Genomic DNA, 72,089 nt, shown 5'->3' with positions numbered 1-72,089 from the left:
GACATGGAGAAAAACTGGATGTCAAAGGGCTGTGTGATCATAAAAATCGGTTTAAAATGTTTATTTATTTATATTCCACCTTTATTAACTCATGAAGGTAAACACCTAATACCTCTTTCTTTCCTATTTTCTTCACAACAACAATCCTGGGATATGAGTTGGGCGGAGACAGAATGACTGGCCTTAAGGTTATCCCACTGATTTTTATAGCTAAGGTAGAACTAGAATTCATCTTATTTTTCTGAAAGGAATTTTCCAACCAATCAGAATTCAGTTTATCTGATCAGTTAAAAAAAATATTAGAACAGCAACCCTATACAACAAATTAAAATAACAATTTTCTGCAGCAGATAATAAAACAATAGTTAATTGTAGGCAATTTTGGTTTCCCAGCTTTTAGCTTGGTGTCTTAACCACTAGTCCAAACTAAAAGTATGAACAACGAAGTTGATGACAAATGCACACGCTGTAGGAATGGAAAAGCTGTACCTTATATACTTTAAAGGCGCCACTCATTTTCATAGAAAATAATTATAGTCTTCCTTTACTGTTTGTAATTCCTGCATTAATAATTGTATTCCATCATTTTAATATTGGTATTTGAGAGTTCTTTCAGCATTTTTTCCAGTTTCTTTCCCTGCCTGATGTCATTGGCTACGATTTCCATCAACATCTACTTTCACTTTCTAGTTATGTTGGACTACAAATTCCATCAACTCCCTTCGCCTCCATTTTAATAGGCCTACCTTTCTACGAAATCACTGATTGATGCTTCGGCGAGGCCAGAATAAAGGAGCTTTTTGTATAAGACAGTGATGGCTAACCTTTTCTGGACCGAATTCCCAAAGCGTGTGCGCAAATGCGTGTGCATGCGCCTGAACCCCCAAAATGCAATGTGTGCACGGCCCCTGCGCATGCACCCCACCACCCACACATGCACGTGCTTCCCCCTGCGTGCACCTTGCATCCTGTACAAGTGGCCTCTCGCACACCTCCCGCCCCCCTGCACATGAACCCCAGCATGCCTCTCTACCCCCACGCATGCGTGGCAGAGACCTGATGACCAGCTGGTCGGAGGGACGCACACACGCATGCACGGCAGAGCTGAATTGGTGTGACAGCTCGTGTGCCCACAGAGTGGATGTTGCGTGCCACCTGTGGCATGCGTGCCATAGGTTCGCCATCACGGGTATAAGACATTTACTCATATCAATTCACTTTTTGCTATCCAGGAATCTCAGCTCTTTGAAATAAGCTAAATCAAGGCATGGAAACAGCCGTGATTTTAAGAATGCTCTTTACTATTACAGGGTACAATAGTAGATTCTTGAAAGCCAGTTGGGAGTTTACCACATCTTATCCTAAACAAAATCAACTCAGAGTCATTTTGAGTTTCTTTTTAGTTCTTTCCAAGGATTGGGTAATCATTTGTGAAATTCCTCCTAAAACAGTTTATTCATTTCTTAATTTCCCAATTCTGTACTAGGTCTACATTCATCCAGACCAGCAGAGGGTCTCATTCTATTCTGCCAGAATAGAGGGGAGACGGAACTTTTCTTGCTTTCCCTACCACAGCAAGAAAAAAAGAGAGAGAGGTAAGTACAAATGAGTTTTTTTTTTTAAATCAAGCTATCTGGTCTCTGACAGAAGATAATATGAGAGGTCTCAAAGAATACTACACCCAATGGCCCAAGGGAGTTATGGTGAAGATTTCAACTATTTGTGAACAGCATTACAAAAAAAGCCTAATAGGAAATACAAGCATATCAAAAGGAATTGGGATAGATGACATTATGTTAAGGAGTCCAGGCATTAATTTCCTGTATTGCCAAAATAATTAGAAAAGCAACGGAGCAGACAGAAAGCTGTATCTGTTACAGAGCCAGATGATAACGACACATAATCAAATAACCATTAATCAGTCAGTTGATAACTGAATTAGTTCAACCAAAGTTCATGATGGATAGATTTAAGAAATGTAATATTGTATTAACATAACATTGCCTTATCTTCCTTCCTTCAGTCCCCTCCTCTTCCCTTCCCTCCTCAATCTTATTTGCATGTACTTACCTACTGAGACTATGCATTACATAGTAGCATCTAGGTGACCTTACTAAGCAGGCTGAAACTTATTTAATGGTTGGAAAGACGACTATTAATACATCTTTTGGTTGTAGATTAGACTGAGAAATTAGAGAAAAATAACATTGCAGGAGAATGAAATAACAAAACATCACCATGTCGCTTCCAATGAGTTTACACGGGCAGGTCTGTATTATCCTTTTATTATTTATTTGTTATTTATTTATTTGTCACAACAGTATATATAAGCATAAGCATGAAATAACTATACGATATATAAGCATAAATATAATCATAAGTATGTAATAACTATATGAAATTGGATACAATCAAAGGGAACATTATGACAGGAACGGTAGGCATGTTGGTGCTCTTATGCACGCCCCTTACAGACCTCTTAGGAATGGAGTGAGGTCAATAGTAGATAGCTTTTGGTTAAAGCTTTGGGGATTTTGGGAAGAGACAACAGAGTCTGGTAGTGCATTCCAGGCATTAACATTTCTGTTACTGAAGTCATATTTTCTGCAATCAAGATTGGAGCAGTTCACATTAAGCTTAAATCTATTGTGTGCTCGTGTATTGTTGTGATTGAAGCTGAAGTAGTCTTCAACAGGAAGGACGTTGTAACAGATGATTCTATGAGTTAAACTCAGGTCATGTCGAAGGCGGTGGAGATCTAAATTTTCTAAACCCAGGATTTCAAGTCTGGTGGCATAAGGTATTTTGTTGTAATCAGAGGAGTGGCGAACTCTACTTGTAAAATATTTCTGGACATGCTCAATTGTATTAATGTCCGAAATGAGGTATGGGTTCCAGATAGGCGAGCTGTATTCAAGAATTGGTCTAGCAAATGTTTTATATGGTCTGGTTAGTAGTGTAGTGTTTCTGGAGAAGAAGCTACAAATGATTAAGTTTAAGTTTATCCTTAGGAACCAAGCTTGATCAAGTGAGCCTTTACCTTTTCTTGTTCCAGAAGTTAAAACCTCAAGAATTACAGAATTAACTAGAAAACCTGGGAAATACACAATACTATTTTAGATTTTGAAGACTACACAAAAGCCTTTGGGGATTCAAAAATTAGTTCTTGGGGTCTGCTTAGAAATATCATTAAGTTCCTCAGTAATCAATGAAGGGCAGAGGTTGAGACTCATTCCCCAAACTCAGTCAGTGGATGAGATGAACCAAACTGCTCTGGCTATTAAATACGAAACTGCAGTGCTATATTTTGTACTTTTATATAATTGAGATTAAATAATTGAGACCCTCAGATTTCTAGGTTCTACAATATCTTAAGACCTAAAATGGACACCTAAAATCAAAAATGTCATCAAAAGAGCACAACAAAGAATGTTCTTTCTGCGCCAACTCAGAAAGCTCAAACTGCCCAAGGAGCTGCTGATCCAGTTCTATAGAGGACTTATTAGTTTATTTTATTTATTTATTTATTTATTAGATTTTTATACTGCCCTTCTCCCGAAGGACTCAGGGTGATTCACAGCCATAATAAAAGATAGACAATATACAAATAAAACAAAGATAAAAAAAATTATTATATAATTGGCTAAAATTTAAAACAATATACCATTAAAATTAAACTCTCTAAAACATATAAAATTATAAAATTTAAAATTACGAAGCCAGTCCTGCGCGAATAAACAAATAGGTCTTCAGCTCGCAGCAGAAGGTCCGAAGGTCAGGCAGTTGACGTAATCCAGGGGGAAGTTCGTTCCAGAGGGTAGGAGCCCCCACAGAGAAGGACCTTCCCCTGGGGGCCGCCAGCCAACATTGCTTGACGGACGGCACACTGAGAAGCCCCTCTCTGTGTGAGCGTACGGGTCGGTGGGAGGTGTTCGGTAGCAGAAAGCGGTCCCGTAAGTTTGTCATTTGCACCTCTATAATTGTCTGGTTTGGTTCTGCAACCCAACAAGACCGACACAGACTTCAGAGGATAATTAGAACTGCAGAAAAAACAGTTGCTACCAACCTGCCTTCCATTAAGGACCTGTATACTGCACGAGTCAAAAAGAGGGCTGTGAAAATATTTACAGACCCCTCACATCCTGGACATAAATTGTTTAAACTCCTACCCTCAAAATGACGCTACAGAGCACTGCACACCAGAACAACTAGACACAAGAACAGTTTTTCCCCGAAGGCCATCACTCTGCTAAACAAATAATTCCCTCAACACTGTCAAACTAGTTACTAAGTCTGCATTACTATTAATCTTCTCATCATTCCTATCACCCATCTCTTCCCACTTATGACTGTAACCTTGTTGCTGGTATCCTTAAGATTTATATTGACTGTTTCCTAATATGATTTTATTGCTTATTTGTTCTCTATGAATATCATAAACTTATGATTTTTGACGAACATATCTTTTCTTTTATGTATACCGAGAGCATATGCACCAAGACAAATTCCTTATGTGTCCAATCACACTTGGCCAATAAAGAATTCTATTCTATTCTATTCTAATTTTTTTTAAAATGTATGCTGTTCACAACAGCCAATTTACCAACAAACAGCATTCAGAGTTGGAACTTTGAAACAGATGCTGGACGTGGTCACAGTGTGTGAACAAATTACACAGAGAGGATATAAATGCTGATTTCTGTTTACAAATCACTTTGTAAATGATTTACAATGCTCTTATTAAAATGGATGCAACCTCCCTCTTTATCGCTGCTAAAAGGGAATGGGAACCAAAAGCCATTTCTAGCTCTCAGAACATCTTAATTAGATCATAATAAATGTATTTGTTATGATTATAATAGTTGCTGAGACCAGGAAAATGTGATTCTATTCCTTTTCCTAGTTGTAAGGTATTTTCGTTCATTTTTGCCTCAGCGTGTGAATCCCTCCCCTCTCTCTCTCCAAAAGATCAGCAAAAAACTCCAGCTGCATTTTTTTGCATGTTTCTCCTACTGCACACCATTTGTACTGTAATTCAGGTTACTGTGCAGTCCATTACTTCTAATACAGTACATTTTTATAAACATTCTTCTCAAATGCATATATTGTTGTCTGCACACAGAATCAATCTCTTTATGAGCACATTTTTCTTTGTTGGGAACTGCATTATAAGAAACCTTCGAAAAGTGTGGTTTTGGTCTACCGGTGTGTTCCAGTTTGCAAACAGTTGTGGAATCTGCAAATTAGTGGAGGCTGAATAAAAATCCAGACAAAATGAATTTCTCTTCCATGTATATTTGAGAAAGTTAACACCGATGAAGTTATAACTCAAAGGCAAAATGGAGCAAGATTAGAGATGTAGCAATAGGTAGATCTGCAAAATCTCTTTTGCATTGAACTTGATTCCTGTTGACTGACTATTGAATATGTCCATGAGGTTTTCTTGACAACAATATGGAACTTATTTGCTGTCATGGCTGACTCGCTACATACCCTGCTCACAACCAGACAACAGAAACAGGGAGGGGGGTGGGCAGGTTTGGAATGCAATGGAGGCTTGGGAGGGAATTGTGGAATGCAAGAGAGCCAACTGTCGCCTACCAACATCCTAGTGCCCAGACAAATGATGATGAAGCTCCAAGGTGCACTGACCGTTTCCCTAAACAATTTGATTGTAATTGATTGGTTGACAATGAACAGTGGGTAGCCCGGGGGGACAGGGGGGAAAGTGGATTTTACCTGTGCTACTTTGCGTGTGAAAACTTCAGAGCTGGCTTTGATTCTTCTGTGCCTACATGGAATTATCAGTAAAGTTACACTCTTGGTAAAACAATATCCCAGGAGTTTCTTTTGCTGCATATGCCAACAGAACAGTTGATATTTACATTGTGTTATTCCAGGTACTTTCAAATTCTCAGTCTAGTCTACCTTCTTGCCACTGTGCCCCCTAATAATATCCCCTTATAGTATCTTGTCCAAATAATAATAGAATCTGATCCTGATGACCTTTTGAGTTCAGATAATATGCTTCCAACTGCTAGGAGTAGGCAGTACTTATTTACAGAAAAAATGTCTGTATTTATTGAGTATTGGCCATGCTAGTAGAGGCTTATAAAAACTGCAGTGTAAAAAACTACCAGGTTTCCTTTCTTATTGTATTGGAAGAGAGAACAAATTTGTAGTTGTCATTGTGTCATCATCAGTATTTATGGTATTACGTTACATAGAAACAACAGACATACTTTAATCCAGCCACTCTCATTTCTACAGTAATGTATTATTATCAAGGGCAGCAGAACTCATACTCCGTAAGGTCAGTAGAGTAATATTTTCTCATTAGTGTCTGATTATTTCAAAACCGCAGCAGAAACTCATGGATATCCATTAAATGTGCACTCTTCATTCATTATTGACACTATGCTCTTTTAACTACATTTGGACTTGACAGGGAAAGGGGGAACTGCCAGCAATGACCTTCACTCAAAGTACTTGTCAGTTTTCAGAGTGAAAATAAGGATCTTTTCACAAAACATAAAAAGGAAGACAAGAAATAACCTATATGGAGTCCTCAAAATTTGAGTTTCTATTGGAAAATGCACTAAACCAGTGTACAGTTGTTTTATGATTATCAGGACTTAACAAAATTTGTCACATTTGCAGAGCTGGAAATTAATGTCCATCAAAATTCAGATATCTGAATTCTGAAAGCTGAAACAGAATGTTAGTCACAAATATCACTTTTGAAAATGTGTGTTTTATGAAACTATCTTTGGTAGAATAGTAATTCCACCTTCTGTTTTTTCAAAGGATGAGCCTGGAACTGGCCTTTCTATTTGTCCGTCTGTCCATCCATCCAAACATACATACATCCAAATTTTTATCCACCACAATATTTTAATTTTTATACTGCTCTTCTCTCGAAGGACTCAGGGTGGTTAACAGCCAGATAAAATACAGTACAATACAATACAATAAAATCACTATTAAAAAACTTATTCGATATGGCCAATAAATTAAATTATAAAATACATATTATAAATAAAACCCCATTTAAAATCCAATTTAAAAACCTCTTTTTATGCCAGTCCTGCTCGAAAGAATAAATACGTCTTCAGCTCGCGGCGAAAGGTCCGGAGGTCAGGAAGTTGTCAAAGTCCTGGGGGAAGCTCATTCCAGAGGGTAGGTGCCCCCACAGAGAAGGCTCTCCCCCGGGGGTCGCCAGCCAACACTATTTAGCTGACGGCACCCTGAGGAGACCCTCTCTATGGGAGCGCACCGGGAGGTGGGAGGCATGTGGTAACAGAAGGCGGTCCCGAAGATATCCCGGTCCTAAGCCATGGAGCGCTTTAAAGATGGTAACCAGCACCTTGAAGTGCACCTGGAAGACCACAGGCAGCCAGTGCAGTCTGCGCAGGAGAGGTGTCACATGGGAACCACGAGTGGCTCCCTCTATCACCCGCGCAGCTGCATTCTGGACCAACTGGAGCCTCCGGGTGCTCCTCAAGGGGAGCCCCATGTAGAGAGCATTGCAGTAGTCCAGGCGAGAAGTGACGAGGGCATGAGTGACTGTGCATAGGGAATCCCGGTCTAGAAAGGGGCGCAACTGGCGAACCAGGCATACCTGGTAAAAAGCTCTCCTGGAGACGGTCGCCAAGTGATCTTCAAAAGACAACCGTCCATCCAGGAGAACGCCTAGATTGCGCACCCTCTCCATTGGGGCCAATGATTCGCCTCCAACAGTCAGCAGCGGTTGCAGCCGACTGTACCGGGATGCCGGCATCCACAGCCACTCAGTCTTGGAGGGGTTGAGCTTGAGCCTGTTTCTCCCCATCCATACACAGATGTACAGATTCTGTTTTGAAGATGAAACAGACTTGAGATATTTTCTGGTCCATAACAAAGACAAATATTTCCCCCCTTTCTGCATATAAAAGCTGACCGATTGGTGGTTCTTGATGACAGAACTCCATCTTCTATTGCAGTGATGGCTAACCTTTTTGACATACCAAAAGCGGGGGGAGTGCGGGGGGTCACGTGCGTGTGTGTCCACACCCATAATTCAATGCGCCCCATCCCCGTGCATGCGCATGTGACCCACCCATACTCCCCCTGCTTTTGGCACGCAATGGCACAGTGGGCTCAGTAGGCCCGTTTTTCGCCCTCCCCAGGCTGCAGAGGTTTTCTTCGAGCCTGGAGAGACGAAAACAACCTTCCCCCACCCCTGGAGGCCCTCTGGAGGCCAGAAACAGCTCGTTTCCCAACTTCCGGTGGGCCCGGAAGGCTAGAAAATCAGCTGGCTTGTTGCTGTTGATGAGGGTCTAGGACAACATGCTGCAGTTCAATGCTGAAATTATGTAACTCTATATTTCAGGATTGACTTTTTAATTTTAATATTATTGGCCACATTTCCACTGAAATTCATTTAACTTTTGTATTTTGTTGAATTGTCCCACAGCGAGTTGTCCCGAGGGAAATTGGCCACAGTGAGTTGTCTGTGGTGGTGGAGGTGTTTAATAACAATGTGTTTTCCTGAAGGGGATTAAAATTAAGAGGAGAAATAAGGCACTGCTGTGGAGGAAGCAGAAAGGGAAAAAGAGAGTAAGATCAGGGAAATTTACAGGCAGTGAACATTAGGGTAGAAGGGAAAGAAGATGGCAGGGTGGTTATCTCAGTGTGTCTTCCTGGGAGAGAGTGACGAAAGCAACTTATAGCCTGCCAGCATGTGTCAAATGGCAGCATTTCAAAAGAAGTTTAAAATGAGATGATTTAAGGCACTGAAAACACCCCTTTCTGTTCTTTTGTTTCCTCACCCTTTCGTGAATGAAAATGGCTGTTTTCAAATTGAAAGCCAGATTTTAGGAATTACTTTTCTTTTTTTTATTTACATTTATATCCCGCCCTTCTCCGAAGACTCAGGGCGGCTTACAGTGTGTAAGGCAATAGTCTCATTCTATTTGTATATTTACAAAGTCAACTTATTGCCCCCCACAACAATCTGGGTCCTCATTTTACCTATTTTATAAAGGATGGAAGGCTGAGTCAACCTTGGACCTGGTGGGACTAGAACCTGCAGTAATTGCAGGCAGCTGTGTTTTAATAACAGGCTTCTTACAGCCTGAGCCACACCGCGGCCCTGAGCCACACTTTAAACCTACGCATTAAAATGGGTTTAATTTTTTATTTGGCCTTTCTTTATTTCCAGTGAAGCAGTTTCGTTTTAGAAAGTTGTAAAGTTCTGTTGTAGTTTTGTCAGATGTTACATCTTTTCTCTCCTGCTCTACAGGGTAGAGAGTTGGTCTCTGACAGAAAACCACTTGAAGAAACTAGAAGCATTTGAAATGTGGTTTTACAGACGGCTGTTACGTATAAGCTGGGTTAACAAAATCACAAATAAGGAGGTGATAAGCCACACGGCAAAGCAAAGGGAAACCATCAAAGCCATTAAAAAGCGAAAGTTAGTTTATTTTGGACATGTGATGGGACACCCAGAAAAATACGGCATCCTTTACTTAATTCTCCAGGGAAAGATTGAAGGCAAATGAGGTCCAGGCAGAAGAAGAACATCATGGCTTCAAAACCTAAGGGACTGGTTTGGGCAAAACTCAGCAACACTTCTTCATGTGGATGTTGACAAAAATAGGATTAGCAACACGATTGCCAATGTCCGATGACGGATATGGCACAAGAAGTAGTTGCAGTTTTGCATCATTATATTGATTAAAATTTAATTACTAAAGGTATTTGGTATACTCTGCATATTTGTTTTTCAATCCTAACCCTAATGAAAGTAACTCATTTTATTCATAGGCAAGGGAGCTGCACTAAGACATTAGACGTGGTGATGAGATCATAGGATTATACAATAATAAAGCCAATATTGTTCAATTCTTGATCATGGATGGATATAATCTGTAAGAAAAATGCAAAGTTGGAGAACCCCAAATCCTAGCCATTCAACCTTGACCTATGCATTTTTGGCTCAAGGTTGACTCAGCCTTCCATCCTTCTGAGGTCAGTAAAATGAGGACCCAGATTGTTGGGGGCAATGTGCTGACTCTGTAAACCAATTAGAGAGCACTGTGAAGCGGTATATAAGTCTAAGTGCTATTGCATTTGCTATTCTTCATCATTGCAGTCAAACCAATACACCAAATGTTTTCATTGCAAAAAATTAGGAAAATCTATAGAATATCCTGAATATCACTTTCAAAATTCATAATTTCTCTTCAAAATATAATTTGATCCATTTGATGCTGAGTTTTCACAACAAAGCAAACATTGGGGTGGAGAGAACTGTGCAGGTGGGGATCAATTGAAAAATATATTTAAGATAAACTGATAAAATAAAGTTTTAGAGCTGTATTTCTCACTTAGAAGGAGACCCCAAGGAAAATGAAGGAGACCAGGATATATAGCGGAATATAGGGAGGAATCCATAAAGGATAAAAATTAAAAGATACCAGTATAAGGAAGTACAGGTACAAAGAATAAGAAGGAATAGCATAACTGATAAAAAGTTATTGCAATAACCATTACTTGACAACACAGTACTTGACAACACAGTATCAACAGTAGAAACCTTCAAATTTCTGGGTTCTATCATATCGCAAGATCTCAAATGGACAGCTAACATCAAAAACATCATTAAAAAAGGACAACAAAGAATGTTCTTTCTGCGCCAACTCAGTAAGCTCAAACTGCCCAAGGAGCTGCTGATCCAATTCTACAGAGGAATTATTGAGTCTGTCATTTGCACCTCTATAACTGTCTGGTTCGGTTCTGCAACCCAACAAGAAAAACACAGACTTCAGAGGATAATTAGAACTGCAGAAAAAATAATTGCTACCAACTTGCCTTCCATTGAGGACCTGTATACTGCACAAATCAAGAAGAGGGCCGTGAAAATATTTGCAGATCCCTCGCATCCTGGACATAAACTGTTTCAACTCCTACCCTCAAAACGACGCTATAGAGCACTGCACACCAGAACAACTAGACACAAGAACAGTTTTTTCCCGAAGGCCATCACTCTGCTAAACAAATAATTCCCTCAACACTGTCAGACTATTTACTGAATCTGCACCACTATTAATCGTTTCATAGTTCCCATCACCAATCTCTTTCCACTTATGACTGTATGACTATAACTTGTTATCAATTGTGTTGTAAATGTTGTACCTTGATGAACGTATCTTTTCTTTTATGTACACTGAGAGCATATGCACCAAGACAAATTCCTTGTGTGTCCAATCACACTTGGCCAATAAAATTCTATTCTATTCTATTCTATTCTATTCATTTGTACGTGGAGTAAATTTATTAGGACTCCATTATTGGTTCCTGTGATTGTGAAGTGAAATCAGTCCATTCACAATTATATAATACAGATGTACTAACATTCGATATACAGAGTTAAAAAAGAGAGGGTCATATCCTCAAGAATTTATCAATAATTTTCAGCATATCTATTATGTTGAAGCAAGGATGTCTCTTGCTTGCATTGAAGAAAAAAAAAGAGGATTCTTGAATATGACATGAAAAAAGGAATACTAGAAAAAGAGATCATGAATTATTACATTCCCTGTTGACTCAGATCCATTATTTCGGCTCTATTATTGGGCAGTAATAGAGCATACAACATCAAACAGATCCTGCCTGCAAGAATGTAGCTCTCAACAGCTAATACTGTAAGCTTACGTACTTCTGATTTTAAAGCAGAAAATTTTTGCTTAAGAAAACTTAAAACAGGCACTCAAAGAAATATAATTGTTGCTCTTGACTATGTACAGAATATATTTGTTTATTTGGGAAACAAGTTAGACTAGCTCAATGCTGGCGAACTGAAATGGGAGCACATGCACATGCCGGAAACCAGAATAGCAGTTGCCCGGTGTGCATGCACGTGCCGGGAAAATGATTTTGCTGTTTCCGGCACGCGCATATGCACTGGCCACCTGTGCCAGAAACTGGTAGACCAGCTGGCCAGTGTGCATGCCGGAAACCAGAAGAGCAGTTGCCTGGCGCGTGCATGAACTGCTCTTCCGGTTTCCAGTGCTCCCGCGCGCGTGAAGACCAGCTCACCGGAAGCCAGAAGAGAACAGGTGACAGCTTGCATGCCCAGAGAGATGGCTCTGCGTGCCATAGGTTCACTATCAAGGGACTAGATAGTGAGTGATCTGTTTCAATATGGCAATTAGCAGACAGGCATTAGGAACAAGGGAACTGAAGTCATATTTGTACAGATAGTCCTTGATTTACAATCATTCTTTTAACAACCATTCAAAGTTTACAATGGCACTGAAAAAAGGGACAGCATCCCTTTGCAGTATCCCTAAGGTCCCATGATCAAAATTTGGACACAGCAATTGGGATGTATTTATGATGGATTGCCATAACCTGGGGTCATGGGATCCCCTTTTGCAACCTGCTGACAAGTAAAATCAGTGGGGCAGCCTGATTCCCTTAACAACTTTGTTACTAACTTAATATCTGCAGTGATTCACTTAACAACCATGGCAAAAAAGTCATAAAATGGGGCAAAACTCACTTAACCGCTGTCTTGCTTAGCAATGGAAATTTTGGGGTTCAATTGTGATTATAAGTTGAAGACTACCTATACTGCTTATTTATTGGATTGCCTATGCATTGATTCCTATGCTATCCATAGCCATCTTCTGTACTAGTCTCAAACTTTACTAATTCAGAAATACATCCTTAGAGAATTAAGTTGGGAAATGTTTTATTTCATGCGTATTCATTAATAAATGTGTAACCTACCTTTGAAATATATGTATTTATTTTGGGCAGAATGAGAAAAGCTGACAAGGTTAACTATCATTAGAGGGGTGACATAGAGAGCAACCTAGAGACATTATCCAAATGTGATGGTGTTACCAATCTTGCTGTGATAAATTATGGGTTGTAATATTGGGTGGGACTAATTTTATCCCGAAGCACATTTTCAATTGTGGTTTTTAGTTCATTACCTTAGCCATGTTGTTTAACTCTTGACACTACCATTTAAGGTGAATTACATTTCAAGTTTTAAATTAGGAAACCATGGTTTCACTCATGCATGATTTAAGCTAAAGTATGGATGACAGGCTGACCAGGGAATATGGATGATTGCCAGAGTGTCTTATATTGGCTATAATTCTATTCTGTTTCTGCATTAATTTGCATTGTTCCAAATGCCAAAAATCCTCTTAGGTACATATTTGACCATATAGGCCATTCTATCATTTTTCACCTTGTTTTTCAAAGATCCACTCCATTTCACATCTACAATAATCTTTTGATGGGGACACTGTTCACCAAATATGAATGGGAGAAAACATTAATGAACAGAAAGCATACAGAAATGTGGAACATTTAGAAAGGAAAGAATGAGCCTTGAACTACTATGGCTTCCGTAAAGGTTATATTTGTCTCACTAACTTTCTCAATAGTTCTGTGTCTCAAAAAGCTAGAAAGGACAAACTGGTAGATAGTGCATACAAAATATATACATTTTATTTGAAACATCAATGCAACCTTTGACAAAATCCCTCAGCAGAAACGCAAAACGCAGAATCAAATATATTTTTAAAAAATGGTTGAAGGGTCCAATCTGAATCAGTCACCGGGACCAAAGATGCATTTTTCCAAGCTTTCGGGCTCATGCTGGAACGCATCCTCAGGGAACTACGGTATTATATACCATAGCTATACACCTCCTCTTACTATCACAATTAGAACCAGAATTTTAGTTGCCAAGCAAGGGAGTTGTTATGTGAGTTGTGCCCAATTTTACCATAGCAAATCAGTCCTGTTGTTAAGTAACTCTGACAGTCATTAAGTGAATTCTATTTCTCCCATTAAGTTTGCCTTGCCAAAAGCCTGCTGGGAAGGCCACCAAGGGAAAATGACATGAGCCTGGGATGCTGCAGCTGTTATAGAGGCATACTTGGTTGCCAAGCGCCTGGATTTTGACCATGTCACTGTGGGATGCTGTGATGATCATCAGGAATAGTTGTAAGCCAGTTATTTTCAGTGCTGTCGTAACTTTAAACAGTCCCTAAATAAATGGCTGTTAAGTCGAGGGCTACCTGTATTTCATCTGAAAATAAGACTTGAATCAATGAATTGGATTAAAGTTTATCAGAGTTTGTTGCAGAAAATAAATCCAGAAAGCACACACAGGTAAACTGATTCAGCAGGGTTCATTAACTTCTTTATATACATGTAACACATGAAGATAAATGTACAATACCAATATAGATTCTTCTTCCACCCAGTAGCAGTTACAAGCAAAACACACAGGCAGAGCTTAATACAAAGAGAGCCTCCTCTATACAGGGCAGTTAAGCTTCTGCATAGACTCAGTTGCCTAAGCCACACCTAGACTTCAGTTTCTGTTTCTAACTAAGCCTCATTGGCTGAGCCTGTTACCATGCCTATTCATTGGCTGACTTTGTTACTATGTCTCCATTCAGTCCCCATTGGCTGATCTATTCCAGCCCATGAATATTCATATTCTGACAAAGTTCATGCAGGCATAAAAACATATTAAGGGTGTCTTTAGGAAATAGGTCAAAACATTCAACATGGTAGACCTGGACAGCCGACTGAAATTCTCTCCTTTTTTATGTGTCAGCAGTCAGCCAGCAATCAGACCAAATATTAGAAATAATTTTCTCACGGTGCATCAGTATTTGAGATGGAAAAGATCAGTTTAGAAGACAGCAGGTTCTCTTTAGAGCCTCAGCAAAGGCTATACGATCCTTTACTGATGTGCCGAAATCCTGTCCCGCTTGAAGCAGTAGGCACTAATAAGAGTTTCACAACAAGGTAATAATGAAGTTTAGAGATCAGATTTCTGATTAGTAAACCAGCTGGCTGTAGGGCAACAAAAGATCAAAGCCAGATGGAAAAACCATATGCCATATCTGTTTATTAAAGCAAGTGTTAAGTTTGGGCAATGAAGAGGCAGGAGACGATGCAAGTGACAACAGCTCTTTAGTTTATTGTGAAAACCCAGCAAAAGCAATAGGCAAACACCTCTCTTTATATAGTACTTTGGCTGAGGCACCAGCCAATCAACAACGTGTATTTTCCCGCCCAAATTTCCCTCCAAAAATTTAAATACATTACACTCCTCCCCTCCCAGAAAGCACTTAGCTCATATTTATATAAAATTTGCATGTTATTTCTCCACGTAGTCACGCAGGTAGACAGGGCGTCTCCTAACTCTTTCTGACCTGTGCAATTCATTCCCTGGGAGGGAGTTGAGCTGGTCGGAGGGACTGTTTGTTTCTCCCAGCTCCTCCCCTGGGCCCTACGGCCCTGGATTATTGGCAGAGTCGTCCCTGCTGTCCTCTGGAGGAGCCGGTTGGCAATAAGTCCTCCGATCGCCTCGGGATTGAGCTAGCTGTTGGTTCAAATGTTTGGTAGTCAGGGTCTGGTTGTTTGGTCTCTGGATCGTTTTGCATTCTTTTTCATAATTGATCTATGTGGCGTTTCCATACCCGGCCATCCCCCATGTCTACTAAATATGATTTGGGGCTTGTCACTCCTACAATTGTTCCCCTTAGCCACGCGGGGACCTCACTGTAGTTGTGTGCCCATACCAGGTCGCCCGTGGTCATCGTTCTGGTTTTGTCCCTTGTGTTCTGGTACCCATCAGGGGAGTATGTTGGGTTTAACCGATCTAAGGGGCACCGGAGTCTCCTTCCCATTAATAACTCCGCTGGGCTGCGGCCGGTGGCCACACAGGGTGTTCTATGCTGGACTGCTAGGAAGGTGTCAATTTTGGTTTGCCAATCTCCTGGGCTAATTCTGGATAGCGCTTCCTTGGCACTGCGCACAAAATGTTCTGCAAGTCCATTCGTTGCCGGATGGAAAGGCGCTGAGAGAGCATGTCGGATGCCCACTTCGGCCAAGTACCCCTCAAACTGGGTGGCCGTGAATTGTGGGCCGTTATCAGACACTATGGTGTCGGGCAACCCGTGTGCCACAAATAGTCGCCGCAAAACTGTAATTACGGCTTCAGCTGTTGTGGTTTTCATTAGTATTATTTCCAACCACTTCGAATAGGCATCTACCACGATCAAGAAGGTCTGCCCATGGAAGGGCCCAGCAAAATCTATGTGTATCCTTGACCAAGGTCCTTGGGGTTTTTCCCATTCCCTTATTGGGGCTGTAGGGGGTAGTGGTCTCGATTCTTGGCAAGCTTGGCATTTCCCCACTCGGTCGCTAATGTCTTTGTCCATTAGTGGCCACCACATATAGTTCCTTGCTAGACTTTTCATCCTCACAATACCTGGTGGCCCACATGTAACAATTCCAATACATGCCCTCGTAATTTCTCCGGAATAACCACTCTATCCCCCCATAACAAACAACCCCCTTGTACCGACAATTCTGAATGCTTTTTGGTAAACTCTTTAAACCGTTCTCCCGGTGCAGTGGGCCATCCCCTCTGCACCCAGCCAATTACAGTCCAGACAGTAATATCTTTGTAGGATTCCCTAGCCAGTTCTGTGGACGTGACCGGGCCAGAGTCCAGAGAGTCAATTAGCAAGATAGGTATCCCTGGGGTTGGGTCTTCAATAGCCTCTGGCAATGGACATCTACTTAAAGCATGCCCCAAGTCCTTGCCCGGTTGGTGAGACAGTCGGTATGAATATGCTGCCAGGAAAATGGTCCAATGGGTCAGCCTGGGTGATAATGCAACTGGTGTTGGACGGTCTCCCGCCAAGAGTCCCAATAAAGGTCTATGGTCTGTAACTATTTCAAATTGCCGCCCAAACAGATATTCGTGGAATTTCTTTACCCCCGAGACTATGGCTAGCGCTTCCAGGTCTAGTTGGCTATAGTTCCTTTCTGTTGCTGACAACGTGCGGGAAAAATATGCTATAGGGGCTTCCGAACCATTCGGTAACATGTGGCTGAGGACAGCTCCTACTCCGTAGAGTGAGGCATCGCATACCAATACTAATGGCATTGTCCCATTATACTGTATTAAAAGGCTGTCGCTAGACAATAGTCTCTTAACAGATTCGAACGCCTTTGCCTCAGCCCTGCCCCATGTCCAGACAGAGTTTTTTGCTAGCAGTTTGTGTAGCGGTTCAGCCACTGTTGCCTTATTTTTTAAAAATACTGCATAGAAGTTTAACAGCCCCCAAAATGCTTGTAATTCTGCTTTGTTTTTTGGGGGAGCCTTCCTAATGGCTCGTACCTTGCTCTCCGTGGGGTGGATGCCCTCCTTATCTATCCGATAACCCAAGAATTCTACTGATTCTACTCCGATATGGCATTTGTTGAGTTTAACCTTAAGCCCCGCAGTCCTGAAAATTTCCAAAACCCTCCGCAATTTGACTCTTAATTCTTCCAAATTTGTGGCTGATATTAGTACATCGTCAAAATATGGGATTCCTCCCGGTAGACCCTGTAGGAGCCGTTCCATGAGGTTTTGGAATAATCCAGGGGCTACACTAACTCCGAATTGAAGTCGAGTGCATTTAAAAGCGCCCCTGTGTGTCACAATTGTCTGTACTTTGGCTGTTTCGTTGTCAACAGGTAACTGTTGGTAAGCCTGTGCCAAATCAAGTTTGGCAAAAACCTGTCCCTGCCCTAACGAGTGCAACAAATGTTGCACGATGGGGACAGGGTAAGCACTCTTTTGCAATGCCTTGTTAAGCGTTGCTTTATAGTCAGCACAGATACGGACTGATCCGTCCGGTTTGACTGGGGTCACTATTGGTGTCTCCCATTTTGCATGGTCGACAGGGACTAGGATTCCCTGGTTTACTAGTTTGTCTAACTCCCTGTCGATTTTGGGTTTGAGCGTGAATGGAATCCTCCTCGCCTTTAGTCTAATCGGGGCTACTTGGGGGTCTAAATTGAATGAAATGGGGGTTCCCACATACTTGCCCAGGCTGTCTTGAAAAACGTCCTCGAATTCCCGCAACAGTTCCTCCTTCAAGTTGCCGCCGAGACTGTGAACCCCAGTAATGCCCATTCCCAGGGCTCGGAACCAATCGAGACCCAGCAAGCTGGGCAGGTTTCCATCGACGATGGTGATCGGCAGGGTTTTGTTGAATTGTCCATATCTCACTCTGACTGTGGTGGCTCCTCGAACAGGGATCCGGTTTCCCTGGTAGTCTTGCACTCTCAGCTTTTGGGGTTGCAGCTGGCGTTTCGCGATTCCTGGCAGATCCTTTGCAATTGTGTCCCAGGACATAATCGTGATTGATGAGCCGGTGTCCACCTCCATCTTACATGGCACTCCTTCGATGTAGGTTCTGGTGAATATTTTCCTTTCCAGTCGTGTCGATGCGTGGCCCACTGGTGTGGTTTGACTTCGCACCTTTTTTGAATTGGCCAATCCTGGCCGTCTCGCGTCGTCGGGGCTTCGCTGATTGGCCGGTTTGAATTTTTGGCGGCATGGTTGGGAGGTTCGGCAAGCCTGAGCTATGTGTCCTTTCTTTTCACACCGCCGACAAATTGCATCTTTGAAACGGCAATTCTGTCGTTGGTGTTGGCCTCCACAACTCACACACTCGTCACGGTCGCTTCTTTCCGGCCTCCCGGTGTGGAATACCTCTTCCTCTTCTTCACCTTCCCATTCCACCTGGATTTCTTCGCTGTGGACCAGTGTCGCTTTCGCTGAGGAATTTGGCGTGTTCGGCTTCTGTAAGGTTTCCGCCGCTTTGGTGGACATCTCATGCGCCCTGACCTCATCTAGGGCTATTGCTAGGGTTAGGTTGCTTTTCGAAAGCAGCCGTCTCTGTAGTCGGATGCCCCTGACCCCACAAATGAGTTGTTCTAATAGGGTGTCCTCCAAGTCCCTATACTCACAGTGGGTTGCGGCTTTCCTTAATGCGGCCATGTACACGCTGATCGATTCGCCCTCTCACTGAACCCTTTGCCTTAGTTCGAAATGCTGCACGAACTTCGATGGCAGCGGCGCGTAGTGTGCTCGTAGCGTTGTCTGTAGCACTGGCCATGGCACCGACTGGACAGGCATTGGTTCTGACAGCGATTCGGTGGTATCGAAGACTTCTGGTCCGCAGTGGCTCAGGAAGTAAGCATGCTTCCGATTATCTGATACTCCTTGCAGTTTGTTGGCTTCGAGAAAACACTCGAAGCGAGCCATGTATGACCCCCATTTCTCCTTGGCTGGGTCGAATGGTGCTGGCGGCGTATAGCTAGACATCGCTATGTATCCGTCCTTGGTAACTGGCTGGGTTTGAAACTAAGTTGCTCCTTCAGCTCTTTTCCTAGCCTCACTGCCTTCAATATCCCATCCTCGTCGCCAAAGTTAAGTTTGGGCAATGAAGAGGCAGGAGACGATGCAAGTGACAACAGCTCTTTAGTTTATTGTGAAAACCCAGCAAAAGCAATAGGCAAACACCTCTCTTTATATAGTACTTTGGCTGAGGCACCAGCCAATCAGTAACGTGTATTTTCCCACCCAAATTTCCCTCCAAAAATTTAAATACATTACAGCAAGATTCTGCAAAAGCATGAACACAGCAATATAAAGCAGGATGAGAGACTACCTACGCCAGCAATGAGATGTTGATGACAGTGTGGTGTGTGTCTTTGTGTTTGTACGTGTGTACCCACCCCCCTCTCTCTGTGCATGTACATACATACATACATGAAATTAATAAATTAGGCTCCTACTTAATTTCAGACCATTCATATTCCAGGCTTTTCAAGGGAGGTAAAAAAAAATGGTGCTTTGATTTTCTCAGTGTCTCTGAGATGCTACTTTCATTATCCTGCATTATCTCAAAACAGCTCTCTCTACTTTGCCAAGCTCTCCCTACTTTGATTCAGCCACTTGTTCAGCTGTAGGCCTGAGATAAGGAACTGTTTCCCACTGTTTCTTCAATATTTTCAGTCAAATGAGAAGCAGCTGACATTTGAGGCTCACATCTCAAGAGAACTGAGATCTCTTGAAAGTAGGCTGGGCCTAAAGATTATTTTTGAGGCCATTTCCAAATAGAAGATGCTCTGTCGAGAGATATCAGATTAAATTAAAAGCTATTTAAAATTGTAATTGTTTTTCAGAAAACGGTGACTATGTTAGATTCTGTACAAGAAAGAAAATATACAAGTGTTTCTTAGGATCTGCTTTTGTTCAAGCAGCTGGAGTTAGTTGCCATGGGGACAGAGTATGAACGTGGTGTCATAGCAAGAATCTCTAGAAGATTGGTTTTCTGCAACAAAATCTTTCTGATAAGAAAAACAATATAGAAAGAGGTTTAATAATTTATAACATGATCCAGAATGCTAACACAACTGGTAGTTCATAGTCTAAGAGGAAGAAACCAAAAAGCAGGGTTAATGCTTCACTTAGAAAAACAGAAAGAAATTTATTCTGCTTTTGCATTCTAGTTGAATGGATAGAAATAATGTATTGGTAGTAGTTCCTAAACAGATTGAATATTTCTTTTTGTGGGATCCTTGGTGGTCTCTGAACTTGGTTATTTTCTTGCAGCTATTTCATTACCAAACTGTGTAACATCATCAGTGGTATCAGTTACTTAGTTTGGTAATGAAATGTGTGCAAAAAACCCAACTAAGTTCAGAAAGCACCAAGGACCCCATAGTTTAACGCCGAGCTAAAAATATTCTCTTCCATCAGTTTCTCCTTTTTAATGAAATTTATTCTTTAGATCCTTTGGAGGCCTAGATGTAAGCCTAGTTTTGGAATAGAATCTGTCTTGGGTGAACTGCATAGAGTGAACTTTCAGAACTATTGATTATGACATTGTATCAGCCAGCTGGAATGGTTAGGTGTAGTCCTTCCCCTTGGTGATTTCATTCCTATTATGAAATGCAAATAGTGAGACACAGGAAGCTCCATTATACTTAATCGTATGGTTTTGTCCTCTTAATAGGAATGTCAAACTGCGGGCTGGATGCGTCACGGGCGGGCCACGCCCACCCCAGCTCAGCAAAAAATGTCGTGAAATGTCATGTGATGGCAACATGATGCAGGGAATTTGACACCTGAGTCTTAACAGGACTGTTAGCATATTGACTGTAAGATTTTAGACTGAAGTCTTTCCTAGCGCCTTTGATAAGGAACAATGTTCGCAAAACGGTTCCCAGGCTAGAAAGAACATTATATTAAGAAAGTCAGGTATCTCTCAAGGGGAGTAATATAATGGCTACATATCTATTGAGTCAGAAAAGTGGGAGGAAGAGGCTTAGAATATGGAGAGGGAAATTTGAAACAGTTTTTGAATCCGGCATACTGTAGTAGGTAGCATTTTTGAGTGTATTCTTATCTGCAATATTTATTTATTTTATTTTATTTATTTATTCAAATTTTTATACCGCCCTATCTCCCGAAGGACTCAGGGCGGTGTACAGCCAAATAAAAACATAAGAATAATACAAGTAAAAACAACAATTAAAAAACTTATTAATTAGGCCGAAATTAAAATATCACTAAAATAATATAAAACCCCATTAAAATTAAATTTAAAACTAAAAACCCTAGGCTAGCCCTGAGCAAATAAATAGATGTGTCTTAAGCTCGCGGCGGAAGGTTCGGAGGTCGGGAAGTTGGCGCAGCCCTGAGGGAAGCTCGTTCCAGAGGGTGGGAGCCCCCACAGAGAAAGCCCTTCCTCTGGGTGTCGCCAGTTGGCACTGCCTGGCGGACGGCACCCTAAGGAGTCCCTCTCTGTGAGAGCGTACGGGTCGGTGGGAGGCAATCGGTGGCAGTAGGCGGTCCCGTAAATAACCCGGCCCTATGCCATGGAGCGCTTTAAAGATGGTAACCAAAACCTTGAAGTGCACCCGAAAGGCCACAGGTAGCCACTAATCTAGCGCACCCGAAAGGCCACAGGTAGAAACTAATCTAGCCATGTCATATCAGAGTGCTAGTAATTCAGTTATTGAATATGGAGTTAAGTGTCTGGAGAATCATGATTTATACTGACATGTCTCTCTCACACACTCTTCTCATTCCCACTAAAACACCATGGAAATTATAGAATAAACTTTTTAGAGCTAGTTCAGTAACAGATACTGGTTTGCAAAATGAGAATTAATTTGCATCAGAAAAAAGTGGAATAAATTCTTGTAGTCTAGGTGAATTTGGTTATATTTTCCTTGAAGAAACAAATAATGTTTGTTAATGCATTCATTGATTCTTTCCTTTGCCGAAGTTTGACTGGCGGTAAGTGCAAGGGATTAACCTTTGCTGATCTCAAAAAGGCTGAGCGGGGTTGGATCTAGTTACTGATGCCACCAAAAAAAAATAATAAAATCTAGGGCTATAATAGTAATAATAATATAGTAAATATTACTTTGTTGTTTCCAAAAAACTTACATGGAATTTCCTTGATGCTGTGCCTGCCCTCAGGTACAGCATTTCCACAAACATCTATCTGGCTCCCACCAGATCTGGTTTTGAAAGTCTCTGAAAACTTGGCTTTGTTCTCAGACCTGAAGGTAGGATAGTTGTTGAGCCCATCAGTTTTTCTTTGGTGTGTTGTGTTTGCATCTTTTGAACATGCTCTTTATTTCTAATGTAGAAACAAGAATTGCTTGGGCAGCCCCAAAATTTAAATAAAGAAATAACAAATAAACAGCTGAGTTCTCCTAAAGGTGCTTTTCCAACAGACAACTGGACTTTCTTGCTTTTCTTTGAAGACGTTTCGCTTCTCATCCAAGAAGCTTCTTCATTCTGGATAAGAGCTGAATAAGCTTTTTTTTTTTTTTTGAAAAGTGAAATGTCTTCAAAGAAAAACAAAGTCTAGTTGCCTCTTGAAGAAGCATCTTTGGGACAACCATGACCTGGATGACTGAGAATCTCCATAGACAAATAGCTGAATTCAACTCAAAGAAGACTTTACCTTTATTATCTGTGTTTTTTCGAGAAGAGGGAATAGTTTCAGTCATCCATACTGTTATTTCCATACTGAATTACTGGTAGATACCCTTTCTCAGTGGTGGGCTGCTGCCAGTTCGGACTGGTTCATAGGAACCGATAGTTGCAACCTGTGGGTGTATCTGGCACCTGCCTTGGCACTATGCCGTCCTATTTAGCCACATTTTTAAAGCCATGTGCATGCGTGCAAGCCGTGCGTGCGAGCAAAGCGTATGCGCCGAAGGCCATGCACATGCACGCTCACATTTTCAGTGCTGGGCAAACCAGTTGTTAATTCATGTGCCGCCCACCTCTGCCCTCCTGTAATTGTGGCTGAGGAAATATGGCCCAAAATATGGCTTATAGTTTTTATATGAAATTTACAGGCTTCCGTTTGATTCTAATCGAGACTGAAATGCATGTTGCAGCCTTAAAAAGCTCTACATGGTTTAGCACCAGGTTTATTATGGACAATTGGCTTCTAAGCAGACCAGACTGGGAATTAAATTGATGCTTTTTATTGCCTTAGGAAATGCAGTTAAGTAAGCATGAGAGAAAGCATCTTGTCTGTGGTGATGCCATATTGTGGAGTGTTATTTCAAAATGTAATCTGTCAGCCTTCTTTGTGTGTATGTGTCTTTTGCCAGACTGATTCTTTTCTGTTTTCTTTTCTTCTCTCTTCTCTTTTCTGTGCATTATCTATTTTAATAGTTGTTCTTTTTAATTTGTTTTCTTTTGCTGCTAGGTTTATGTGTTGCTTCTTTAAAGGGTTCGTCACATTTTGTCATTGAATTGGCATTTTATTGACTATTCTAAGCTTATAATAATATTATAAATTTATAACACATTTTAAAACGAGAACAGGATACAACCATTGCATCACAATCCCTACTACTACTACTACTATTACTCTATTTAGATTCCTTATGACCAGCAGGAGACCTTCTTAAGCAGAGTTCTGCTCATGGTTTCCACTGGTGGAATGATAGATATCAGCGCTGTTATTTTGCTCTTAATTCTCAACATTGTCTGGCATACTTTTCTTAAAGGCCTCTGAATATTTGGGAATAGAGTTCATTCCCAAATAGAGTTTGGGAATATAAACATGTCTCTATAAACTAAAAGATGTTATGGAAGAGGAGCAAGTTCTATCTGACTAGAGTGAAACCAAGTTGAAAATGGACTCTCACAATAACATAGAAAAAGCTGTTATAGTAGATATAAAAAAGAAACTAGCTGATGTCATAATAATTAAAAGGGATATCCAAACAACAAATTAGAAGGATAATTTTTCTATATTGGATTTATGGAAGGATGTTAAATTTTTTAAGAATTTTGTGAGAAGAGACAATAGAAAAAAAAAGAAATCAAGTTAAGTGACATTATTTGAAAGGACTAAAGATGAAGATTGTTTGAAATAAAAGGAAGGAATATAAAGTTGGCTTATTTGACCAAGGTTAAAATAGATATGTTGCTATCTCTGCTAACCCTTAAGGGAGTTCTGCTGACATCAAGGCTGAAAGGATGTTTTATGGATTTGTTTACAGATAACAGATGGGATATGGAAAGAAGAGATATGTTTTTGTACTTTAAGAAAGGTTATAAGTTATAAAAATTGTTTATTCATGTGTTGAAGGTATGAAGTCGCCTCTTTATACATTTTTCTTTCTACTGTATCATACTTTTCTATTTTTTGCTTTTTTCTTTCTTTTGGAGCTTCTATTTTCTTTTCATTCCACATTTCCAGTTTGCATTAGTTTTTACTATTGTAATTATAACATTTAATAAAATGACTATTAAAAAGGACATAAAACCAACATTTATAAAACCAATAAAGGAATGGGGCAGAACAACCACTTGTCTGCCTCTTAACATTTTTCAAATTTCCTTGCACCAGTTTATCTTCTAGAGCTATTACTTTCAAACAAGCTTCTTTGTTTGAAGTTTGAAGTTTTCTTTGTTCTTTTGTTAATTTCTCCCAGTTTCTAGGTCTCAGAGTTGGAATTTTCTTTATCGTAGAACAACAATAACAACAACAAAAATACAATTATGGTTAAAGCAAGGATGGGGGAATCGCATGTAAACTTGTAATCTGTTAAGATTGTCATAAAAATAAGATGGCAGATGCAGTCAGTTCAAACACACTGTTTGCAGGTTTCTGCTGTTACTTAACAGACCTGGCAGAATGCAGTTAAGGGTACATCTTGCATGCCGCAGCCATGATAAATGAATAAAATTACAGCATTTTAACCTCTTTCTCTGCAAAATAAGCATAGAATCCCCCAAGTTATAATTCTGTCTGTCTACATTAAGCCAGTCTCCAGCACAGGAGCAGTTTTAACCTGCCATTTGCAGGGAACTTAAACAGTGGCAAGAGGCTGCGTTCTCTGATTGCACTGCTGATGTAGCGTCCCTGTTGTACTGGGAACATGCTGAGCATAAAGCTAATGCAGCAGCATCTTCAGCCAGCTAATTAGGCTGCTCCCAGATGTGTTAGCATTCCCGATATGTTTCACAGGCAACACTCGCCTTGTATCTGTCTCCTGGTTGCTTTTCTACATAGGGTATCACATGGCAAGGATGTCTCCTCTTTTAACCTACATAAGGAGGAAGTGTAATCTCCAAAGGAATTCAAACAGCAAGTCAAGCTGTTAGAACTAAAAGGCACTTTTGTAGCCTGCTTAATTATTAAGCAGGGAAAAGGCCCTTTGTTTTTAATTCCAGATGTGGCCTGAGGCACATCTGGAAGTATGCCTTGTGGAACTCGCTTTTGAAAGTCACACTATGTGGATGGTGGTTGACCCCGGCATTTAGAAGGCAATTTTGACTCCCAAGCTGGAAATCCCAGCACAGCCTTCATTGCCAACATTCATTCCTTTCTCAAAGGGGTAAGGAAAACTAAAAAAAGAAAAGAAAAGAAAAGAAAAGGTTTTCTATGAAGGTTAGAAATCAGATATAAGTACACTTGGGAGAATGTTCTGCATTTGGGTTCAAACCTTTTGGGTTCAGGGAGGAACCAAGAATGATGCAACTGTAGTTTTAAAACACAGATGGGCCTAGAAAAATTTGAGACTAGTACAACGTTTGGATTTTGGAGAACCTGTTCTGGATGCTCTTACAACACAGTTGTAATATACGATGACCAAAGGGCAAGACTGAAAATTGGCAAATCTGAAAGAGCTTCCATAAGAGTAAATATATATATATATCTTTGTTAACTTTGCTTTGCAAATGAAAATTCAAGAGCAAAACCAAGAAAAAGCTGTACAAAAATATACACTCCAGTAAAAATAGCTAAAATAAAACAGTATATGTAAATTTACCTTAAAGTCAATTCATTGTTCATATTTTTCACCTGATGATGAAAGGCTATGCATTAAGTGGTACCATTTATAGGTAAATGTTGTTTTTTTTTTTATAAAAAGTTTTATTTTTACAATCATATCAAATAATTCATCCAATGTACAGTTATATACAATTAGTCGGGCTTGCCCAGTCACCACCCCCCTTTTTAACACTCTTCCCTCTTCTACCTTCTTCTACTTTCCAGACCTTCCTCTCCTTCTCTTATCTACATCCTCTCCTCCCTCCACCCTACACCTTCCTTCTCCCTCTTCTACCCCTCTTCCTTCCTCTTCTCCTCTTTCCTACCTCCTACTCTCTCTTTTCTCCCTCCCCACCGTTCTAAAATGGTAACTGGGCAGACCCGACCCTGCATTAATTATATTTATACATCTTCAATAATCCCTGTACGTTAACCATCACTCCATCTCTACCACACCCCCAATTCCCTCCCCTTACCCCCACCCCCACCCGACTTCCCAGAACAAAATGCAGGGTATCAAAACTAACAATCATAATCCAAAATAATTCCTAAATTATAATCTCTAGTCACACCACACTTAGTCACACTCTCAATTCCCCTCTCCTTCAAAAATATATCTAATACAAAATATTTCCTAAATTTACTCATATGCTATTCGATATTTTTTTATCTGATACTCATTTATAGGTAAATGTTAAATGACCAAAATAAAAGGACAAAATGAGTTTTTGAAAAATAAATAAATGTAAGGGATAGCTTTGTGAAACATAAGACTACCCTTTCTAATACAAGATGTATGGTCACCGTATTCTACTGGGGCTTAATGTTGAGAATTATTACTTAAATCTGTTTCTGCCTTAGAATTTAAGGGAACTTGGAACCAACCAGTTTTTTTAAAAAATCTATTTTTCTAGCAACCCCTATGAAAAGATGTATGAAAGGGGGACTGACTGAATAATGAACAGGTTATATTCAGAGTTGCTGGCTGAACTTTTGAACTCAACTGTTTATACCTTTGAACCAAGCCAATCATTTCAACTACACCGTTTATTCTCTTCCTCTTGTTTTAAAACCTGCCACCTGGTTCCATCTGACTTCTTCCTGCCTGTTTGTCACTAAGCTTTTCTGAGTGATTCAAATGTCCTTATAATGTCCTATAAAACCAAGAATCAGATCTGCAATTTTCTTATTCCACTGAGGAATTCTAACTATGGAAGTCCACATATTTTCAAGCTGCCAACTTTGAAAAATGTCCATTTAATAATCTATTGTAATATTCTCAGCCAAGTTTATTTCTCATTCTACAATAACAGGAAACAATGTATTATGCCAAATCCATTAGAAAAGGTGGGAGGGGAAGAGAAGAAGAAAGAGTTAAACCCTTGAGTTAATACATATTTACTTGGTACTCCCAAGCATGACACCAAGTCATATTGACATTTAGTAACCATGGAACTTCCACAACTGATTTTGCCCAAATTGCTATTCCTGAGCTGCCCTATGCTTATAAGATTAAAAACCCGAGCCTATGACAAGTTATATCTAGAAATGGGAGCTATAACCTGGAATATTCAAACATTTCAGAATGAGACTGGAGAGAAGGGAAGATTGGCAAGTGCATAGAATCACTTGAGAAAGTGTAACCCTCTTGCTAACAAAGAGGATTTGGTATTTAATGAAACAACACAATTCAATACACATTTTACTGACAAGCATCATTAATAAAATACTGCTGCACTGGCCCTTCAGGGAACTTGGTCTGTTAATAGCATATAATTGCTTTGAAAAGAACCTTAGAGAAAGCAGAGACTGAAGAGCTATTTCTGCTAAGGGAGAATTAAGGTTATAATCAGAACTAGAAAACAGTATGGCTACTTTCCTCTCTTCTAAGCATCTAAGAATCATCACTCAGGAAAGATAATGTCCTTTGTGTTATCTAGCTGCCTAATCTTACTGCTATGTGGAACACAAGGAAGAGCAATTTTGGCTGGGGTTTTTTTGAGCGTTTGTCCTACAGAGTCTGCGTGTTTTCCCCATTGCTTGCCTAATTCTTAACAGTGAAGCCAAGAAATGCAAGTTGCGATGAAAGGTTTTGGTTTATCCGTCGGCCCTGTTGTACCACTGCATGTCTGTACTGAAAGAGATAAAGCTCAATTTGTTCATATCTTAAATGCCAAAAAAACCATCAAAACCGATTTTAGGGCAACAGAGATCAATGCAACCTTGTCATAATCATAAAAATGAAAGCAACAAAGATAATTTGATGAAAATGAATGCCATCATATATCTGGAAGTTTTTACAATGCCACGACACTTTTATGTGGCACAGTGGATAGAATGCAGCATTGAAGGCTAAGCCTGCTCACTGCCAGAAGTTTGATCCTGACCAGCTCAAGGTTAATTCAGCCTTCCATCCTTCAGAAGTCGGTAAAATGGGGACCTAGATTGTTGGGGACAATATGCTGACTCTATAAACTGCTTATAGAGAGGTGTAAAGCACTGTGAAGAGGTATATAAGCCTGAGTGCTGTTGCTATTGTTGAGTTGCAGCAGATTAGCTTTAGTACCCTCTCCTGAGAGCTGTAGAAAGTTAGCACCCACCCCTCTCCTAGAAGAATGAAATATTTGGAGAAATATTAAAAAGGCAGTGTAAAATATTTACCCTAGAAGAAAAATAAAAATCTTAATGGAGACAGAAACTCAAGAGCCTCAGCTCCTTGCCCTCTCTCCCCCCAAGCAGATACTGTGCTGGGGCAGCTTTAGAAATGCAGAATTGGTAATCCATCACTGACTGCAGCAAGGTCTGGCTCTGAATAAAGGTAGAATTAGCCTTCAGCCACAATAGGAATTGTATAACAAGCCCCTTCATTGCATCACCCAGCAAACCTCAACCAAGCCTGGGACTCAGACAACCTACAAAGATAGCTATGACCCCTACAACAGCCAATAGAATACATGTTCTTGCACAGGAACAGGAACTTCAAGTTCAAAGCCCAAGAGAGGGTATAAATACCTCTCTCTCTCAACTCCATGTTGTCAGCTACCCAGAATCACCTGTGCTTGGTGGTTCCGCTTCATCAATAAATGGACCCTCTTTCCCAGGGGTGTCAAACTCACGTCATCACAGCTGTATCACATTTTTGCCCTTTGCTAAACCAGGTGGGGGTGGGGCCAGCACATGACGCATCCAGCCCACAGGCCGCGAGTTTGACACCCCTGCTCTTTCCAATCCAGCCTCCATTTTGTCTCAGTGCCTTTCTCTCTGCTTGGAACTGAACCAGATGGATATTTTTTCCAACACAACAATACAAATAAAGAGAGCAAAGTGTTGGAAAAGGGGGATAAATATTTTGCACTCAACAATATCCAAAATCAGCTCCATCCCCCTCATGAACATAAAGAAGCAGACAGCTACACATTCATTCATAATCTCTAAAGAGATGCAATTCTTAATAGAAGGATAAAATGATGCTGGAGTAAGGCTATACAATTCATATTGAAATTACCAGTTGCATCAGTGGTATTCTGCTTTATGATACGGTATGATGAATTTTGCACCAACAGTACCCCTATGGTGGAACAAACCATACCATTTTCTGATACAGAAATATAAATGTTCATAAAACAATGATATGCATCCTTAATGAAATGTAGCTGTTTTTTAAGACCTACCTAGCATGCTTTTATATAATAATTCAGTTGTGAGGTCAGATGAGCTTATTGCTACAGGTTGTCAAACAATTGTCCAAGAGAAAATTATGGGGCAACCCCTTATGTACATTGTACCATTTTTGTATATAACACAGATGGTCTTCTCTTCATATCTATTGGATGGATATGAAGCTAGGATCGTACTGCATATGTTGAATATAGAAATGTATTGGAACCCCCATGGGAAAGTAAGGAATGGAATGTAGCAATGAAAAATGAATGAAAAATAATTTTGTAAACGTCACTATAAAGCAAATGTGAATGATCTCAAGCTTCAGTCACATCATGGAGTTTTCTTGGCAACAATATGGAAGCAGCTTGCCTTTGTCATCTTCTGGCATGGTTTCCTTGACTTGTCACTCTAGCCTACAGCTTTGTTATTCCATGGGGATTTCCCACTCAACTATTAATCAGACCTGATCCTCCTTAGTTTTGAAGCCAAATCAAGATTGGACTGGTGCTGCCACCTGCTGAAACTCTGTAATGCAAACAGTCTTCTAATGTTGGCAGTTGAATATGGGATCTAAAGGATAGGCCTTGTTTACCAGTGGTTTTAGAATATTTAAATCCCTTGAACTCTACTGCTGGGTGACACTAAATGAGATTCCAGACTAAAGAAAGGAATCTTGTTTTGATTAATGTAAGGCTGTTCTAACTTTCCAATACCCTTCAGTACATCTCCATGTACATCTTCAGTACATCTTTAATATGTTTATCATAACATGTAATATTTATGCTCCTGGTTCAGTGTATTTCCCCTCTGTTTTTCTCTTGAGCAGATAAATAACATAATCAAAGAACTAAATCATGCTTAGCTTTATTATTGAAAGTTGCATGGATCTTTAAAAAAATGTGGAAAACAACCAAACTCCCACTTTATTCACTAAATACCTCAAGCTGAGACTGTTTTGCCAAAGACTTAATTCACAGGCAGTAGGAATGCTTCATTACTGAATTAGTGGCACTCATTGTGCTAAAATCCCTTTGTTGTTTCAGCTTTCCTGTTTGACACAAGTCAAATGTCAAATCACTCATTATATTTGTTAAGTACATGCAAAGAGCTCAAGGTTTTGCAGGTAATAAGCTTAGCCTTTACTGAACCCACATCTATAAACCCTCCTTTTGCAATAAGACTATTAAAAATTTTAATGGGTCAAACAGGACTGCTTGGCTAATCAACTTCCTTACATTCTCCTGGAGCAAACTACTACAAAACTGGAAACAGTAAATTACAAGAAAGCCAAAGAATTAGGTTTTTTTCCCCCAATTGTTTGATGTCAGCCATGCAAACAAAAGGAATTATGCTAGAGCATAAAGACTAAAGAACTCCAGTTCAGATCCCTCTGGACCATAAAGCTCATTGCATCAGTAAATGACAATAATTTTAAGATACTAGACAACCTGTGATCTGTTGGGCCATCCTTTCAGAGCTATTTCCTTACCTAAACAGAGAAACAGAATGACAACTGGCAGGGAAAAAACAATGGGAGTGGCTTCAGATTTCCTGCTGGGCTTCTTCATTGACTTTGCTAGCGGGAATCTGGCAGAGAGTATCAGAAATAACTCCTCTCCACAGTTGATCCATGAAACTGTTTATCACTCTGTTGAGGGGAGCAGGGAACAAAGGGAGTCACTTATCCTGCTCTCTTATCACCTTCCTACCAACCCTACTTCACCAGCAGGCATTTGAATGACTCCCTCATCCTTCCTTTGCTATCCATCCCCATTAAGATATTTCAAATTTTAGCTTTGATTCCAAAGCAGGCAATCACCTCTTGTCTGTTGGGCCTTGCTGCCAGCTGATTGGGTGGAGAGGCCAGAGGAAGATAGGAAAGAGGGTGGAGATACAGCCTTCATGTCTTCCCTTGTGCCATGCAACCTATGGGATTCTGGGGAAATATACCAGGAAGATGTGATGGTATTGAAACAGCTTCAATTTCCCCAAATTTCATTCCCACAAAAAGTCATAGGTCCTGGCATTCTGTAAGTTAGCAAATGTGAGTTATCTTGGTTTAATAATCGTTGCCTTATACATTCCACTTCTGTCCAACTGAAGGCTATAAACAGACACAAGATTTTTGTAGTATATAGAAGGATGCACCATTGGAAATGCCTTAGGAACATGACGGACAATTCTAAACATAGCCAGTCTCTTAGAAGAATGCAAAACTATCTGGAGGAATGTTAAAACACTTATTGTCCCTTAAAAGAGGCATACAATATTTATGAATATGTTGCTTAAGCAGGGATGGGATTCAAAAATTTTAGCAACTGGTTCTCTGCCTGATTGCTGGGTGGGCGGGGCCTACTCGGTCTCCTGCAACACAGTGGGGGGTGTTTTTAGCTTCCCCAGGCTCCGGAGGCTTTCCTTGAGCCTCTGTGGGAGGACGAAAACAGCCTCCCCTGGGCTCCAGAGGCCCTCCAGAGGCCGGAAACGACGCGTTTCCAAACTTCCGGAACTTCCAGGAGGCCCATTTTTCGCCCTCCCAGAGCCTCTGCACGGGCCTTGCACTTACCTGGCATCCAAAACGGGCCGCATGGAGACTTCTGGGAGGGGCGGGGTGGGAGGGGCCAGCCAGTCCTTGCAAGTACCAGTTCGGAGAACCAGATGTAAAATTAGCATCCGGTTCGCCCAAACCTGCCTGAACCAGCTGAATCCCACCCTGTGCTTAAGTCTTCTAGATGAGTCAGAAACAGACTGCCTTTCTCAGTTATGTATGTAAATCTAGGTGTCTAGAAACAATAGGTTTTATTTTGTAAATCAGAGATGGGGACAAGATTGAAACAGGGTTAACATTCTAAATTTGGGATCTCTAAAATTTGTCACTCTTTTTTTTATCTAGCACAGAACAATGGGATGTTGGCTATCTTTGTAATGTTTCAGTTGTGATTCTATTTATTCACACTCTGTAATTGTAAATAGATGCAATTATTATAATCACATCCCTCCTCCTGTCTACCTTCAAGTGCTCATGAATTGGCCCTTACGAGGCCTTGTGGTGTGCAAAACTTTGCTTCCAACAAATGACAAAGTAAGAGATATTGTATAGTTTACTTTTTTTAAAGTCACAGTTCTTTGGTTAGTAGAATGACCCCATTTGATTGTGCTAGCTCTTAATCTACTGACCTGAATATAAAGGCAATTTAGCACCTTTCAAAGGACTTATTCCTCCCTGCTTCAGCAGAGAACTATTCTTTCACATTAAAGCTCATGCCATCCTGTGTGAGATTTCTTGGTGTGACTGCCATAGCAGATCTGGCTTTTAATGTCTCTTTGCCATAAAAAGCTGTCATGATCTTATATGTCTCTTTTCTGCAAACTGGTCATACAGGGGGTATCCAATGTCCCTCAGCCAGTGTTTTAGCTCATTCTAACTGATCATTGTTCTCTAGATTTCTAGTGGGTTATTTCAGCAAAAAAAAAATAATAATAACATTATTTAAGCAATCTGACTGTATAGCAGATATTATTCAATAACAGGTTGATTTTTTAAATGTGAGTGAAATGGTCCCATACAATTCATGCCTATGTAGCATTGGAAAACAGAATAATTATGATAGTGGTGGGATGAGTCCTCCCCTGAGGAAATTTGCAAGCTTTTAAAAAATGTTTTCCTGACTTTCTTCTCAATTTCTCTGTGTGCGTTTTAAAGGAAAGGGAAGGGATACAGGGTTACTCTCGGTGTACCATTTTCATGGTATTCAATTATGTTTCCTTTCTGTTACCACTCAGTTTCTGATTAGTGTCTTAACTGTGCGAAAAGAAGAGGGTTAGCTGAGCTTTATTATATTTTATCTAGCTTGACTGGCAACATAATAGGCGGTCTGTTCTACTAATGCTGTTGCTACGGCCCTTTTTTTCATTTGGTTTAAGTTGCCTTCACTGCATTGCTACGACTAGATCTCTAATCAGGAGGGTTTTTTGTTTTTTTGCTAACAAATTGTTAATCCTCTCAATGCTATATCACCAGATAACCCCAACCTACCACTTATCCCCTTTCAAAACAAATCAGCAGAAAACGCTGAAAGCTTTGAATGTCTTGCCCTCTTTGAGGTTGTCCGTCTCTGAGAAATGTATTTATTTATTTAAAACATATATGTGGCTGCCTGTCTTAGGCAACACAATCTATTTACAGAGGAAAGTTAAAAGAATGCAGTTTGTGAGGCCTAAAAGATGCTTGTTTTCTGCCATGGAGATTAGGATGGCTCTAACCCTGCTGGCCTTTGTAAGGCTGTAAAGGCCTGGGCTCTGTGTCCAGGCCTGGGGCCCTGAGTGTGTGCAAGGGCCCATCTCTTAGCTATAGAACAATTGCTGTGCATTTCTTGGCTACTATGGATTTTGATTTTTGTGTTATTGTAATTTTTAGTTGATTTTTAATTTTGTTGGCCACCCAGTGTCGCTTGTCGAGATGGGTGGCCATACAAATGGAATAAAATCAATCAATAAAAACAATAGAAATCTACTAAAGCCTCCATACTTCCACAAGAATATTACAGGGCTCCAGCTTGTACCCTAAAGACTACTCAAAGTCTGTGGGGAAAGGTTTTCAAGGTTTTATGGAAGGCCAGGAGGGTAGGAGCATTTGGAAATAGTAAGGGAAAAGTGTTCTAAAGCAGGGGTCGCCAACCTTTCGGACCTCAGGGACCACTAAATTCATAATTTTAAATCCCGCAGACCACTAATATGATCTGCCTAATGACCGGCTGGGTGGCCATGGCTAGGTGGGCATGTGAGTGGGCATGGCCAACTCAATGTCACTCACATCGAAGGGTGCCTCAATGGCCTCTACTTGCCCCTCCCCTCCCAGCCACTCCTCTCCTGCCCACCCAGGCTCCTTAGGGCCCCAACAGGAAGCAGTTGTTGGAGCTAAGCAGCCACCACGAGAAAGAGTTGGCTAAACATCTGGCTCAGTTCAAATTGGATCTGACTAAGAAGGAGACTCAGCAGAAGCACCTACGAGCGTAGGCTTTCCAAGCAGAGGGAAGACCTGCGGGAGTGCAAGGCCTGGTACCGGCACTTGGAGGCTCTGCAGGCTGAGATGGTCAGCCAGTTCCAGGCCATGAGGCAGTCTCCCTTCAGCCTTCGCCCAAAGCCCTGCACCAGGAGGCTGAAGCAGACCCCGAGTCAGAATTTCTGCTTCCTTGCAACCCACACAAAAAGATCCCAAAGGGGGAGACTGTTCTGTCCTCCTCGCCTCCGTCTGAATGATGGCTTAATTAGCCGGCTCTTATCAGCTCTGGCAGCAAGAGAGCCAGCGTCTGCCAAGAGCCCTCGTTAGCTGCCAAGACGCTGGTGAATCACAACCTTCAGTTCTAGTCAATCAGTGGATTTGCCTGATACAAAGAGACACACCAGCTCTTGCTGCCTTTTATATCCTGTGGGGTGTGGCTCCATGACTCAGCACTTCCTAGGCCTGCCCCTCCCCTGCTTCTGTTGTTCCCTTCTCTCCTGCCTATGAAACCTAGGATTCAGCCAAGCCTGATTGCTGTCAGCTGGGTCTGCAGGTGTGGCCTGGGGGAGGAAAAAGTCAGGAGAAGGAAGCCTCGTTATCTCTTTCACCTGGCCTGCTTCTGGCTCCTGGAGCTGAGCCAGGAAGGCCGGTGCTTCCGACGTAAGTCCTGATGGCCCTTCCCCCTCACTGTCCAAGTCACTTTCAGGCAACAGGCCCAGCTCCGAGTCACTTTCTGGCAGCAGGCCCAGCTCCAAGGCACTTTCGGGCATGGGGCCAGGTTCGGGGGTGGGAGCCACAACAGAGACTCTCTGCAGCAACACAAACGTTCATTGCTTGTATCCGGCCCAGGGGCCATAGTTTGAGGACTCCTGATTTAGTGCAATATAAAAAATGCAAATATTTTTTCTGTGGACCACGAAAATTTTCTCGTGACCACCAGTAGTTCACAGACCACCAGTTGGTGACCGCTGTTCTAAAGAATAACAAGATTTCATGTGAGAAATTTACAGGAATTACAATTAAAAGCAGGGAAATATACCCAAGATACAGCATGGAGCCCCATCCCTCCCCAATCCATTTCTGTAGATGATGTGAGCTTCACAGGATAGCAATGCAGAAGTAGAGAGACAAAATAGCAGAAGTAACAAGCTTTTTTTCCCAGGACATTACATCTCAAGAAGTTGTTGCTCATATTTCTTCCGCTGTTGTACAGATAGTCCTTGCTTAATGTTAATTGGGACTGGAATTTCTGCCCCTAAGTGAGGTGGTCATAAAATATGACATCAGTTAGTGACAGCAATCCTGGCAGTCGCCTTTGCCATCATTAAGCAAGAATTACAGGTCATTAAGCAAGGACTTTGTAAGTTCCTGCAAGCTTCCAACAACCAAAGTCGGTAGGGAAACTAGCAGGAAGTTCCAAGTTGCAGGTGTTTCATAAGGAGGCCCACAGGCAGGTAACTGGCATGGGTGAATAATTCTGGGTCAGGGAGCAACTACTGTTGGGCGAGGGAGACTTAACCTAAGTGACTTGTGGCTTTCCCTGTACAAAGCAAATGGTGCTCATTTTGTGGAGCACTGCAACAGTTGTAAATGCAAGCCCGTTGTTTAGCAATCAGATAGTGATCAGGTGGCTATGGGGGAAGTGCAACAACCAGAACTTCAAAGAACACTCATTTAGTACCACTGCTATTTCAAATAGTTGCTGAATGAGTGGTTGGTAAGCAAGACCAAGCTGTAATAAGTTGTGAGTATAACCTTGGGGAACAGGAAGAAGAATTGCAGTCAAGATAACAGCCAGGTAAAGTAAGTCTGAGTCCAAAGCAGGAATGTAAGTTGAGAAGATGACTTAGACTTGACCTTCCATAGTTCCCCTTAGAACAAGAATAAAGAATAAAGGCAGGGGAGGTAAAGGCCCATTGTGATGACCCAGGGCATGACACAAAGGCAACACAGCCAGAGAATCCATATGAGTCCCTTTATTATCACCAGCTGTGGCCCCAATGTCCCTTTCAACTATTCGGCCTGGAGAGATCTCTTCCACCAACTTGTAATACTCTTTGGCTCGCAATACTTCAGTCCCAAATGTTGTAAGCAGAAAACTTCTAACAAAAAATCCAAAGGCAAAGCAAGGTAATTAATCCGGCAGGGCAAACAAAATAAGGGATTTCACAAGTAAAGTAGCACAGCAATAAATCAAGCCAGTTGGGAGGATACCAGGATTCAAAGAAACAGCAGATAAACTTAGTGTTTGTTCCTGACAAATGCCCCTCCATTTGCCTTTCCTTTTAAACTCCAGCAACACCTGTGCCTTGTAAAGAGGATCAGGTCCCTTTCCTCCCTCATAAGCCACGCAACCCACGTTGCTCTCTTCTCTGTTCCTCCCTGTGCTGCCTAGGATGAGGAGGGGGTGGGCCTTGGTCTTCATCTGACACTCCTCTTCCTTGTTCTACCTCTCCCCTGCTCTGCCCAGCCTGACTTTGCTCTTCCCCAGTTTTTTCCACAGCCAATGGATTCACGCTCTCACTCTCTGTCAGCCGTTCCTCTTCCCCTTCAGATTCAGACTCCGACAGGGGCATGACACCCATTGAGGCTTGCAAGACTGACGTCAGCCCTTCCAAGCAGATCAGGGATAGATACAAAACCTGTGAATACTAAAACTAGTTTTGTTATAGGGTTACCATAATAGAATCTTGCAAATCTGAATGTGAATGAATGTGCCTCCCCCTCCCTTGCATTTTTCAAATTACATTCCTGCTTTGGTGTAATGATATGGGGGAATGGCTTCAAGAGACTGGAGGAAGAACCACAGCCTCAACAATGGTCTGATAAAAACAAAAAAACATTTGAGTCTGAATGAGAAGGGTGGTGGAGAAAGCATCTCAGAAATGACCTTCCCTAGTTTGCAAAAGAATAAGGGGGAGAGAACGGTACTTTGAGATTTGCAAGATTGATGTCAGCCCATTGATGCAGTAGAGAGAAGAAGAAGCACCAACCATGAGTACTACTATTCCACCTTTATTGTAAAGTTACAATAATAGAATCTTGCCAACTTGAAACTACTGCTCCTTTTCTCCTTCTTCCTGCAGTAAAGTCCACTGAAATCTTCTTACCGAAGATCCAAATCAAACAACTTTAGGAATCTTTGTGACAAACTTGATCCCACAGCCCTGCTGAATTTTAGAAGCACCGTTTGTTGCTTAAAAATGCTCCCATAAAGGCAAGAAATTCTTGTAGGAAGAGCAGTACCTAGAGCAGAATGATCAGTTTCAAAATTCCAGGTTAGTCTCAAAGATCTATACACATGTGCAAATTCATAATTTGCATATTCATAACTTCCAGCATTTAAGCTTGATTTTTTTCCAGTCCTTTGATAGAACTTTATTTATATCCTCTTCATCAGTCATACATTCACATAATTAAGCAACTTTCTCTTGATTGGGAAAGAAGAACCTAGTATTTACCATTTACTATGCTAAATCCAATCTGCTTCCATACTTTGCTTTTTCAGTAATATATGTATAGATAGCTGCATTCTACTATAGATATACCATAAATTTATCAACAACATGGCACTGAATTCCTTAGTATTCATTTAGATGTTAAGACAGCAGGGAAAAAAGTCTCCTTCAAGTCTTGACTCTTGATAAAATCATGGATGTATTTATAGTTTTTTTAGGGGACTTGATGGCTCAGTGGCTAAGATGCTGAGCTTGTCGATCAAAAGGTCGGCAGTTCAATGGTTTGAATCCATAGTGCCGCATAATGGGATGAGCTTCCGTTACTTGTTCCAGCTTCTGCCAACCTAACAGTTTGAAAGCATGTAAAAAATGCAAGTAGAAGAATAAGGACCACCTTTGGTGGGAAGGTAACAGCATTCCATGCGTCTTTGGGATTTAGTCATGTCGGTCACATAATGACAGAGACGTCTTCGAACAGCACTGGTTCTTCGGCTTTGAAATGGAGATGAGCATTGCCCCCTGGAGTCGGGTATGACTAGCACATAAGTGCAAGGGGAACCTTTACCTTATAGGTTTTGTTTTGTTTTTGGTACTAAAACAAAACTCATTGCCTTCTCTCAGTCTGCTTTTCCAATTTCTAATTCTAACCTAGGTCACTGGTGTTTCTTTGTAGTCTCTCATCCAAACATTAACTAGGCCAGACTCTGCTTAATTTCTGAGTGCAGAGAGCTCCAGAAGCTATCAAACTCTTTTCTTAGAGAAACTGAAGAATTAGAATTTGCTTTCCGATCTCAAATTAGTTTTTGTAAGACTACAGAGTTTTAAAATCTGTCTCTGTGAAAAGAGAAAAAGAGGGAAGGGGAAGAAGACCAGAGGACATGGTAATGGGATTTCATGAAAAAGTTGAGCAAACTGCGCTCCCTGACAGGAACGGCAAACAGGATTACCTGCCAACTGAACTGATAGTGACATCATTTAATTAGAACACCAATTTGCAATCTACCAAGATAAAAAGTGAGTTGAATAAAAATCCAGTACTGGGTAACATACTTCCAGTTTTATAGAAATAATATTTCCCCCTCAAGCTGAATAGGGAACAAAGTTTAGCTGAAGGAGAGTTTTATAACCTTTCTCTTGCATCATACAGATTCTATGGTCACAATCAAGCAACATTTATGCCATCTTGCCATGCGTGTTGGCTAGCCTCACATCTGATTGTCCATCTGTAATTAGCAGAAGCCCTGTGCATGTAAATGTTCTTCAGATCACAGGGCATTTTGAAGGCGATATGCCTCTACAGGGCTCAAATATATAACTGTGGATGATCAGGGCTGCATATTACAATCCCATAATTCAAAATATTTATCTCAATTGAGTAAGACACAATACCAGAGGGAGATTCTGCAATGAGTATACTATTAAACAGAATCAGAGTTTAAGCACCCTGAACATCCTTAACTGTAATTCTTCCACGTTGGACCAGCTGTTGCTACAAAAATGTTTCATTGCAAATTAATCCTCTTCAGTTATGTTCTATATAATAATAATTAATAATAATAATAATAATAATAATAATAATAATAATAATAATAATAATAATAATAATAATAATAATATTTAATTTTTATACCGCCCTTCTCCCGAAAGACTCAGGGCGGTTCACAGCTAGATAAAAACCAAAAATAAATAGAACAATACAAATAAAAACACTGATAAAAAACTTATTAAATTTGACCCCTAAATTAAAATACATAAAACCATAAAACCCCATTTAAAATTACAAATAATAATACTAATTCTATGCCAGTACTGCGCGGAAGAATAAATACGTCTTCAGCTCGCATTTAACAGATTATAAGGCCAACGCAAAAAACATTGGAATATCATAATCTGCCAAGAGGGTACGGCCTTAAGCATTCAAATTGAACAGAAAAGCAGAACATACATGAAATAAATAAAATATAATCAACACGGTCTGGCTTTCCCACAAAAGGTGAAGAAAGGAATCATAGAAACTTCACAGAAAAGGAGTATTTTGCAAATGATTTTGATGGTTTACATCAGAGAAGACTTCAGATGAAGTAAAAAGATGAGAAAGAATAGGATATGCAATTGACCTGATTTGTAATCCTCAGATCCAGTCATCTTGGAGATAAATGAAATCAATCATATACATTTCTCCCAGTGGGGGGAAAAATCATTTCAAATTAGATGGTTCTTAGATGGTTCAAAATGGAGATGAGGAACCATGTGTTATTTCTTCTATCTCTGCTTTTTATCATCTGAAGCTGCTCTGATGTACCAGAATAGAAAATCTAAACATCTAACTAATTCAATTTTAAAATTACGTAGAAAATAAGACTCATCAGAAGTAACTACACTGGTAATGAATTTCCAGCTAAGGCACTCTGGTTTAACCTGACTGGGCTTTACATTTCATTACTATTGAATTCTATAATGTACAAAGATATTTCTATCAAGTTTTAGAGAGAGGACAGAGCCACTGATATGAGCAAAGGGCATTATTCCAATAAAAACTTGATAAATTGATATAGATTGATAAAGCCTGGCTCCTGAATATAGCAGTTATATGCATCCTTTATACTGCTCTCTCATATATGATTTTTTCTCCTGATATCTTCCATAAAATTCCTAATTTAGTTACAGATCATTGTTTAAGGACCCTCTCTGCTTTCATTCCCTTTTTTGTAGCTATATGCACTTCCTAAGCAGATGATAATGATAGCAATTATTAGTATTATCTCTGAGTCAGTAAGTAATAATACGTTGTTACTGGCCTCAACTGATGGCACTTGGTCTATGAAATGAGTGAGTTCCCAGCATAATCAGACTTCTTCCTAATCAAAATATGCTGTTCAAGATATTATTTGCTTGGGAAAAAGGACATATTCCCCAGGAGGGTAAATAACAATGGGAAGCTATTTTGAGAACAAGAATGGCAAGTGGGAATAGAAGATTAAGCGTGCCACTAATCTTGGGGGGGGGGAGTACTGTAGCTATCAGTGATTGTATTTCTGTAACAAAAGTACTGGTGGCTACATTCATACATTTACATAATCTTTGGTCTATGAGATTCTATATTTACCATTATAAAAATTAACATAAAATCAAAAAGGACTACGTAGCTTTGTCTCACAGTAGAATATTTTCTCCCAGGAATTTCTAGAATCATATATATTTATTTCTAGAATCATCACTGGGAGAAATATACGTTCTTTTGTAAATTTGTTCTTTCATATTGGATGCCTTCAATTCTGCTTAACCAATGCAGAATAGTACATAATTTATTTAATTGCAGTTTGCATCAACTCTGTGCACCTATTCATTATTTTGACCATTAGAATAGATGGCAAGAGAGAAAGATTAAAGGAAGCGTCTTCACATACTTTCTTTGTGTTGGTTTCTCATCTGGCTGATTCTTAGGGCAAGGATTCTCTATTTAAGGGCTGAAGGGAACTTTCTGTTTCTCTCCTCAAAACATATTTTAGGATAGAAATGAGGTTTTTTTCCCAACCTCATGTGTTTTTTAAATGCATCTACTGTTCACTTCAAAGACAGTGAATATCACCAACTGGCTGTCAAATGGCATGACCTGAAGTCCCTGATCGCCAATCACATCAACAACAAACAACACCGATTCGATTGGGATGGAGCCAAAGCCATCAGCCATGCCAAAAGCCATCAGGCACGTGAATTTATTGAAGCCTGGCATTCTACCAACAGGTCCATCAAGGAACACAATGACTTAAAACTAGGCTACGAACCAATAAGGAAACGGACCATCTGAACCATCAACCACCGGCGGAACCGACCACCCCCCTCCTCAGCTGGATTCCACGTCTCACAGCAACCAGTCGGAAGTCACAAAGTCACAAGACCAGAATCAGCCTTGTGACTCAATGAGCCTTGTGATTCAATCACTCGTAAGACCACCAGCTGACCCACCCAGGACCTACTGTATATAAACAAACAAGCTGCTTTACCCCAAAATCTCGCTGAAGGTGTTACTTAGTTTGGTAATGAAACATCCAGGAGCTAAACAGCAAGCTCAGAGAACAGACCCCCTACCAAAACCTATAACTCGAGCTACGAATTTTCTAAACAATTTCTAATCTCTTCACATTTATTGACATCTTGGATAAGCCCATCCTCTGCATCCAAGACTATTTTATGAGCATTTTACTTTCTTAATGGGCATTTTGAAGTTTATGTACTCAGTCTTGGTTCGGCATTCTATTTATGCTCTGGAGCAGGGGTCTCCAACCTTGGTCCTTTAAGACTTGTGGACTTCAACTCCCAGAGTCCCTCAGCCAGCAAAACTGGCTGAGGAACTCTGGGAGTTGAAGTCCACAAGTCTTAAAGGGACCAAGGTTGGAGACCCCTGCTCTGGAGCAAATCCTCTAACAATAGCAGGGGTGGGATTCTACCGGTTCGGACCAGTTCTCCTGAACTGGTAGTTCCCACTTCCTACCAAGAGCGAACCGGTTCTCTGTTGCTGTGAAAGTGGGCACACCCACCCGCCCCCAGGTTATACTGACCTTTATTTCTGCTTCTGAAGCCCAGCTGATCAGGGGCGGCATATTGAATTGGCCCACTTCAGCTGTTTTCCTTGCTCCTTTCCTTGTTTGCAACGTGGAAGTTCAATTTTATGGAAACTGTGTACGCGTGCACAGTGAAACGGTTGTTCAACTGGTAGGATCCCACCTCTGCACAAAAGCTTTTAAGATGCTCAACAGATAATTATTTATCATTCATACAAGATGTCAAATGAGTCATAAAAATGGTTATTAGTTTATTTTCCTCTACATATCAATGCACTTTATTTACATATGAAAAAGCAAAGAAAACAGGAAGCATTATCATCACCTACATTTATAAAGCTTCCTGCCTAATCACCAATATCTATTGCTGGAGGAGATCAAATGGGCTGCTACTTGTCAATCTGCAATTACTTTTCCAGAAGATGTTACTGAGGATATTGCTGTGGTTGCTGTTATTGTTTTGTCTATACGAAGGTGTTTTCAGAGTTTGCTGGTCACAGACAGTAAATAAATGGCAATGCGATGATACAACAGCTGAAGGGAATGATAGATTTCATGATTATTTCTCCCTGCAAGTGATGTGCAGTCAATCGTTCAAGCACACCAAAATTATGGATCAATGCAAGATGTATTACACAAACATCAAATATTCAAGACAATGAAGGAGGACTGTGGCTTTCAAATCTGTTCTTTCAAGATTCTTGAAAAATGTGCATTTGATATAGTTTATGAAAATCCAATTCTCTAATCCTCTTGATCAAGTCCTTCTAGTTAGACTGACAGCCAAATCACATTTTGGCACTCCTGCAAGACGTGGCATTTCCATTAGGCTATGTGAGAAAGCCGACATAAAAGAGTAATCATGAAAGGCTCAAACCTGCTCATTTTTGTTTTTTATGATGTATTTTTACCATTATTATTTTTTTTGTGTGTGTGTGTATGTACATGTGTCTATATCAAAAATGTTTTTTGTGACCCTCAAAAGTGAAACTTCCCATTGCACAGTTTAATCAGATGTAAGGCTTCTAGAAATTCACACTCACCTCCATGTCTAACCTATCTTATGGATCTGGGACAAATACATTTTTTCATTGATTAAAAACAGAACATCTGCAGCTCCAGGAACAACTGATATCCATATGAAAGAACTAGTTGAAGAGATGTTCCATTCCTGCACAATATAATGAACAGGGAAGTGTTCATTATATTGCCTGCAGGGAGAAGCAATTGCTCAGGCCACCACAGACAACCCCAACATGAGTGAAGTTGAGCTGGCCACACCCACCCTGGTCCCCCAAGGTCAAACACAACCTTGATGCAGGTTGAATTGAGTTTGACACCCCAGAGGTAGACTAAGCGATCAGTACCATCTTGGTCAGAATTACTTTTATTGTAAAAGCTACTGTAACCTAATCTTGCAAGGCTGAATGTTCTCTCCCCAGTGATGAAATCCAAATAATTTTACTACCGGTTCTGTGGGCATAGCTTGGTGGGCGTAGTGTGACTTGGTGGCCGTGACAGGAGAAGGGGAAGGATACTGCAAAATCTCCATTCCTGTTGTGACCCAGGTTCCTGGACCCAGACTCCTGGACTCGGATGATTCAGAAAATGAGGGAGAAGACCTGGCAAGCCCTGCTTCTCTTGAGCCCTCTCCCTCCCTGGCACCCACTCAAAGGGAGGGGCCGGCAAGGCCTGATTCTCCCGGGCCTTCTTCTGATTTGGCAACGCCCCAAGAACAGTTTTGGAGGGACGCAAGATTACGAAGGCTTGATCGGCGTGCGCAGCAGCGGAAGAGTTGGGACAAAGCCAAGTCATAATTGTCATGCAGTGACATCTGCAGAGACTATAAATAGGAGGCGGGACTTCCTGGTTTTTTGTCTTGGACAAAGCAATGAATTTGGCGCGAGCTAATTCATGGAGGGAAGAATATATTCGTGAGTAATTCTGGCCTTATCTATAATTTCCTCGTTATCTCCAGAAACTTGGCAGGCCCGTGGGTAGACGTGGCCAGGACATGTATCTATGTAAATAAAAGGAAAAAAAAGGAAGGCCTCTGACGGACTCTTTGCTGGGAGTATTGGGGGAAGGGAAACAGAACAATTCCCAGTCCACTCTGGGGCCAGCCAGAGGTGGTAGTTGCCGGTTCTCCGAACCACTCAAAATCTCTGCTACCGCCTTCTCTGAACTGCTCAAAATTCCCTCTACCGGTTCTCCAGAACCTGTCAGAACCTGCTGGATTTCACCCCTGACTCCCTCTTTCCTTATTGTCATGTGAATTAGAGAGGGGGGACTATCTGTTTAATTTCTTGAATTCTGCTCAAGTCCCTTTTACGTGACCATTGTCTTGTTTGTAGCTCTTCTTTCTGTTCTTTGAGGTTATTCCTTATTTCCCCTGTGGTAGTCCAGAAAAACTCAAGGGAAAAAAGGCATAGTTGTCAGTCAATTCATTGGGAGCTATTGATCAGCCTGAGAATTAACTATCTCTGTTTTTATGTACAAATTGGTAAGGGAGACTGGATGAAAATCATGCAGCTAAGATCCATACTCTTCACCTGAAAAGCATCTATTTTAAGCTAAGGCAGAGGAAAAAAAAATGAGCTGTTCCAGATAGCTTTTCCTAAGACTGTGCAGAAGCTTACTGGTGACAAAGATGAACCTTCCAACTGTCCCTATTGATCTGGCACCCCGGCCACCTTTTATCATCGCTGGAATAATTGCACTAGGAACTTCATGCCACAGTTGCCAACTATGAATCAGCGGTGGGTTTCAGAAATGCTTACCACTGGTTCGCCGAGCGCACGCTTGCTTCTCACGTGTGCCTTCCTTGCACGCACCCAGCCTTCCGTGCATGCGCTTTGCTTGTGCGTGTGCTTTCCGCACATGAGCCTGGCTTCAAAAATGAGGCTAAATAGAACAGCATTACGTCCGGGTGGGTGGGTGGGCAGATGGGCCCACTTGCAGTCGCCGCTACAGGTTTACCTGAACAGGTGCGAACCGGCAAAATACCATCTCTGCTATGAATCCAGTGCAGCAGAGGATCAAAGACATCCTGATGTTAAGCTGTAAGGTTTCACGTGGGCTCTTGGATGCAGCTCACTGAAAGGTGATTTCGTTTCCCTGATAATTCCTTCACTTGGACTCCAGATGATTTCACAAACCTTCATCGCTCTCAGCTCCCTCCAAAACCAAGATGCTGTGAGAAGGAAGAAAGCTTCTCACAAAGCACTTAAAAGCAAAAGTGACAAGCACGTGATCCATCTCTACATTTCCTTTATTAGCCAGGACATTCATAGCATTACAACACATAATGTGAGGAATTGCCAAGTACGTTTAATGAACCAAATGAATAATTGTAATTGGCTGTCTACCCCTCCAAACATTTACTCCAGCCATCAAGTTAATACTTAGCAAGAAGCATCCTGACTATGATCATAGAGTTTACACTGAGCTTCTCCACCTTCATTTTGTATCCTCTGCTTTGTATCACTTTTATATGCAAAATTCAGTGAGGAAATGAGCAAACATGGATTTGGACAGGCCAGGATTGTATGCACATCCTATCCTCCGTACTATCTATGGAGATTCTCAGTCATATCCAGGCCATGGTTGCCCCAAAGGTGCTTTTTCAAGAGGCAACTGAACTTTCTTGTTTTTCTTTGAAGACGTTTTGCTTCTCATCCAAGAAGCTTCTTCAGCTGATTGTACTAGGATGAAATTGGAGGGATTGGGAGTGGGAGGCACCGTATTTCGGTGGTTCTCATCCTATCTCTCCGACCGATCGCAGACGGTGTTGGCAGGGGGGCAGAGATCGACCTCGAGGCGCCTCCTTTGTGGGGTGCCACAGGGGTCGGTTCTCTCGCCTCTCCTGTTCAACATCTATATGAAGCCGCTGGGTGAGGTCATCAGTGGTTTTCGGGAGAGTTACCAACTGTACGCGGATGACACCCAGCTGTACATTTCCACCCCTGACCACCCCAATGAAGCTGTCGAAGTGCTGTCTCGGTGTTTCGAGGCCGTACGGGTCTGGATGGGGAGAAACAGGCTCAAGCTCAACCCCTCCAAGACTGAGTGGCTGTGGATGCCGGCATCCCGGTACAGTCAGCTGCAACCGCGGCTGACTGTTGGGGGCGAGTCATTGGCCCCGATGGAGAGGGTGCGCAATCTGGGTGTTCTCCTGGATGGACGGTTGTCTTTTGAAGAACATTTGGCGACCGTCTCCAGGAGAGCTTTTTACCAGGTTCGCCTGGTCCGCCAGTTGCGCCCCTTTCTAGACCGGGATGCCTTATGCACGGTCACTCATGCCCTCGTCACTTCTCGCCTGGACTACTGCAATGCTCTCTACATGGGGCTCCCCTTGAGGTGCACCCGGAGACTACAGTTGGTTCAGAATGCGGCCGCGCGGGTGATAGAGGGAGCCACTCGTGGCGCCCATATAACACCGATCCTGCGCAGGCTGCACTGGCTACCTGTGGTTTTCCGAGTGCACTTCAAGGTGTTGGTTACCACCTTTAAAGCGCTCCATGGCATAGGACCGGGATATCTTCGGGACCGCCTTCTGTTACCACATGCCTCCCACCGGCCGGTACGCTCCCATAGAGAGGGTCTTCTCAGGGTGCCGTCAGCCAAACAGTGTAGGCTGGCGACCCCCAGGGGGAGAGCCTTCTCTGTGGGCGCACCTACCCTCTGGAACGACCTTCCCCCAGGACTTCGACAACTTCCTGACCTCCGGACCTTTCGCCGCGAGCTGAAGACATATCTATTCTTTCGAGCAGGACTGGCTTAAACAGGGTTTTTAAATATGGATTTTATTGGGGTTTTTTATATTTTGTATGGTATTTTAAATTTAGGCTATTTTGAATAAGTTTTTTAAAATGTGTTTTATTGTAATATATTGTACTATTTTATTTGCCTGTTCACCGCCCTGAGTCCTTCGGGAGAAGGGCGGTATAAAAATTAAATTATTATTATTATTATTATTATTATTATTATTATTATTATTATTATTATTATTATTATTATTATTATTATTATTATTATTAAAGAAAAGCAAGAAAGTCCAGTTTGCTCTTGAAAAAGCACCTTTGGGATATCCTCTGTACTTTCTACCCGTGTATGTAGACTGTTGTGATCTAGACTCAGTTAGGCATAAAAGACACACTTAGTCTTAAACAAACCTATTTTATTATAACAGCTGGGAATTACTTCATTCCCATCTTAGTCCAAATTAATTCAAAACAAGTCCTTCAGAAAAACTCCTTCGGCCTTAACACAAACCTTTATATGCTTTGGCACACTGCCAAAGGCTTTTCTTGGCAAAGCCCCATGAAGTTCAGAAACAAGAGACGCAGACTCAAAACAGATGAACAAAACACAGCAGTGTTGCTTTCCTACAAAGAGCCCAAGAGCCGTTCCTGCTCTTTTAAGCCTTATGGGAGGGGCCAATCATTTCAAGGCCTTACTCCTGAGTCGTCCTTTTTGCTTTAGCTGTTCTTGCCTTCTGGCAGCTCTTCGCATGCATGCATTCGGAGCAGGCTCCTCCTGTGCCTCTGCCTCTCTGCTGTCTGCCTCTGGAGGCTCTGGAGTCCGCACATTGCTCCCAGATGGCCAAGGCCCCATCTCTGCCTCTAACTCAGAATCCTCATCCGGGCCTTCCCCTGATTTCAGGACTGGCTCATTTTCCTCCCCAGACTCCTCACTGTCCGACTCCGCTGCTAGCTCCACAGGCTGCTGGCGGACCACAACATAGACTCTGAACACTTGCCGAATATTTAACAAGCAGATTAAACATTCTGATTGCAAGGCAATCAGAATCAAACTAATAATGTAAGCCGCACTTCAAACAAGGTGTCATTTTATTATTGCTTCTTCTTTTAACAGATATATAAATCACGATGTTATTCAGTCTGCATATCGGCTTTGGAACCTCATTCAGCTTTCCACAGTTTTGTCTCCTGTTTGTCAACAATAAAAATCTCAAAAGAATCACAGAGTAAGCCTGTAATTTGTTTTTGAAAAGAGCCATTTCAACTTCGCACAAATACTCAGTTGAAGAATCTTGAAATGACTTTGTAGGTCACTGGATTCTTACCTCCAGCCTTATTTTGTCAGGCATCGTATCTTCCCTCTCTGTATCTTCTCTCAGCTCAAACATTCCTTAATTCCACCAGAGAGATGTCAATAGAAGTCAGTACACTAAGATTTTATGAGGGGAAAGAACCTGAATTATAATTTCATTGTCCAGCAAAGTAAGAAGTGAGCCTCTGAAGAAAATTCAATAGAAACAACCAATAAGTGAATATGTAAAAAATTGTTGAAATAGGAAAAGCTAATCTCGTTTCTCAATTATTTCTCCGTTCAAAAATAAAAAGTGATTCTGTTAAATAATTTAGTTGCAGAGGTTTACTGAAGACTGAAAGAAGCAAAGCCCCAAAGTCTATTTTTCTGTGTATGTTTACAAGGATTTTTTTTTTTTTTTACTATGCTTTTCTGGCATTGTTCTTCATTTTAGCCTAAGGCTCTAGTTTTGTTTTTTTTCTGGAGATATGCTGTGCAAGTACTGAAAAGTCCCAAACCTGCTTAGTTTCTGAGCTCAGACAGGAATGGCCAGATGTTCTGCCATATAAAAAGAGAGGAAGAATAAATAGCAATAGCACTTAGACTTATATACCGCTTCACAGTGCTTTTACAGCCCTCTCTAACTGGTTTACAGAGTCAGCATATTACCCCCAACAATCCTAGATGCCCCCACCTCGGAAGGATAGAAGGCTGAGTCAACCTTGAGCCTGGTGAGATTCGATGTGCAAAATTGCAGGCAGCCGGCTGTCAGAAGAAGTAGCCTGCAGTACTGCACTCTAACCACTGCACCATGGCGGCTATTTCTCATTAACACCATGAGATTTTGATTTGAGTAATAAATTTATGAGATTATACTGCTTAGCTATAAGACTAAGAATATTTATTTGGAATCATGTCCCATTGCAAACCACAGACAGACCCCTCCTGAACTGCTTGGATCCAAGCTCATTCGGGATGCGTAGATTAGTCTAAATCCAGCTAGTGTTAATGTAGGATTGTCTAAATTAACGTTTTCTGCAAATTATGTTAAAGAGAATGAAAGTGTGTATGCTATACAGCTACCTACACAACATGGTAGGTAGCTTTCCTTATGATGCTATTTTATCCCATTTATCTCAGATACATTATATACTTATTTATTTATTTTAACACAAAAATGAGTCTTGATTTGTTCAAGTTAGTTGGTATTATTCTATTCTATTCTATTCTATTCTATTCTATTCTATTCTATTCTATTCTATTCTATTCTATTCTATTCCTATTCCTATTCCTATTCCTATTCCTATTCCTGCTCTGCTCTGCTCTGCTCTGCTCTGCTCTGCTCTACTCTACTCTACTCTACTCTACTCTACTCTACTCTACTCTACTCTACTCTACTCTACTCTACGGGTTCCAATTTCTTTCACTGCATTTCCAACTCCCTTCCTATTCTATTAATCAACAAATCTTCATGCTATCCATTTCCCAGACATCAGCCATTCCTCCCTCCCTCCCTGCTACTGGTAGTCGTCAACTTACAACTATTCCTTTAGTGACCATTCAAAATTACAACACCACTGAAAAAAGGGAGTTACGACCGGTTTTCGCACTCATGATTCATTGCAGCTTCCCCATGGTCACGTGATCAACATCCATTACTGGCATGTATCTATGACTTAAGTCACTTAAAAACAGCAGTGATTTGCTTAACAACTGTGGCAAAAAGGTCATAAAATGGGGCTTAGCCATTTTCTTGCTTAGCAACAGAAATATTGAGCTCCAATGTGGTCGTAAATCGAGGATTACCTGTACTTAATTTTTTCCCCCCTCGCCTTACTGGCTTCTCTTGCTGCATTCTGCTAATACTGTTACAATGAAATATAAATTGACCTCTAGGTTTATATTTATTTTCCCAGTTAGTGCTATAAGAACCAATAAATATTATCACTAAAAGGCAGCAGTTCTGTCCTATCAACAGAAAGTTCTCTTGGTGTTAGAGTTAGTAAAATCATGACTTTTTGTTTTATTTGTTTTACTTAAAACGATTATTATTGAACAAGTCATTAAACCATTGCATTATTAGAAGTTTCTCTGGGCTACACATGTACAACAAAATGTTGTAGATTTTATTAGCCAGACTAGCTAATAATAATGGGGGAAAAAATGCTGGCTGTGGAGAGTGCCAGTTAGTGCAAGGTGAGAACGAAACGAGGTGTAAAGTAATTATAATAATTATGCTGTGGATTCACTTGTTTTGTAAGATGGCAAGCGCAGCTGAGTAGAAAATTTACCAATGAAAAACACTCCACTGCTAATCATTTCCAGTGAATACCGAATGTGGGATTACTAGTCTCTGTGCATTGTGTTGCACGTATCCATTTTGAGAAGTTAATTATAATCAATGGAAACTTCATGGCCAAAACATAGTATTTGATAAAGGCCAGATGATTAAAGAAAAGAATAAGGAGGGAGGAGAGGAGAGTTAAAATGGCAAAAATATTCAATTAGGATTGGACTAGTCAAAAGGTGATATTTTTGGATGTTTAACTGGTTGATCTTAGCTTAGTCACTGAGTGGGTTTATAAATCATTCTAAGCATAAAGTCCTTTGGTTTGCTTCCACATGATGTATGAATCCTGGCATTGTATAAGGGAAGGTCCGTGGCTTAGTGGATATATGAACCTAGACTCTTGGGGCATAAGCAGCAATGATGGAGTAGAATATGACTATCTGTATACTCAAGTCATTCCTTCCCAGATCAATCAAATCCACAGGTATGCTGTGAGAATAAAATGTGAGTAAAGCTTCCTGGGGAGAAAAAAGACATTATATACAACAATACAATAAATAGAAATAGGAAATAGAAATCAGATCCACATTTACTCGTGATGGCGAACCAATGGCACACGTGCCGGAAGTAGCACGCAAAGCCATTCTCCGGGCACGTGAGCCATCGCCTGTTTACTCTTCCAGGTTCTGGCGCGCCAGCCAGCTGGTCTTCATGCATGTGGGAGTGCCAGAAACTGGAAGAGCAGCCACCTGGTGCGCAGATGTTCTTCCGGTTTCTGGCACAAACATGCACACTGGCCAGCTGGTTTGCATGCACACATGTGTGCCAGAAACAGGAACATCAGGTGGCATGCGCTGGAAACCAGAATATCATCTTACCTGTGCGTGCATGCGTACGGGGCGACTGCTTTTCTGGTTTCCGGCGTGCTTGCATTGCACCCCCGTTTCAGCACTTGTTGCCAAAAAGGTTTACCAATGCTGACATATACTGTAATTCTGGAGTGTTTGTTAGAAAATGATATGCTAATTTCAAGCAAGTGTTCACAGAAAAAAGACTGAAACCAAACTTAGAAATCAAAAATGTAATTACTCTTTGCCCCAACCATCATGTGCTTCTGCATCTGATACTTTGTTAGTACTTGCCCAGGTGCACATACCCAACCAAGGGGTTCAGGCCTCAACACTGCTCTTATACAATGTGGTCAACTGCACACAGATTACCAGCAAAATTGAATTGCGAAAACTTTGAAGAATGAGTTACTTTTTTTCTCCTGCTCTACAGTATTAATGGACTGTGGCAGTTCATTACAATTGCAATCATTTTTTTTAATTTAACATCACTGCATATCCATGCCCAATGACAACAGTGGGCTAGATAATACTAAAATTCGGCTTAGGGTTGTACAACCATCTATTCTACGTGCTATCACAAAAAACTAGCTTAATCATTATACACAATGCATTGTCTTTACCATGAAAGATAGTAAAAATTTGGATCTGGCAAAACAGATGTTGTATCAACTAATTGAAATTAATTAAAGGGTGTCCACGGTTTTGGTGTGTTAGAAACTGCTCAATGACATTTCCTGACAATTCTCACTATGGGCTATGATGTCTTGGGTTACTGCGAGTTGTAGATTAGTGTCATGGGGAGGACTGTATATTGTATACTCATAGCCTCAAGTCCTATGAACTGTAGCCCATCTTCCCCTTCCATGCTTTTGAGAATGGGTGTGTAGATGCTTCCATAGCATCTACAAACTTTCTAAACAGAAGCTCAACAAAGTATATGACACTTTAAATGATACATGAAGGTAATCTTACATAGTGTAAGCTGCCCTGAGTCTTCGGAGAAGGGCGGGATATAAATGCAAATAAATAAATAAATAAAAAGACCCTTACAATCAAAAAAATCAAAAGCTTTAACCAAAAACTTTCTACTATTGACCTCACCCCATTCCTAAGAGGACCATAAGGGGCGTGCATAAGAGCACAAACGTGCCTACAGTTCCTGTCCTATTGTTTTTTTTCCCCTCCTTCATATATATATATATATATATATATATATATATATATATATATATGTATATGTATATGTATATATATATATATATGTATATGTATATATATATATATATATATATATATATATATATATATATATATATATATATATATATATATATATATATATATATATATGTTTGTTTTCTGAGGTTTTGAGGTTTGTATGTAGGTCTTTAGTTATTGGGTTTCTCCAGCGTAAAATTGGAAGTGTCTTGGCGGCGTTTGACGAAGTCTCATTCGTCATCTTCAGGCTTCAGCCGTGCTTCTGGGTCCCAGAAGCACGGCTGAAGCCTGAAGATGACGAATGAGACTTCACAAACGTCGCCAAGACACTTCCAATTTTACGCGGGAGAAAACCCGAATAACCAAAGACCTACATATATATATATATATATATATATATGCTTATTCCTCCTAATATTTATTCTTATATATGTTTATACACTATATAATCTTTTCTGTATGATACTTATATATATTGTTGTGACAAAATAAATAAATAAATAAAATAAAAATAAATAAAAATGTGAAATAAGGGAGACAGCAGAAGAAGGGCAAGTGGAAAACTGATTGAAACAGTGAAAGATTGTTAATGTTTAAGGTGCATACAATAAAATGAAGCTGAGAACGTGCTTTTATAGAAATGAATATTAGATGCAGGAAATGTGTGTGGTAACACCATTTAGATAGGCATACGGCATCTAGAGAAATATCTTCCTTCCTTCCTTCCTTCCTTCCTTCCTTCCTTCCTTCCTTCCTGCCTGCCTGCCTGCCTGCCTGCCTGCTGCAATGGTAACAGAGCTGCCTAATTTGGTGGAATTCAAGCATTTTTGAACTTTACTAGAACAAAACATTTGCCTTAATTGTATGAATTGGCTGTGCTGCTGCTGCTGACACTTGTAAATATGTTCATTAGCATGTAACAGGTGATAGTGAAATTGTAAATGTAGCTGCAGTTTATGTGGAAAGGAGAATAAAGGAAAAGAGTATTTCTATTTTAGGAAGATCAGTAGAGCAAACTTCCAATACTCTATAAAAGTACTAGAACTTTTTGTAATTTATATTTCGACCACCTGTATTTTTTTAATCTCCCCTTTTAAAGTATCCTTTTTTTGGGGGGGAGAGGGAGAATAACATTTTAATATTTGTTGCAGGGCTTAAATGTCATTCCAATCGGCCAACTCTTGTACCACTCTCCACAACATAATTGGGATTACACTAGATCCAAATCAAGGTCAGAAACCCACATCAGACAGTAAAGGCTACACAGGTTAAAGAGAAATTAGAAAATTAATTATAATTATACCCTGAAAACAAGGATCATAAAGTCCCTTCAAGTATAAAAATAAGATTTTAAATGCTATTATGTGACAGAATGTAACTTGGGTAGGGGCACACTGGAACATATCCTGAATACCGTACTTAAATGTAATCTTTTCCTGCTTACAACTTGGAACTGTGCATTCTTCTTCTTCTTGTGCCATATCCGTCATCAGACGTTGGCAATCATGTTGGCAATCCTATTTTTGTCAACAGCCGCATGAAAAAGTGCTGTGGACTTTTGTTTTGGAACTGTGCATATATATCCATAACCAACTTCTTGAATTCTACATGAAGATTTGCGACTGAACAGCTAGAATTAAGTTCGAAGTTTTAAATATCGATCTGACATTAGTGTCTCCTGGCAACCAGTATGAAATATTTCTTACAGATTTGTAGAGCTTCCTATGTCAACATTCAATGGGGACCTGAATCAAAGTCTCATATTTCAACCAATTGCAATGGTAGTGTAGAGAGTAAATAGCAACGGCAATAGCAATAGCACTTAAGACTCATATACCACCCCATAGTGCTTCACAGCCTTCTCTGGATGGTTTACAGAGTCAGCATATTGCCCCCAACAATCTGGGTCCTCATTTTACCAAAGGATGGAAGTCAACCTTGAGCCTCGTTAGAATCAAATTCCAGGCTGTGGGCAGAGTTAGCCTGCAATATACTGCATTCTAACCACTGCGCCACCAAGGCTCCTAAAGATGTCCCATGATGGTTAATATGATTTGCTACTGTTACTGATTATGCAATGTTTATTTGTATTAGCAGATCCCAGCTTTGTAAACCATGAAGAACAATATATATATATTGTTGCCAACAATATATAAATATTATTTTCTTTCAGCACCTAGCCAGGGTGAATCCTACATGTTAAATATTAAGTTTAATTGACCAGGACTGATTAGGGTTGTTAGGGTTGAATGTATGCTTTTGTTTTGTTGTTGTTTTGTTTCATTTTGTTTGTTTGCTTTTCTGTTTGATAAAAAACAATATATAAACATTCATAGATACCTCTACCAGGTAACATGGTGGTTGGCTAGGTTTTTAGTTTCTTTGTCTGAATGCTATTTTTTGCATATCTTGATAAAATGAGGAACAACCCAAAACATTAGGTTTCTTTCTTGCTGATTTTTTTTAGGGTGTTAGATCCATTTATCTCAACTTACGAGTTGTGACCTAGTTTATTTATATAGTGAACACTTCCGATTTTATTGGCTCTCCTGTCTGTTTACTGTTTTACTCTTTTGGAAAAGACAGCGTTATTGAAATTCAATTCAATTATATGTTTTTCAAGATATCTTTGTGCCATGCTCCCAATAATTAAATTAAGTGATTTGAAAATAAGTCTGTCTAACAAAGGTGGAGAAATATGGATGCCTAATAACTTGATACTCATCTAGTGTTAGAATATATGCATGCTTAGCTTAATCATAGCTTAATCATAGCTTATCATAGTCACATTCATCCCAAAAGCTTCCATTCCAACAATAAAAATAAAAATAGTGATTTTCTCCTGGTGTTAGCAAATAGAAAAGCACATGTGTGAAGATCACTATAATGGTAGAATGATAATAGATTTAATATAACATGGCATTTTCTGGAAAACTAAACACTTGGCCAGTTAAATGAAGGACAGAGATAATAGAGGTCATAGAGATGGAATGACCTGAAACATCTCTATTGCATTAGGAAAAATAACCAGGACTGATTTAAATGTATTGTCACTTAGAATTTCCATATTGTAATGGAATTATCATATATATGCTTGTTTGACTGTCTGCTTTTTTTTGTATTTATTAATACTTGTTTCATTTTTATATGTCAGGAGATATATTTAATCATTTAAGCCCCTTTTAATATTTGCTTTCAAATATTCTTTTTGATGGTTATGGCAAAGATAGTGGTTTCTTTCCATTTTCTGTCAAAGGATTCCAAATTGTTGAATAATTCAGGGTATTTTTTTAGAAAAACACAGCAGACTGGAGATGGCTATTCTCTAGGTTATATTTAGATGCAGTAATATTTTTAGTATTCTAAATCAAAATCAGTGAGAAATTCTTATTGTCTGGGAATATTCCAGGAAAGGAAAACAGCAACTGTTACCAATAAGTAACATAAAGTAAATATATAAAGAAAGAGAGAAAGGCAGAGAAACATTCAGATTATATATTGGTTAATATGAAAAAGGAAGGATTGTAAATAAATTGTTTCTGTTAATGGGATTAAAAAGATTTAATATAATTGTACATGTTTCTTTAAAATGTCAATGGACAATAGGTGTTTTTTTTTAAGGAAATTTGACACTTGAAGAAAATGTATGATAGAAGGAAATGAGTGCTTAACCTGAAAATGGAATATCATCTATTTCTTTATTATTATTTAACTTGGCTTTGGAAGAAGGATGTAAAGAGAATTAAAGACACGGTATTTACACAATGGTAATACTGCCCTTTGCTAAATTCTCACAAAAATCCAGGGAAGTTATACGGTAGAGCAACTCAGCTTTCCATCTGAACTAAAATAAAATGCTTTCTTACAAATAATACAGATAAATCCAGACGAACTATTTAATCCTGTTCTTCCTACATTTCATCTTCATAAAGCAATCGTGACAGATGCCCCCAGAGTAATTCAAAATATCAAAAGCAATTTAGAAAGAAGGAATAAAACAAGCATGAACCGTATCTGCTTGTTTTCACTCCAGAGGGGTGTGTGTGTGTGTGTGTGTGTGTGTGTTTTTAAAAAAGCTGTTTTTATTGCTATTTTTATTGGCTGACATTTTGCATGGTAGGAATAACCTTGAACTTAAAAAAGGGGGAGGGGGACTTTGAAGACATTAACACCAAATTGTACTCCCATTGAATTGGTTACTTAGCAGCAGTTTCACTATGTTAAAAGAACACAGGAAAGAGAGAGAGAAAAAAAGAGAGGTAACCTCACAAAATGGAATTCAATCAATTTTTTTTGCCCCAACATGACCTAAAGAAAGCAGGAATGTGATTGACAAAACGCCACACCGTCTTGTTATTTGGAACTGCATTTCAAAAATATTTTGAGAATAACACTGCTTGTTATATTCCTGTCTCAGAAAGAAGGTTACAGGAAATAAGAGAAGAAATTCTTTATAAAATGGATCCTCAAATCTAGCAAGGAAATTTTGACCTGCGGCTCAGAGTCTGAATGGCGTAAGGACATGAAGATCCTGCCCCTAAAGAAAAATAATAATAATATGGTTTCTTTATTTGGGGTTGTAGTGCAAAATAAGATTTGGAGAAGACCGAAAAGTGCCTTATCTGAAGTTAGCACTTGCTTCTGAAGCTAGCGATAATTATTTAGTTACGGATAGTCCTTGGGTTATGATGGCAATTGGGACTGTGAACTCCATCACTAAGCAATTTAGGCAGAAAGAGCAATCTGGTATATAGATGACAACTTCATCATATTAAAAAAAGGGTGCAATTAGAAAAGACATATGAGACAGTCCACAGGGAAGAAGAAAACAACAACACATTACCCTTCCGAGATACCGTCATCAGCAGAGAAATGATGGCAAATGCAAGTCTACTGAAAGACATCCCACATTGGACTTCTGATGAAGACTCATGTCAAATTACACATCTTTGAAGAAGTGGGGATGGCATTATGGTAGAGATCAGTATCCAGATGACAAATTTTGGCCGGCCAAGTATCTCCAGAAAAAGGAGAGATCATGTGATTACCCACATGCACTCCAGACAGTAGCTCCTCATGAATTGTTGTTGTTGTTGTTAGTTGCAAAGTTTTGTCCAACTCATCACGACTCCATGGACAACGTTCCTCTGGACCTTCCTGTCCTCTACCATCCAGACTCCAAATTTTGGGTTTAGATAACTTAGAACTAAGTACTATGTACTTAGCATAGTACAACTTAGTACTATGTTTAGGCTGACTTCAATCTGACCTAAGCATAGTACATAAAATTATGTACCACAATGTCCTACCTATCAATGACTACTTCAGCTTCAACCACAACAATACACGAGCAAATAATAGATACAAACTCAAAGTAAGCTGCTCCAAACTCGATGGCAGAAAATATAACTTCAATAACAGAGTGGTCAATGCCTGGAATGCACTACCTGACTCTGTAGTTTCTTCCCCAAACCCCCAAAACTTTAAGCTTAAACTGTCTACTGTTGACCTCACCCCATTCGTAAGAGGTCTGTAAAGGGCGTGCATAAGTGCACCTGCGTGCCTACCGTCCCTGTCCTAATATTCCTTTTTACTTACTCTTTTCACGTATCCAAATCATGTCTATATTTTTACTTGTTATCTTATATATGATTGACAATCAAACAAATAAATAAATAATAAATAAATAAAATAAAATAAATCCTCTGGAGTCCATTTAAGCTCACACCTACTGCTTCAGTGACTCCATCCAGCTACCTCATTCTCTGTCAACACATTTTTTTAAAATCTGGGAATGATATAGAAGGCTGTCTCTTGTGTATTGGAAACCAGTATCTTAACACCTATAAAGATTTACGACAAAAGAGCTGTTTCCCTGGGTGGCTGGATACTAAATTATTTATGGTTTTAATACTAACAAAGCTTTTAAATGACCATGTTGCACTAACTATGATTTTTAGATACTTTGCAAACGTAGCCTGCATAGAGTCAAGTTGGGCTGTAACCAAGGCATGTGTAACTGTTGTCAAATCGGCTTGCCTTGTGAAGCATCACAGCTGGCACAGCAACCGTAATTATGCACATATGCAACTTAATTGTGCAAATTAATTGAATACAGTCAACACAATTATTCCTCGTGCCGTTAATAATTTGCTTTCTCTATTGCATTTTAAAAGTACAGTTTAACATTTTAAAAGTACAATTGAAAGGACTCGGGGCATGCATCCAAGGTTTGAGGGCACTGAATCTGGCTTGGGACTTCAGGTTGTGAAGCTGTGGTCTACAAAGTGCCTTAGGCAGCTTTGCCTTTTGCTGCAATACCCTTTAAGCTATCTGGCACAGGATGATTGAATCAAAAAAGTAAGTGCTTGAGTTCCTTTTCAGCTTTTGTTGGCTGTTCTCTTAAACACCAGCGGCATGGGAAGTTCAGAAATACATCCATCTTATGCTTCTATTTCCTCTTACTTTTGCAGGGTTAAAATCAATTCCCCAGTTGTTTTTTTATTAGTATTTAAAATCTAACTATGAAACTATGCAACACTGGCTCACAGTGATCTGGAATTTCAACTTTGACCCCAGCTTACTCCAGTGGTCGAGAAGGACATCATTAGTGGATCTAATAACCAAAAATCGGAAAAATTTTCAGACTATAAATTTCCCATGTTTTATAGTTGGTCTAGAAACTTATGGGGTATGAGAATACCAACAGTTTCTAAGGAAAGTGACAAGCAACTTTGCTACTGCAAAAAAAAATGCTATATTTTTTTCCCCTTCTTACACTGCAGATTTAGTCTTGATTGATTTGATAACCAGTTGGAATGTGCAAACAATAAAACCATCCACGTATGTTAATGTGATTCCACTAAAGGGCAGCTTGAATGCTTTTAGAACTTTCATTTGTCTCATTTTCAACACATTTACAGTCACATTAATTATAGGTGCATAATAGAAAAATGCTGTTATGAAATACATTTTAAATGTATTAATAGAACTTTTGAATTGTAATCTTTATGGTGCTTATATTTAATTCAGATTAATTTGGTTTCATAAAAGAGCCCAACTAACTGCAGCTTCCCAAGTACATTCCCCATTTATTTTATAAACTAAACATGCTCCTGATCAATCAGCTCTATTAATGTAAAAAGTGTACTTGGTGAACCTCATTTATAGCAAGACAATTAGTGTAGCAAATTGACAAAGCTGGGGAGTTTTAATCTTCTTCCATGGCTGTGATGGGCTTGGCAGAACTGTTATGGAAGTGCTCCTAAGTACCCAACATCCTTCTGACAATTATACATATGACAGCATCCATCAAATTTTAGAAGAAAACTACACAGTACTTCTCACCACATACAAGGGTATCATTCTGCAAGGGAACATCATTGTAAATCAGCAGATGTTCTATTTAGAAAAGGAAGTAGACCAGTGTTGGCAAACCTTTTCGGCGCCAAGTACTGAAATGGGAGTGCGCGTGTGCCGGAAACTAGAAGAGCAGCCACCCGGTGCACATGCGCGCACCAGGAAGATGATCTTCCGGTTTCTGGTGTGCATGCACACATGAAGACCAGCTGGCATGTGTGCACAGGAAACCCGGAAGAGCAGCCGCCTGATGTGCATGCACATGCTGGGAAGCTGATCTTTTGGTTTCTGGCATGCATGCATGTGCAAAGACCAGCTGGCCGGTGCGCATGTGCCTGCCGGAAACCAGAAGATCATCTTCCCAGCACACACATGTGCACCGGGAGGCTGCTCTTCCGGTTTCTGGCGCTCCCGCGTGCATGAAGACCAGCTGGCCAGTGCACCGGTACCCGGAAGAGCAACAGGTGAAAGCTTGCGTGTCATAGGTTCACCATCACGGAACTAGGCCATTAAACCTTTACTTCAAACAAATTGCATAATATTGCAAAAATACTACAGAGGGCCTAGGGGGTACTTGTAGGTAGGTGCCAGTATCTTTTAAAATAATGCTAAATGTTATTCCTATCTCAAGCTGGCTATGTCTGAGCAACTACAGAAGGTGTCAGCTAAAGTCTTGGTGCGAACATTTGGTAGGCAATGAAAGCACTAACACGCTGAAGCCAAAAAGGGAGCATTCCCCTGCCTGACAATGGGCAGCATTTATCATTTGCTTTCCAATCTGGAAGTTTCTAATTTCTAATGTCACCGTGTCAAACCTGCCAAAGAGAAAGCATGATATTGTTCACATTCCCTATGCAATCCCTGACTGAGTGCAATCATGCAGTTAAGAAACTTTTGGCATTTATTTTCAGAAGCTAGAAAGGTAAAAAAAATCAAGGAAACCATGCTTATAAAAAAGCACAAAGAACCGAGCAAAACAGAGGCTAGAGTTTTTCCCCCCTCTTCAATGGGGGCATTTCTGTTCTATTGACAAGGCAATTTTTGCTTCAAAAATTAATTTGAATTTAAAAATTGAAATTTATCAACAGCTGTGGTCCATATCAAATACAATTCTGTTGTACCTGTTCAAAACAGAGTCTCCTATGCTATGATGTTATGTTTAGACCTTGACTTAGAAGGTCACGTTTTTAGATCATGTCACTAGTGCTTCTGGCTTACTGTCTAAAAATAAATCCATAGCATGATATTTGCGTGCATCTACTTGCAAACATTTCCTGATCTTTGAATACAGCCTTTTCTGTTCCATCTGAAGTATATACAACAGTGGTGGATGCTTCCGGTTCTATCCAGTTCTTGCAAACCGGTAGTAAAAGCGGTGGGAGGCTCCGCCCACCCACCGAGATGTCATAATGGACGATATATGCGCCTGGTCCCATTGCAAACTGGTAGTAAAGGTAAGTAGAACACACCCCTAATATACAGCATTACCCAGAATGTTATCCTTTTCCTTAATTTTACATGTTAATTTTTTTTAAAAAAATTACATATTGCTTATTTAAACAACTCAATCCTTTCTTGATTAATCTTGGAAAGCATAAATACTAAAAAAAAAAATGGCACTATAGTCCTGTACTATTTAGATATCACTTTGGAGACTTCTGCACCAACACTCTTCTAACCATCCCAACCTTAATAGTTAATAGTAAAGGGTTGAGACTTGCAAGCTAAAACATCCGGCTAAATTTATATTCATTTAGATTCTTCATGAAACAAACAAGCAAACAATATTGGCCACTCTGATAAATTGCAATATTGCTTTTTTCTGGTTATATCAGCACAGTTCCATGCTGCTACGTTTTTGCTCCCCAAATTTTGGATTTGACTGTGTTCTCATTTCTGCAGAGTCCAAATGAAGAAAAAGAACAGACGGTCATTTGTCAAAGATACTAATGAATCCTTCATTGAGCAGTGAGTTGGACTGGATGAAGCCTAAGAACACTTCCTCTCCTTTGATTCCACTCAAAGTGACCACTGATACTGATGCTGAATCTGTTAGATTGAGATAGGAAAGGCTGTAAAACTGAAGAAATCAGCAGAATTGTTATCTTTAGTTTGGTCCATTGTATGACAGTACTATTATCACCTAATTTGATGTCATTTCAAACTCAATTCCAGCCCTTATGTGCTTGTTTGAGGAGAGGAACAGAGGAGGAAAAAATCAAAGTATCAATGCATCAAAGTATTTTATTGACAGCTGTCACATATTTTTCTTTTAAATTAATCCATTATCTTTTGCAGCTTACTTCTCTGTTTCTTTAAGGCATTTACTTTTATTTTTACTTTATCAGACAAAACAAATTCCAATGTGAGATTGCTTCTGAACATCTTTGATTTTATATACTTCCTTAATCACTACTAGAAAGCTTTTCTGATTATCTGATGTTTTTTCTTTGACCATGCTCTTTAACAGATATTCGTTTGATTGTCAACATCTTTTCACAGTTTTGGACAGGATCAAAAAATGGCCATTTAAAAATTTTTATACTTGACAATAAAACCAGTTGTCCTTCCTTGCCCATATAAATATCCTATTGTCTCTTCTTTCCATAGATATAATAGTTAATTTTCTAGTTCTCTGAGGAAGAATTTTGGAAAAAGAAAACCACTCAGTTTTCTTCCATTTATCTGTCTTTCTCTTTAGCTTCAATTATATTAAATATTTACTGCAGTCTTTTTTACACACACACACACACACAGAGAGAGAGAGAGAGAGAGAGAGAGAGAAAGAGAGAAAGAGAGAGAGAGAGGAAAAGAAAGAGAAAGAGAGAGAAAGAGAGAAAGAGAGAGTTTAGAAACTTATTTAGCTTATTTCTTTCATTATCTTTCATTTGTGCCCTGAGGTCTTGTAAGTTTTATGATGCCATTGATTTTTTATTTATTTTTTAATTTGCCTTGATTTGGAAAAGCCATTTTCTTTAAGTTAATTGGATTTCCTAGTAATGGGAACAACGTAACTTCTTGCCAGTTTTCTCCATTCTTCCAAGTATCTCTAAAATCTGACACCAAATTCTATTTATCCTCTTTTAAAATTCTCTTAAATGTCTAATTATTCCAATTGTATCCGACAGATTTCCATCAGAATATGGAAAATAGTTCTGAAAGGCATTTACAGAAAGAACGGGGCACAACTAAAAGGTTTTTAAATGCAACAGGAATTTAATTTACATTTTTTACATACAGTACTGTGTAAACAACAGTCATCTATCCAAAACAAAGCAATCGATTATGGTTGTCATTTTAAGCATAATTGTTTGAGTATGCTGGAAATTGCTTCTAATACTAAAAGTTACTTACAAATGTTATGTCATATTGGGTACTTATATCAATTTATACAGCTATCATGACTCTCAGTATTTTATGTCAAAATTGTATTATTCTTCCACTGATTTACATCAACTACATTCAGTGCAGAGAACATTCATCCTCTTTCCTGTTATATTAATAATTTATACAATATCCCAATATCCCAAAATGAATCTACCATTCTGTTTGGTCACTAAGAGCAGCTCTGGTTAGGGTCTCAACCTTCCAGGATTGTGAGGAAAATGAGCGATAGAGCCAAATGTACAATGTGTCCTGCTCTGGGAGAGACATTTGGATCCCAGCCTCCTAATCTTAATAACTGAATTCACTTAACAACAGTAGCCAAAAAGGTTGTAAAATTGAGTATGACTCTCTTTAATAACCACCTTGCTTAGCAATGGAAATTGAGGATTATCTGTACAAGTATTGGAAAATCCTCAAGTTCATCTTCTACTGATTGGTAAAATAGGCCGTGTCAATGCCGAAGCTGACGTGGATGTGGCCATTTTGGGGCTTCGGTGCTGCCACAACTGGAGCTGTGGGAAAGGGAGGGGGAAGTAGAGATAGCTGGGGTGCTATAGCCAAAATAAAACCAAGGTCAATCCTACTAGGTGTCCAGAAGGAGGGGACTGGAGTCATCCAGCAAGTGGACTGTATCCTGATTGGACCATGTGACTGTTTGGAGAAAGTGAAAGAACCTTTACTTTTAATTAGGTGAAAACTGCGGGAACATTTAGAGTCGGCTTTCACGGGTTTGTGCCAATATGACCAACATGTGCCAAATCTATTCTTTGAAGAACCCAACTACCTCCGAGTTTTGATTGCTATGGGTATGTTACTTGGAACCCTGACGGGTAGCTGCTGCATTGAGTTACTCTGTGTTCAGACCCTAGAAATGGTAGAGGATATAGAATATGTGCTCTAAAAACAAATATACTGTAGGTATCTGAACACATTAGTCCAGAAAGAAAATCTTCCTGCAACATAATATTATTTCCTCATAATATCCTTATTTTATTAATATTATAATAATATTATTAATATTATTTGTTCAGGGCTCTATAAAACTGATTAAGTACATTTATGACAATAAAGTTTTACTGTCTTTTGATGCAATGGATATGTAAATATATAATTTTCACTGCACCTTTGTGTCTCTGTCAATATATTTTAAAGACATTTAGAGTAACAAAAATGTGGAAAATGAGGCAATCATAAGTTCATTTACATTTCCCTTCCTGCTCTAAACTATTGTTTCATGAAAAAGCAGTTTCACAAGCAGCTGACAATATCTAATCCCAAAACCTGGGACCACCGTGCCAGAATTGTAATATTGTCTTTATAAGATATTTCTGCTCCAAATAAGTGTGAAAAAAATCACGATAACAGAAAAAGGAAGCAGTATATCTGCTTGGGAGAAAAAGTGAGAAATTCATGTATGCCTCATTTAACAGCATCTTCTAGGTCACAGTGTGATGAAATAAGGGTGCACGGGTTCAATTTGGATTTGTTCACCATTTCATAGAACCAAACCCAATTTATTTCAGCACACAAAGCAAATTACTGATATGATGGTTGATCACTTTTTAGCTGTTTCTGAGCCAAGTCCATGACAACCCACACAAAACGTTTGGAATGAATCAATGAAGCTAATCTTCCTTGCATGTTAGACCTAAGTTCATAGTGACCTTCTGCAGTTGTTTTGTAAGCATGTGGACTCTACACGTGTGGAGATTGATCAGGAAGAAGTGCCCCTGTCTCCATCTTCTTCTCAATGTTTTTGCTCTCTTCTGCTTGTAGAGAAGAAAACCTTCCCCCATTCACAGAGACTCTCCTATACAACTGAGAATCCAAATTTATCAACCGCACAACAAACATCGAGATGTAGAGAAGACTCTCTGCTTTCACAGTTGACTTCTCTATACTGAGGACAATACAGAAGGCCAAAAGGAATGAACATCAGTGTTGGTATTCAGCAGGTTCTATCCAGTTTGGGCCAACCGGTAGCGGCAGCTGTGAGAAACTCCGCCCACCGCCCAGGCGTCATCATGTCCCGTTTTTGACGCTCTGCGCATGTGCAGAAGGTCCTGCGCATGTGCAGAGGTGTCATGCGCGTGCTTACATTTGCGAACTGGTAGCGAAGGTAAGTCAATACCACCACTGATGAGCATGCTTGTTTCTGCTTGGTGCTCCTTATACCGTACATAGAACTAGCATTTTCAAAACAACTGAAGGAAGCTTCAATCAGATCACATCAGACTTCTAGAACTTTGGCTCTTTTCTTGTAAAACACATGTCCAGCTGTTTCTTCGTGTTTATATCCATAATATGAGGATCCAGAGCTTTCTTCACTACTTAAATTTTACAACATCTTTTAAATGCATGGCCAGATATCACCCCGACCTACATCATAAGTAGAGCATGAAAACATTCTCAGTTAAGGGACTCCCTAAAGAATACAGGGATTTCTTTAGGGCAAAGGTTCATAATGCTTTCCAGTTGGAGAGGAAGAGAGTTTATGTGCAGAATCCTTGCTTCTGCCTCCCTTCCACTCCAGTATGGGCACAAGTGGAAATGGCAATCCAATTCTAATGCTCTAAATTTGGCCTGCAGAAATGAGGACTCTCCGGCATGTGTGCATGGAAGGGAAGAAGGAGGGCTAAATTAGTCCACTTAATTATATTCCAAATTGCATTGCTCATTTTGCTGAGAACCCTGCTCTTTTTTTCCATGTAGGAAAAGATAGGGAGTGATGGTTTCTTGTCTCATCCTGCCTTGAAATCTAAAGCTGTCAGCGAATATGGATTTTTGATGAGAAGCAGAATATCCCTAACATCATCTGTCTGTATTGTTCTGGGAAGATGAGGCAGAAAACTACAGTACATCCAATTCTTTTCTATTAGGAGCCATCTGACACAATTTTATCTCAAACCACTCCATGCCATAAACAGAAACAAAAGACAGCTATACAGTGTTTATCCCTGTTGTCTATAAGCTAGGAGAGGGCTTGTGAGGAATTAGTCCTTCCATACCAAGGAGAAGAAAGCAAGGAAGTTGTAAGGAGTTCTGAAATCAGTAAATGACTTTCTTTTCCTGGTATGATCTTCAGTTGTGGTGGCCCAAGTGGTTAGAATGCAGTATTGCAGGGTTAACTCTGCCGACTGCCAGGAGTTCGATCATGACCATCTCAGGGTTGACTTAGTCTTTCATTCTTCTCAGGCTGGTAAAATGAGGACCCAGATTATTGAGACTGATATCAATCTTAGCTGTCAGTAATTTGTCCAATACAGGTGAGGCTGTTTGCCTTATGCCATTATAATCCTATAAAATCCCACATAGTCATCTCATGACAAATCCATTAAGCAAAAATAGATCAGTTTAACCAACACCAAAGTCTTTTTTTTGTTCAAAAAGTTTTTATTGGTCAAAAAAGGTATATACAAATACATATCAGGTATGGCAAATTTTCATTTTTCTTATCCAAGATAAGAATTTTGCTCAAATTTTTTAACACATACAACAGCCATATGGCAAGCAGGTGACACGAAGTAGCTAAGTTTACAAATCTTACATACGCAATAAAGAAGGGTCAAGAATAAACAGAATATCATACAAAAGAGAATAAGGAAAACCAACACAATACCAAATATCTTTATCACTTCCTAGTTTTGGATCTCAGAACTCTGGGTTCAGCCTGACCCAACTCCAGGGCCGCAACAGCGGCAGCCGCCACCGCCCCATGGTCTATAACCTCCCCTTCTTCAATTCCTGGATCATCTGATTCCAGGAGGGCTTTGTGTTCCTCCACGAGGCCGTAGCCTCCGCAATTGTACTAATTTTTTCGTAATGCCCTCCCGGAAAATCATCAATCCTCTGGCATCAGCCATCTGAAGCCCACTCCTTCTGGTACAATTTGCTTGACAAAAGTAATATTTCTTTCTCATTTCACGCACCTGTCTGGGAATCTGCCTCAGAATGGCTATCTCCTGCCCCTGTAAGTCAATGCCCCACTCCTATGTTTTCTAAGAATTTCATCTCTCGTCTCTCTTCTCACAAATTTGACATGAACCTCTCTGGGAACTGCATGTGTGCGTGCATATTGTGAATTAACTCTATAAACTCGATCCAGATCCCAATTCATGAAATCAACACCTCTCCCAAGAAATTCTCCCAACAATTTAATCACAACATCTCTCAAATCTTCTTGGTCCACTTCTTCCAAATTTTGAAACCTAAGGAAATAAGACATTTTATCCATCTGTAGTCCAAGCACAGCATTGCCTGTCGTCTACCAACACCAAAGTCTTATTTACTCATCAATAGGGTTATCCTACTGGCTAATGAACCCTTATTAAATTAGGATATATATTTAAATATCCAGCATGCACAACAGCTGCTTTTCAGTTCTTTTTTTTAAAAAAAATAGGAAAACATTTATGATTATTTTGGGAGATAAACATTTATGATTATTCGGGAAAATAAAACATTGAGGCTTGGTTGTACAAAATTGAGAAGATATGCTTCATAGGAAATACTTTTCTACCGGTCTTATGTTGATTCTGTTAATATTTCTCTCTCTCCTGGAAGGAACAGGCTGCTAAATGCATAGATTTTTATTAAAGCATCAAACAGCTAAGCATTTATTTTGGGGAAAAAATACCAAACTGCACTTTGCTGAGACTATTTTATAAAACAAATTAAAAAGTGGCCTCTAATTACTATTCCCCTCTCACCTTTCTTTTTCTATTCTTCAGCAGATAGAATAATTCTATATAAAATACTATCCTAAGGAAAATGTATGAACTGACAGATGAACAGAGTACCGTGAACACCTCCAGTCATGGTCCACAGCACATTCAAACTGCAGAAGTCAAACATTTCTCAAGTGTAAAAATTATAGGCAGCTCAATTCGACAGTCCAACTCAGAGAAAAATTTGGAACTTGAGCTAAATTATATCCAGCATCTAAAACATGACATTGAAGTCAGTTTCATGAAATCAACAGCATAGCTTTCTGTTCGATACCATTCATTAAGTTCTATGCACACAGAGATTTTTTCATTTTTTCCCCATAAAATTAAAATAATTGGTGCTTCCCACAGGGAATACATTAATGTGATAGGAAGTTTTCATACATGGAATGTATGCACAACATTGGACAATGACTAAGATATGACTACGAAGTAGTCACTCATTGCTATGTCCTTGGTCTGTAACCAGTTTTCAAAGAAAGTTATTTTAATGGGTACAGTATATAGGGACGGTGTTTCTCAACCTTGGCCATTTTAAGAGGTGTGGATTTCAACTGAAAGAATTCCCATGCATGGCAAATTGTGCATAGGAACTTCAAAAAATAAATCAAATTTCTTTAAGAAGTTGTTCCACCTAGCTCAATGCTATCTTCCCTTCTTTGCTGCTAGTCCTTAAGATATGAAATAAACTTTTACCAAAGATAACAAATATTGAACTTGGGTCCTTTAATATTTTGGAGTTGGGGTGGGGACAGTATAGAGCTGGAAGCACTTGGATGTTTACATTCTGGAATAATGCTGGTTCAAAATAGAACCACTTATGTTCTGAATTTTTGTTGTTGTTGTTGTTAGTTGCGAAGTCGTGTCCGACCCATCGCGACCCCATGGACAATGTTCCTCCAGGCCTTCCTATCCTCTACCATCCTCTGGAGTCCATTTAAGCTCATGTCTACTGTTTCAGTGACTCCAACCAACCACCTCATTCTCTGTCGTCCCTTTCTTCTTCTGCCCTCAATCTTTCCCAGCATTAGGCTCTTCTCCAGTGAGTCCTTCCTTCTCATTAGGTGGCCAAAGTATTTGAGTTTCATCTTTAGGATCTGGCCTTCTAAAGAGCAGTCAGGATTGATCTCCTCTAGGACTGACTTGTTTGCCTTGCAGTCCAAGGGACTCACAGGAGTCTTCTCCAGCACCAGAGTTCAAAGGCCTCAATTCTTTGGCGCTCATCTTATGGTGCAACTTTCACAGCCATACATCATTCTGAGTTTACTCATTCTTTTTTCCCCAGTTGTGGACAGTTTATTATTTGGAGAGATTTTCCACATACAAGAAGATATGAAAGATCCATTGTATGGTGATTAAGGTGCTGGACAGGCACAGGAAGACTCATATTTAGTTTAGTCTCCTGAATTCTTCCCTTCTTCAGGATCCTTGTATTTTCGTTGCCAAACCGCTTGAGGATGGCTTTGGCAATGAAAAAGGAGGCGTGGAGGGCCAGGCATACCATTTCAGGTCTCCTTCTGCACTGCCAAACCGCTTGAGGATAGCTTCAGCAACAAAAAAGGAGGCGTGGAGGGCCGCACACGCCATTTCAGGCCTCCTGCCTCACTGCCAAACCACTTGAGGATGGTTTGGGTGATGAAAAAGGAGGCACGGAGGGCTATGTGCGCCATTCCAGAATCCGTCCTGGCTACTGAACCACTTGAGGATGTCTTTGGCAAAGAAAAAGGAGGCATGGAGGGACACGTGTGCCATTCTGGGCCTCCTTCCTTGCCGCCAAACCGCTTGAGGACGGCTTCAGTGACAAAAAAGGAGGGAGTAGGCAAAGAAACAGGATGGACAAGAGAGAAATCTTTATCAGGTAATTGACCTGGCGTAGCAGGATGGGGGAGCAATTGTGGGGAGCCAAGAGGAGGGAGAATGAGGTACCTGTGGGTGAGGGGAGGCCTTGGGTGGTCTTAGGCAGGTGGCCTGTTCCATCACTAGACCCCACCATGGCCTTCCCCACCATGAGATGCCTTATGTGCACTTAACAAGCTGCGCATTTGATTAGCAAATGCGTGAGTGAAAGGAGGGAGTGATCATATTTAAGGTATAAGATTCATTCCCATGAATCTTAGAGTTATGAATGGCGTGCGCAGCTCCATTACATTCATCACTTGAGGACTACCTGTATTACCAGCTTCCATTGTTCACTTTAACTTTAGAGATATTCATCTACCCAGCAGTATTTTGCATGACTTGGTTCACTTGGGCAGCTATAGAAATCAAATAAATAAATAAACCTCTGCCTTTGTACCAGTCTCCTCCCCACATTCCTCCCAAGGAGTCACTGTCCAAATACCTCTTTTATCAAAGCATTAAGGTGACAGGTCAGAAAATGGCCTGTTGGTCAAAATCATACCATTGATTACAACTACTTCCTCTTTTGACAGGATGATTTGTCAAAGGTATGCAGAAACAACTTTGAGTCTAGTTAACGTTAGTGAAGGTTGACCAAGAATGAAATGTGACATACTAGATTGGAGAGAAATACAAGATTTTAGGAATAGAACACAAGGATAGAAGACGTATATTAGGTTTCTAATCACTCATTGGCAATGTAGTGCCTCTGGACTAAAGACAGCTCTTTGAGAAGTACAGCTTCACTTTGAAGATAGATTATCAAGTAGGGATATCAGCTAATCTTTCTAACATGTTGTTTTATTAAAACAAATAAATAAACTCCCCGAGTTATTTTTTTAAAACTCCATTGCAAAGGAACTACATTTGAAGAAAGACACGGTTTTAAAATAAATTGGAAACAGGAGCAGAATCTCATTTTAAAAAGGGATCAAACACATGTTCCGTGTGTTTATTAATTCTTAAGACATTTTTTCCATCAGTTCATGAAGAAAGTTCTTACCATCGGTTCATGAAGGAAGTTCTCTGAAGTAAATCTGAGGCAATGTCCTCTCCCTCATTATTTAAAATATTTTAAATGACGAAGGAAGGAAGGAAGGAAGGAAGGAAGGAAGGAAGGAAGGAAGGAAGGAAGGAAGGAAGGAAAGAAGGTTGGTTGGTTGACTAGGGAAAAAACCTGTCCCATTTTCACATGATTTATTTATCTAGCTTTTTAGGGAATTCAGAAGTATCATGGTAAGGAAAGAGCAGTTACATTTAACATTTTTGCAAGCACAGACTCTCAATGTACCCTATTAAACTAGTTTTTAGAAATATTTTTGACTACTTTTGAAATTCTTCAGATGTCAGAGAAGCAGAATGGCCAATTTTTTATGCTAAGATATATGCTTTTCAAGGGTTTAAGTTTAAGAATGATAGGC

This window comes from Ahaetulla prasina, chromosome 2 (assembly GCF_028640845.1).
Source record: "Ahaetulla prasina isolate Xishuangbanna chromosome 2, ASM2864084v1, whole genome shotgun sequence".
In the NCBI taxonomy this organism is placed as follows: Eukaryota; Metazoa; Chordata; class Lepidosauria; order Squamata; family Colubridae; genus Ahaetulla; species Ahaetulla prasina.
The sequence above is the reverse complement of the archived record's forward strand: the minus strand, read 5'-3'. Positions refer to the sequence as shown.